The following is a 72,089-nucleotide window of genomic DNA, read 5'->3' as shown; positions in this document are numbered from 1 at the left end:
CTCCGTATTCAGCATTGCACCAGCAGCTCACAAGAGCTGCTGGTGCAACGTCGCCCCCTGCAGACTCGCGGCCAATGAGCCGCCAGCTGGGGGTGTCAATCAACCTGATCGTACTCGATCGGCTAGATTTCTGGCGATTTCTGTCTGCCTGCTCAGAGCAGGCGGACAGGGTTATGGAGCAGCGGTCTTTAGACCGCTGCTTCATAACTGGTGTTTCTGGGTAGTCTGAAGACTCGCCAGAAACACGGGCCCACAAGCTCCCTACTTAGCTTGTTAAATGGGCCCCATTGTGTCCTTCAGTTGATGACAGTAACATAGGTATGGTGTGATTTGTTATGGGTCCCTTTTGTATGAAAGTTCTGTCAATACAATTTACAAAAATTGGTGTTTGTTTTGTGACTGTCGGTATATTATTTGTTCTAACAAACTCAGAATTTATGAACAATTCGCATGCTCCAGAGTCTATTATGGCTTCAGTCTGAATAAGTTGTTGATCCCACTGTAATGTAAAAGGTATAGATAAGTGAGTTTGTTGTTTAGTGGGGTTTATACTCTTAATAAACTTTTCCTTACCCTTTTTCTATCTTGCAATTGATGGGCAGGCAGAAACTAAATGGTCTTTTTTTGCACAATATAGGCACAAGTTTGCCAATCTACGTTGTGCCTTTTCTTCTTGGGAAAGTGGCCCTTTAATTGAGCTTATCTCCATAGGAGTGGGGTTTGTGGAAAGTTTATCTGTATTTGTGGTTAGAGGATAGATGCATTTTGTGTTTAAATCAGAACTACATTTCTCTGCCCTTCTTTTTCTCAAACGTCTGTCTGAAGTAATACTTGGGCGATTTAACCCTTCAAGTGTCTCTGGCATCTCTATACGTGAAATCTCATCTTTTAAAATTTCTGAGAGTCTAAGTCGAAACTGATATCTGAAAGATATCTTATTCCATAGTGAATCGCTTGCCCACATCTGGAAATCAGTTACATACTCTTCCACTGTTCTCTTACCTTGTTTTAAAGATCGCAGTTTTGTTTCAGCATTAATCTGTTTATTTGTATCCTCATATAAACTAGACATTGCAGGACATAAATTCTCTAAAGATTCCAAAATAGAATCACCAGACTCATAGAATCTATTAGCCCAGGCTCCGGGTTCCCCAGTGAGAAAAGAGATTGTGGTGCAAACTTTATTTTTTTCTGTGCAATAAGTATGTGGTTTCATACTAAAAAGTAAATTGCATTTTTGAATTCCCTAAATTCTGTACATTTACCAGAAAAAGGGGTAGGCAGGTTTATGTTGTGAGTCATTTCCTCTTTCTTTCATGTAATTGGCAAGAGTCCATGAGCTAGTGATGTATGGGATATACAATCCTACCAGGAGGGGCAAAGTTTCCCAAACCTCAAAATGCCTATAAATACACCCTCACCACACCCACAATTCAGTTTCACAAACTTTGCCTCCTATGGAGGTGGTGAAGTAAGTTTGTGCTAAGATTTCTACACTGATATGGGCTTCTCAGCATTTTGAAGCCCGATTCCTCTCAGAGTACAGTGAATGTCAGAGGGATGTGAAGGGAGTATGACCTATTGGCCTCTATTTATCAAGCTGTCAACCGCAAATACGCTGGAATACCGCAGCGTATTTGTGGCGAGCCTGATTCACCTTAGTTATCAAACCCTACAGACCGGCAAAAGTAGAATTTTGTGACGTAACATACGATTCGCCGGATTCAGTCCGACACAGATCGATGCTTATGTCACTCCAGATGTTCCAAACGCAAATTTGGCACAATCTTTAGTTATCAAATAACTAGCAGGTACGCTCGGCACTATTCAGACCCTGGAAGCGGCGGATACCATAAGAATCCATGGGAGTCTGAAAGCAGCGAAAGCTCATGTTCGCTGTTGCCTGATATCCCATTGATTCCTATGGAAATGTCTACAACTAACACCCTAACATATACCCCGAGTCTAAACACCCCTAATCTGCCCCCCCTACACCGCCGCAACTAAATAAAGTGTTTAACCCCTAAACCGCTGCTCCCGGAGCCCACAGTCACCTACATTATACATATTAACCCCTAATCTGCCCCCCATACCGCCGCAACTCTAATAAATGTATTAACCCCTAAACCACCGCTCCCGGAGCCCACCGCAACCGTAATAAAGTGTTTAACCCCTAATCTGCCGCCCCCTACACCGCCGCCACCTACATTATATTTATTAATCCCTAATCTGCCCCGCCTACACCACCGCCACCTACCTACATTTATTAATCCCTAATCTGCCGCCCCCAAAGTCGCCGATACTTATCTAAATAAAATTACTATCATTAAATAAATTATTCCTATTTAAAAGGAAATACTTACCTATAAAATAAACCCTAACTGCTAGATTACGAGTCTTGCGTTAGCCTTAAAAAGCAGCATTGAGAGGTCCCAACGCTGCTTTTTAATGCCCGCTGGTATTACGAGTCTGGCAGGTACAGGTGTACCGCTCACATTTCTTCCGCGACTCGAGCATACCGCAAATCCCCTTTCGTCAATTCCGTATCCTATCTTTTCAATGGGATTTTCCTAATGCCGGTATTACGAGTCTTGGAAGAAGTGAGCGGTAAACCCTCTCCTGTCAAGACTCCTACCTCATTTAAAAGTCAGTAGTTAAGAGTTTTATGGGCTAACGCCGTAACATAAATCTCTTAACTAAAGTGCTACAAAGTACACTAACACCCATAAACTACCTATTAACCCCTAAACCGAGCCACCCCCCCACATCGCAAACACTTAAATACATTTTTTAACCCCTAATTCTGCCGACCGGACATCGCCGCCACTTCAATAAATATATTAACCCCTAAACCGCTGCACTCCCGCCTCGCAAACACTAGTTACATTTTATTAACCCCTAATCTGCCAATCCTTAACATCGCCGACACCTACCTACATTTATTAACCCCTAATCTGCCTCCCCCAACATCGCCGCAACTATATTAAATGTATTAACCCCTAAACCTAAGTCTAACCCTAACCCTAACCCCCCTATTTTAAATAAAACAAAATAAAATGACTACAATTAACTAAATAATTCCTATTTAAAACGAAATACTTACCGATAAAATAAACCTTAAAATAGCTACAATATAACTAATAATTACATTGTATCTAGCTTAGGTTTTATTTATTTTTTACAGGCAACTTTGTATTTATTTTAGCTAGGTACAATAGTTATTAAATAGTTATTAACTATTTAATAACTACCTAGTTAAAATAAAGACAAATTTACCTGTAAAATAAATCCTAACCTAAATTACAATTACACCTAACACTACACTATAATTAAAATAATTTCTTAAATTAACTACAATTAACTACAATTAACTACAATTAAATTAAATAAACTAAAGTACGAAAAAGAAAACCCACTAAATTACAGAAAAAAAATAAAATAATTACAAGAATTTTAAACTAATTACACCTAATCTAATCCCCCTAATAAAATAAAAAGCCCCCTCAAAATAAAAAAAATCCCTACCCTATACTAAATTACAAATAGCCCTTAAAAGGGCCTTTTGCGGGGCATTGCCCCAAAGTAATCAGCTCTTTTACCTGTAAAAAAAAATACAATACCCCTCCCAACATTAAAACCCACCACCCACACACCCAACCCTACTCTAAAACCCACCCAATCCCCCCTTAATAAAACCTTACACTACCCCCTTGAAGATCACCCTACCATGAGACATCTTCACCCAACCAGACAAAAGTGGTCCTCCAGAGGGGCAGAAGTCTTCATCTGATCCGGGCAGAAGAGGACCTCCAGACGGGCAGAAGTCTTCATCCAGGCATCATATTCTATCTTCATCCACATTCTATTGGCTGTTCCAAATAGCCAATAGAATGAGAGCTCAATCCAATTGGCTGATTGCATCAGCCAATAGGATTTTTCCTACCTTAATTCCGATTGGCTGATAGAATCCTATCAGCCAATCGGAATTCAAGGGACACCATCTTGGATGACGTCATTTAAAGGAACCGTCATTCGTCAGGTAGTTGTCGGTCTGGATGGATGCTCCACGTCGGATGTCTTCAAGATGGAGCCGCTCCTCGTCGGATGGATGAAGATAGAAGATGCCGCCTGGATGAAGACTTCTGCCCGTCTGGAGGTCCTCTTCTGCCCAGATCGGATGAAGACTTCTGCCCCTCTGGAGGACCACTTCTGCCCGGTTGGGTGAAGACGTCTGAAGGTAGGGTGATCTTCAAGGGGGTTAGTGTTAGGTTTTATTAAGGGTGGATTGGGTGGGTTTTAGAGTAGGGTTGGGTGTGTGAGTGGTGGGTTTTAATGTTGGGGGGTATTGTATTTTTTTTCAGGAAAAAGAGCTGATTTATTTGGGGCAATGCCCTGCAAAAGGCCCTTTTAAGGGCTATTTGTAATTTAGTATAGGGTAGGGATTTTTTTATTATGGGGGATAAGATTAAGTGTAATTAGTTTAAAAAAATTGTAATTATTTTATTATTTTTTGTATTTTAGTGTTTGTTTTTTTTGTACTTTAGTTTATTTAATTGTATTTAATTGTATTTAGTTTAGGGAATTAATTTAATTATAGTGTAGTGTTAGGTGAAATTGTAACTTACTTTAGGTTTTATTTTACAGGTAAATTTGTACTTATTTTATCTAGGTAGTTAGTAAATAGTTAATAACTATTTAATAACTATTCTACTAAGTTAAAATAAATACAAAGTTGCCTGTAAAATAAAAATAAACCCTAAGCTAGCTACAATGTAACTATTAGTTATATTGTAGCTATTTTAGGATTTATTTTACAGGTAAGTATTAAGTTTTAAATAGGAATAATTAATTTAAATATAGTAATTTTATTTAGATTCTTTTAAATTATATTTAAATTGGGGGGGGGTAGGGTTAGGGTTAGAGGTTTAGGGGTTAATATATTTATTATAGTGGCGGCGACATTGGGGGTGGCAGATTAGGGGTTAATAAGTGTAGGTAGGTGGCGGCGACATTGGGGCGGCAGAGTAGGGGTTAATAAATAAAATGTAGGGTTCGGCGATGTTGGGGGCAGCAGATTAGGGGTTCATAAGTATAATGTCGGTGGCGGCGGTATCCGGAGCGGCAGATTAGGGGTTAATAATATCATGCAGGTGTCGGCGATGTTGGGAACAGCAGATTAATAAGTGTAAGATTAGGGGTGTTTAGACTCAGGGTTCATGTTAGGATGTTAGGTGTAAACGTAAATTGTATTTCCCCTTAGAAATCAATGGGGCTGCGTTAGGAGCTGAACGCTGCTTTTTTGCAGGTGTTAGGTTTTTTTTCAGCCGGCTCTCCCCCATTGATTCCTATGGGGAAATCGTGCATGAGCACGTTTAGTTAGCTCACCGCTATCGTAAGCAGCGCTGGTATTACAGTGAGATGTGGAGCTAAATTTTGCTCTCCGCTCCATTTTTAGAGGCTAACGCCGGGTTGAAAAAACCCCGTAATACCAGCGTTGTCTGTAGGTGAGCGGTGAGCTGAAACTGCTCGTTAGCACCGCACCCCTGTTACCGCAAAGCTTGTAATCTTGCTGTAAGATAGCTACAATATAACTAATAGTTGCATTGTAGCTATCTTAGGGTTTATTTTTATTTTACAGGCAAGTTTGTATTTATTTTAAGTAGGTAGAATAGTTATATAGTTATTAACTATTTAATAACTACCTAGTTAAAAAAAAATATATATACCTGTAAAATAAAACCTAATCTAAGTTACAATTACACCTAACACTACACTATAATTAAATAAATTCCCTAAACTAAATACAATTAAATACAATTAAAAACAATTATCTAAAGTACAAAAAAACAAACACTAAATTACAAAAAATAATAAAATAATTAAAAAAATTTAAAACTAATTACACCTAATCTAATCCCCCTAATAAAATAATAAAAAGCCCTACCATATACTAAATTACAAATAGCCCTTAAAAGGGCCTTTTGCGGGGCATTGCCCCAACGTAATCAGCTCTTTAACATGTAAAAAAGTACAATACCCCCCAACATTAAAACCCACCACCCACACACCCAACCCTACTCTAAAACCCACTCTATCCCCCCTTAAAAAAAACCTAACACTAACCCCTTGAAGATCACCCTACCTTGAGAAGTCTTCACCCAGCTGGGCCAAAGTCCTTAACGAAGCAGGGCGAAGTGGTCCTCCAGACGGGCAGAAGTCTTCATCCAAACCGTGCGAAGTGGTCCTTCAGACGGGCAGAAGTCTTCATCCAAGCCGGGCAGAAGAGGTCCTCCAGACGGGCAGAAGTCTTCATCCAGGCGGCATCTTCTATCTTCATCCATCCGGCGCGGAGCGGCTCCATCTTCAAGACATCCAACGTGGAGCATCTTCTTCCAACAACATCCGACAACTGAATGGCGGTTCCTTTAAATTACGTCATCCAAGATGGCATCTCTTGAATTCCGATTGGCTGATAGAATTCTATCAGCCAATCGGAATTAAGGTAGGAAAAATCTTATTGGCTGATGCAATCAGCCAATAGGATTGAAGTTCAATCCTATTGGCTGATCCAATCAGCCAATAGGATTGAGCTTGCATTCTATTGGCTGTTCCAATCAGCCAATAGAATGCGAGCTCAATCCTGGGAAATATCTGGGAAGTGCATTTTTTAGGAAAATTTATTTCTTACCTGGGGTATAGTCTTTTTTCAATTGACTGTCATTTTAAATTTGCGGGCAGAATTAGGCTCGCAAGGGCGCAAATGCCAAAGTATATTGCGTCATTTCTGACGCAAGATTTTTTTGGCGCGAAGTTACGTTCGATGATGCAAATTCGTCATTTATGGCGTCTTTATTGACGCTGAGTCCTTTCACAAGGTTGCATCTTCAATGACGCAAGTGTGTAATTTCCGGATGTTGTTAGCGCCAAAAAAAATTCTCTGTTCGTGCATCATACTTGGCGCCAAATATTTTCATTATTTTAAACCTCATTCCTATATACCTCTTGCCTTTTTTCACTATCAGATTGCTATGCTGTTTGCATTTTTTTCCCATTTCTGAAACTGCCATATAAGGAAATTGGTCATTTTGCTTTATATGTTGTTTTTTTCTCTTACATTTGAAAGATATTCAATCTGATCATGTCTAAGAATTCACTGTTGGAACCCAGATGACTGATAACAGTTCTACCAAAGCTAAGTACATTTGTTGTAATCTTGTGGAGCTTATATCTCCAGCTGTGGTTTGTATTAAGTTGTCATGATAAACTTTTACATGCAGAGAATGTGTCCATCAGTAATAGTACATTGCCTGTTGCTGTTCCTTTAACATCTAATGTACAAGATATACCTTTGAATTTATAAGAATTTATTGCTAATTCTATTCAGAAGGCTTTGTCTGCCATCCCGCCTTCTAATAAATGTAAGGTCTTTTAAAACTTCTCATAAAGTTGATGAAATTTCAAATGACCGACAACATACTGAATTATCCTCCTCTGATGAGGATCTATCTGATTCAGAAGATCCTTCCTCAGATTTTGACAGTGACAAATCTATTTTTTTATTTAAAATGGAGTACATTCATTCTTTGTTAAAGAAGTGTTGATTATATTGGATATTGAGGAGACTAGTCCTCTTGATATTAAAACTAGTAAACGTTTAAATTCTGTTTATAAACCTCCTGTGGTTTTTCCAGTTCCTGATGCTATTTCTAATATGATTTCTAAGGAATGGAATAGGCCTGGTACTCCTTTTATTCCTTCTTCAAGGTTTAAAAAATTGTATCTTTTGCCAGCAGTTACTTTAGAGTTTTGGGAAAAGATCTCCAAAGTTGATGGGGCTATCTCTAGTCTTGCTAAATGTACTACTATTCCTACGGAAGATAGTACTTCTTTTAAAGATCCTTTAGATAGGAAACTTGAAGCTTTTCTAAAGAAAGCCTATTTATATTCAGGTCATCTCAGGCCTGCAATTTCTTTGGCTGATGCTGCAGCTGCTTCAACCTTTTGGTTGGAAACTTTAACACAACAAGTATTGGATCATGATTTATCTAGCATTGTTAACTTGATTCAACATGCTAATAATTTTATTTGTGATGTCATTTTTGATTTCATCAAAATTGATGTTAAATCTATGTCTTTAGCTATTTTAGCTAGAAGAGTTTTGTGGCTTAATCTTGGAATGCTGACATGACTTCTAAGTTCAGATTGCTATCTCTTTCTTTCCAAGGTAATAAGTTATTTGGTTCTCAGTTGGATTCAATAATTTCAACTGTCACTGGGGGGAAGGGACTTTTTTTGCCTCAGGATTAAAGACCTAAGGGTAAATCTAAAGCTTCTAACCGTTTTCGTTCCTTTCAACAAAATAAGGAACAGAAACCTAATCCCTCCCCAAAGGAATCTGTTTCCAATTGGAGGCCTTCCTCGAATTGGAATAAATCCAAGCCATTTAAGAGATCAAAGCCAGCCCCCAACTCCACATGAAGGTGCGGTCCTCATTCCAGCTCAGCTGATTTTTCAAAGATGTTTGCACCAATTCAGTCCAAAATCAATGGATTCAGAGTATTGTCTCTCAGGGGTACAGAATAGGATTCAGAGTAAGACCACCTGTGAGAAAAATTTTTCTCTCACGCATCCCTGCAAACCCATTAAAGGCTCAGTCTTCCCTGAAGTGTGTTTTAGACCTGGAGTTATCAGGGGTAATCATGCCAGTTCTTTTTCAGGAACAGGGTCTGGGGTTTTATTCAAATCTATTCATTGTCCCAAAGAAGAAAATTCATTCAGACCAATTTTGAATTTAAAAATTTTCAATCGATATGTAAGAGTACCAACTTTCAAAATGGTTACTATAAGGACTATTCTGCCTTTAGTTCAGCAAGGGCATTTATATGTCCACAATAGACTTACAGGATGCATATCTTCATATTCCGATTCATCTAGATCACTATCAGTTCCTGAGATTTTCTTTTCTAGACAAGCATTACCAATTTGTTGCTATTCCTTTGGCCTAGCGACAGCTCCAAGAATCTTTTCTGTAATCAGAAAGCGGGGTATTGCGGTGTTTCGTTATTTGGACAATATCTTGGTACTTGCTCAGTCTTTACGTTCTGCAGAATCTCACACAAATCAACTAGTGTTGTTTCTTCAAAAACATGGTTGGAGGATCAATTTACAAAAAAGTTATTTGATTCTTCAGACAAGGGTAACCGTTTCCAGATAGATTCAGTGTCCATGACTTTGTCTCTAACGGACAAGAGATGTTTTAAATTGGTTGCAGCCTGTCGGAACCTTCAGTCTCAGTCATTCCCTTCAGTGGCTATGTGCATGAAAGTTTTAGTTCTCATGACTATAGCATTGGATGCAATCCCCTTTGCTCGTTTTCATGGTGCAGGGATTATATAAGGATATCACAATTAAGATCCTTAAATCCCAATGTTCGACTATCTCTGACTTGGTGGTTAGATCACCATTGTATTGTTCTAGGGACCTCTTTCGTTCGTCCAACCTGGACTGTGATCACAAAAAATGCAAGTCTTTCAGGTTGGGGAGCTGTTTGAGGGTCTTTGACAGCACAAGGGGTTTGGAAATCTCAAGAGGCGAGATTACCAATAAATATTTTGGAACTCCATGTGATTCTCAGGACTCTTAAGTTTTGGCTTCTATTGAAGAGAGAACTGTTCATTTGTTTTCAGACAGACAATATCACATCTGTGGCATATGTCAATCATCAGAGTGGGACTCACAGTCCTCAGGCTATGAAAGAAGTATCTCGGATACTTGTTTGGGCAAAATCCAGCTCCTGTCTAATTTCTGCGGTTCATATCCCAGGTATAGACAATTGGGAAGCGGATTATCTCAGTCGTCAGACTTTACATCCGGGAGAGTGGTCTCTCCATCCAGATGTGTTTTCTCAAATTGTTCAGATGTGGGGTCTTCAAGAAATTGATCTGATGGCATCTCATCTAAACAAGAAACTTCCCAAGGTACATGTCCAGGTCCAGGGATCCTCGGGCGGAAGCAGTGGATGCGTTAACACACTTCCTTGGTGTTATCAACCTGCTTATATTTTCTCGCCTCTAGTACTTCTTTCAAGAGTGATCTCCAAAATCATCATGGAGCAATTGTTTGTGTTGCTGATGGCTCCAGCATGGCCTCACAGGTTTTGGTATGTGAATCTTGTTTGAATGTCCAGTTGCCAACCTTGGCCACTTCCAATAAGACCGGACCTTCTGTTTCAAGGTCCGTTTTTCCATCAGGATCTCAAATCATTCAATTTGAAGGTATGGAAATTGAACACCTAGTGCTTAGTCATAGAGGTTTCTCTGATTCAGTGATTAATTCTATGTACAGGCTCGTAAATCTGTTTCTAGAAAGATTTATTATTGAGTTTGGAAGATTTCATCGTGTTCCTCTCATAAATTATCTTGGCATTCTTTTAGAATTCCTAGAATTTTACAGTTTCTTCAGGATGGTTTGGATAAAGGTTTGTCTGAAAATTCCTTGGATGGACAAATCTCTGATCTTTCTGTTTTATTCCACAGAAAAATTGCTAAACTTCCTGATATTCACTGTTTTGTACAGGCTTTGGTTTGTATCAAGCCTGTCATTAAATATATCTCTCCTCCTTGGAGTCTTGATTTGGTTTTGAAGGCTTTACAGGCTCCTCCATTTGAGCCTATGCATCCTTTGGACATTAAACTACTTTCTTGGAAAGTGTTGTTCCTTTTGGCCATCTCTTCTGCTAGAAGAGTTTCTGAATTATCTGCTCTCTCTTGTGAATCTCCTTTTCTAATTTTTCATCAGGATAAGGCAGTTTTGCGGACTTCATTTAAATTCTTACTTAAGGTTGTTAATTCTAACAACATTAATAGAGAAATTGTTGTCCCTTCTTTGTGTCCTAATCCTAAGAATTATTTCTTTACATATCTTTGGATGTGGTGAGAGCTCTGAAATATTATGTTAAAGCTACTAAAGATTTCAGGAAGACTTCTAGTCTATTTGTTATCTTTTCTGGTTCCAGGAAAGGTCAGAAGGCTTCTGCCGTTTCTTTGGCATCATGGTTAAAGCTTTTGATTCATCAAGCTTATTTGGAGTCGGGTAAGCCCCGCCTCAGAGAATTACAACTCATTCTACTAGAATGGAACTTCAGTTGATCAGACTTGCAAAGCAGCACCTTGGTCTTGTTTGCATACATTTACTAAATTCTACCGTTTTGATGTATTTGCTTCTTCAAAAGCAGTTTTTGGCAGAAAAGTTCTTCAGGCAGCTGTTTCAGTTTGATTCTTCTGCTTATGATTTACGTTTTTCCTTTCATTTATGAAAATACACTTATATTTGGGTTGTGGATTATTTTGTTTCAGCGAATTTGCTGTTTTATTTTTATCCCTCCCTCTCTAGTGACTCTTGCGAGGAGTTCCACTTCTTGGCTATTGCTATCCCATATATCACTAGCTCATGGACTCTTGCCAATTACATGAAAGAAAACATAATTTATGTAAGAACTTACCTGATAAATTAATTTCTTTCATATTGGCAAGAGTCCATGATGCTCATCCCTTTTTTTATGGTGGTTATGATTTTTTTGTATAAAGCCCAATTATTTCCAAATTACTTTGTTGATGCTTTTTACTTCTTTCTTTTTCACCCCACTACTTGGCTATTCATTAAACTGAATTGTGGGTGTGGTGAGGGGTGTATTTATAGGCATTTTGAGGTTTGGGAAACTTTGCCCCTGCTGGTAGGATAGGATTGTATATCACATACGTCACTAGCTCATGGGCTCTTTCCAATATGAAAGAAATTAATTTATCGGGTAAGTTCTTACATAAATTATGTTTTTAACATACCCTTTAATACTGAATTCTCAGCTTGTACTTCAGTTAAGCCACGTGCTAAATAATCAATTTTCTGTTTGAGTGAGGAAAACTGATTATTAATTTTGTTTGGATCCATTTCACTCAGTTTTCAGAATAATATTGGCCTGATTATTATGTTAGGATTCACTAAATATATTTGATTGATATATAAGTTTTGTTGCTGTATTAGATATGGTAATAAATATAGTAGTATATCATTAAAGCAGATTTATAAGAGTTATAAGTATTAGTGACTGCAATACTTAAACTATATTATCCAATGTAAACTTATAGTAGTAAACCTGGTTATAGTTTAATATCAGATGGTAAGTATATAGCAGCTGTATATCTGTTAGCGTCTGAAAAGTATCAAGCAATAGGCCAAACTGATGCCCAGTGAGAGAGGTAAGTAAAGACTCAGCGTTCATATAACAAATCACAGAGAATGTACGCATAGAACACAGTCTGTGGAAAATACAACAGCAACTCAGTAGCGGCTTAGTGGTTATAATACTTGCAGTTCAGAAGAACAATGAATGTTACTGTTACACGTTGAACAGTTCCAGATGAATATGTGTGTGTGTGAATCACTAGCAAGGTTCTGAGAGTAAGAAGATCGGTAGTTTGTAATCCTATGTAGCAGTTCAATGAACTGTGAGAGTTCCCAGTAACAGGTCAGGTTCCGGAAAGGAAAGAGATTCAGCAGGTGGAGATAATTATAAGTTGCGGTCAAAAGGCAATATAGAGGCTTAGAAAAATATATTCACAAATTGGAAATTAAAGATAATAAGTGCTAAGTAAGAGCACAAATACTTAGAAGATTCTGACCAAGCAATAAGGCTTGAGAATAGGTTCAGAGATCCACAGCAGTGGCATAAACATCAATAATCAGGCAATGATAGGTGTTAGGTGTTGCCTGAAATAGTTTTGTGATGCAAGAAGGTGGAGTCTGACTTAAAGGGATATCACAGGAGGGGAGGACAAGCACAGGCCTAGTGTCCCTTGGAAACAGTAGTCAACAGTTCCCTAAAGATTAGGCATTGATGAATGATGACTAGCCAATACAGGACAGGAATGGAAGGAGAGGCAGCAGCACTCAACAGACTTATTGAATTAGGTAGGCCCCCGGTACAAAACACTTTGACACAGTTGCCAACAGTATACTAAGATTTTTTTACTTTAATTGATGATGAATACCACAGAGCATAAAGAACAGGAGTAGTAGTGTCAGCAGACTTACTGAACTAGGTAGACCCTTTAGTACATAAACCTTAACAATACACAATGCCGGAGTGAAACTGAGTTTTCCTGGTGGGCTGCCAGTGTCTCCACGGAGGTCACAGAGTGAGCATTGTGTACATGCATAGCGCATATTTTCAAGGCTGTTCTGCTCCTGCCATGATTGTGGAGGCCTGGGGGCAGATCAGTGGCCCCTTAGAGGGACACTCTGTTCCGGCCATGGATGTGGGGAACTGGGGGGTAGATAAGTGGCCCCTTAGAACAGAGAGACTTGGCAGGCAAGGCAAATGGGGTGGGGTCTAGTCTTAAAAAATATCCAAGGCCGGTTTGATTTCCCATTCTGGCTCTGAAAATCCAGGAGGGCAAACATGGTCTAGAGCCCCTTAGACACAATGACCAGCAGTTCCCTGCTGATTTGGCATAGACAGATGATAACCACCACAGAGCAGGAAGGGTAGGGATAGGAGAGGCAGCAGACTGAACTAGGTAATAAACCTTAAAATCACACCTCCAATGGAGAAAGAGGAGAAAGATGTGCCTAGAGCACCTTGGACACAGTGGCCAGACGTTCCCTAATGATTTGGGATTGACAGATGATGACCACCACAGGAAGGGCAGGAGTAGGAGTGAAAAACATTTAAAAATCAATCGGTGTCAAAGCTAAGCTTGATGCCCCATGTTTCCGGCTAGCTGTCAGACTTGCCGGAAACAGACGTTATGAAGCAGCGTTCTAAAGACCGCTGCTCCATAACCTGTTTGCCTGCTCTGAGGCGGCGGACAGAAATCAACCCGATCAAATACGATCAGGTTGATTGACACCCCCTGCTAGCGTGAATCTGCAGGGGGCGGCATTACACAAGCAGTTCACAAGAACTGCTGGTGCAATGATAAATGCCGACAGCATATGCTGTCGGCATTTATCGATGTGCAGCGGACATGATACGCTACATCATATCATGTCCGTTCGCACTATAATAAATTGACCCCTATGTCATCACAGAAGCAATGCACACCACCAATAGCTCTTTGACCAGGCATGGGGTTTGAATACTGGTCTACAAGGTCTCATAGGATATGTGCGTATCCCAAAGTAAAAAAATAATTAACATTTACTAGAACCATTTTTGCATATATATTGCATATTTCAAAAATGATTATAGTTTAATCATGCACATTTTAATTTTGACTTTTCTATCCCCAATAAAACTGTACCACAGTGTATCTGTATATATTCTTAAAACTATGCCAGTAGTGCACTGCTGATTTAGGGCTAGATTATGAGTGGAGCAATATTGATCGCTCCCGCGCGTGTACTAACTCCGCTAGAAGTAAGCTTTTTGCATGCGTTGGGTAGCACTAAATCTGATGCACTCAAAAACTGTGTGTATCACTTTTAATCAGTATCTATGTAACTGAAGTATGTATTCTGCACAGACATAAAATTTAACCATATTATATTTGTCTCCTAACTTTATGATTTTATCTATCTGTCTATCTATCTATCTATCTATCTATCTATCTATCTATCTAACGATCTATCTCTATCCATCTATAATATATATCTCTCTCTATCTTTCTTTCTTTTTTCCTTTCTTTCTATCTTTCTTTAAACCTATATTTCTATCTATCTATCTATCTATCTATCATTTATCTTTCTATCATGTATCTATCTATCATTTATCTATCTAGCTATCTATCTCAACCTTGGTAACGTATTCCCCCATAGAAGTCAATGGAGCAGAAAAAGTGGAAAAAAACTTAAAGGGACACTCAAGTTAAAATTAAACTTTCTTGATTCAGATAGAGCATGTAATTTTAAACAACTTTCCAATTTACTTCCATTAACAAAATGTGCACAGTCTTTTAATATTTACATTTTTTGAGTCACCAGCTCCTACTGAGCATGTGCAAGAGTTCACAACATATACATATATGCATTTGTGATTGGCTGATGGCTGTCACATGATACAGGGGGAGTGGAAATATACATAACTTTGCAATTTATTTAAAACAAATCTACTACTCATTTGAAGTTCAGACTAAGTCCTATTGCATTGTCTTCTTATCATGCATTTGTTGATTATGCAAATCTACTGTATTGACTGGTCCTTTAAAGGGACACTGAACCAATTTTTTTATTTTGTGATTCAGATAGAGCATGCAATTTTAAGCAACTTTCTAATTTACTCTTATTATCAATTTGTCTTCGTTCTCTTGCTATCTTTATTTGAAAAAGAAGGCATCTAAGCTTTCTTTTGGTTCAGGACTCTAGACAGCACTTTTTTATAGGTGGATGAATGTATCCACCAATCTTTAAGAACAACCCAGGTTGTTCACCAAAAATGGGCCAGCATCTAAACTTACATTCTTGCATTTCAAATAAAGATACCAAGAGAATGAAGAAAATTTGATAATAGGAGTAAATTAGAAAGTGCTTAAAATTTCATGCTCTATCTGAATCAAGAAAGACAAAATTTGGGTTCAGTGTCCCTTTAATGAATCAGACAGAGAATACCATTTTAAACAACTTTCCAATTTACTTCTTTTATTTAATTTACTTCCTTCTCTTGTTATCATTTGCTGAAAGGTTTATCTAGGCAAGTTCATGAGCAGCAGAGAACCTAGGTTCTAGCTGTTGATTGGTGGATGCATATATATATATTGAATGTGATTGGCTCACCCATGTGTTCAGTTAGAAACTAGTAGTGCATTGCTGCTCCTTCAACAAATGATACCAAGAGATTGAAACAGATTAGATAATAGAAGTAAATTAGAAAGTTGTTTAAAATTGTATTCTCTATCTGAATCATGAAAGAAACATTTTTTGTTTCATGTACCTTTAACACTATAGTCTCCAGCAAATCCGATATTATAATATATATATAATATCTATTTGTAAATACTTTTAACATATTATGCTATGTGCAATACATTGGAATGCTAAATATGTACAGTAAACACACAGATAAAACTTTATTAAATGTGAATATTGCATAAATATGCTAAATACATATATATGCATATGCAGACATATATAAATACATGCATATACATATTGAAATATTTATCTGCATGTATCTCAATCTTAAAGCCTTTGCCTGCTTTTTTTTCTCTAACACCTGAGACCTTATATCTTTGAGCACTTATAACTTTTTTGTGCATTTTTTTAAAAATATTTTTTTATTAGATGGTGTTATTATGAGTGTAACTGTACTTTTAAATGTAATTTTGATATGTTTTGTGACATTTTTTGTTTCGCGAAACAGTTAAACCGGAGCTCTGAGGTCGCGCTATCCATACGCGTATAAAATTCAATTGTGCTCCAGTGATCGCATTTACTTTCAACTGGTAATACCAGCGCTACATCCAATATAATATGGCCCTTAATGTAAGTAAATATGTATTTATTTATTTATTTTTGTTGTGTTGGAAAGCAATACGCTTTTCTGTGTATGTGTGTGTGTGTTAAATATTCTATTTTGGCATGTTTACTTGCAGTCACTTGTATTAGCATAATGGCTAGTCTTTGTACATGGCTTCACTAGCAGATTGATTAACAAAGAAGTGCTGTGTAAGACTAATGCATTGAGTTTGTGAGATCAGAGAGTCTTTTCCTTATCCCCCCACTTAGAGGCACACTGCTCTGCCTAGTCAGAAGCCCCATCCAGTCACTTTTCTCAGCGCCTGTCTTCACCCTGGGTTACGGATTAACCAGGGAGTGATACAATAGGCGCATATGCTCTAGTGTCCAGTCCTGTCTATTCATATGTGTGTTACTTAGACTAATAAGGATTAGACTTAATGAATTGGAAGGAGTTAACAATATAAAAAAGCAATAGAAAAAGGCCTAAGTAGTGGTAATTCCATTTCATGTAGCTTTGGTGTTCCTTTGCTTTCACAGAATAGGTGTAATCCTCTTTGAAATCAAAGGTGGTACTAAGTATGAATTTAAATTTGACATTTACAGCTTCTGTAAGATTAAGTCTTCCAGAAAAAAAAAAAAGGTTTGAAAAGCCATCTGCTCTCCAGGACTATCCTTCAACATGGCATCTTCACCTCTTATAGAAAAGTTTATTTGCATTAGAATTAAAAATGATATACAGTTTTAGTTTAAACACCTATACTGTGTGTATCACTTTAAATCAGTAAACTTTGTAACTGAAGTATGTATTCTACACAGACACATAAAATGTAACCATATTATATTTGTCTTTTAACTTTCTGATTGTATCTCTCTATCTATCTATTTATCTATCTATCTATCTATCTATCTATCTAAGTATTTATCTATGTATGAGCTATCAAAATTTCTGCCTGTTTATCTATCTATCTCTCTATCTAAGTATTTATGTATATATCTATCTATCTATCTATCTATCTATCTATCTATCTATCATCTATCTATATTTCTGTCTGTCTGTCTGCCTGTCTGTCTATCTATCTATCTATCTATCTATCTATCTATCTATCTATCTATCTATCATCTATCTATCTATCTATCTATCTATCTATCCAGTATATAGCAACACTTACAGTTACAGCCAGAAACTGAACATATCAAAGTAAAACTATCAAGTGTATCAATTAACTAATACTACACTTGCTTGTATATTATGTGTATATAATGTTCAATGAAAATGTTAAAAAGGACCTTTTTGACAATTGAGTTGCAAAATGTGCAAAAGTCATTGTTGCAGTAAGTAAATATGGTAACGCAAAACAAACAAACCTAAATATTAAAAGCTTACAAATGAGTAAATTTAAGAATACATGATTTTATTAATAATTTATAAACTCACAAATTACAGTGTGAATGAATTTCTTTTTAAAGGGCTAGTAAACCTAGAAAATAATGTTATATAATGCTGCACATAGTGCAGAATTATATAACATTATATTAGTTCTAGCTTTATATAACATTATATTAGTGCTAGCTTTATATAACATTATATTAGTGCTAGCTTTATATAACATACTATTGCCGGTGAATTTTTATAAAAAAAGAGGGGTTTTCAGACCCGCCCTCTGTGCTCTACTGAGCGGGTCTGGTTTTCCCTCAGAGCGCATCTGGGCAGCTGACTAGTCACAGCCCAGCCCGACCGCGCCATTACACTCAATGTAGATCGCTCTCGCTGTCAGACAGAGCAGGAGTGAGTTACATTGAGTGTAATGGAGCGGTCGGGCCGGGCTGTGACTAGACAGCTGCCCAGATGCGCTCTGAGGGAAAACCAGACCCGCTCAGTAGAGCACAGAGGGCGGGTCTGAAAAACCCTCTTTTTTTATAAAAATTCACCGGCAATAGTATGTTATATAAAGCTAGCACTAATATTAGGTTACATAAAGCTAGCACTAATATTAGGTTACATAAAGCTAGCACTAATATAATGTTATATAATTCTACACTATGTGCAGAATTATATAACATTATTTTCTAGGTTTACTGGCCCTTTAAGAGTGTGTTATTGTGAGTCAACATTGCCTTTCATGATGAACATTGCATCAAACTGCTCAGCTCTTGTAGTTTGGACCAGTAAAATTGTCTTATTACATCGATAGTGCTTGAAAGTTTAAACATCAATAGTGCATGAAAGTTGCATTTCCCTTTAAGGATATGTTTTTGAAATGTCAATGTCACCACTATTTCAGAAACATTCAAAATCTGGGTTAAAGAGACTGTAAAGTCCAAATAAAACTTTCATGATTCAGATAAAGCATTCCATTTTTAACAACTTCCCCATTTACTTCTATTATCGAATCTACTTTGTTCACTTGGTATCCATTGTTGAAAAGCATACCTAGGTAGTTTTAGGAGCAACTGGTGTTTGGTGGCTGCACATATATGCCTTATGTCATTGGCTCACATTTGGACCATATTACAAGTGGCATGCTAATGACAGCCAATATTGCTGAACCGTGCTACCATTAGCACACGACTTTGATAAAATGACCCTAGTAAATTGTATTAACCAGAGAAGGGTTAGCAGGGCCGACAATGCTCAAGTGCAACTGTGCAACCTATACTTTCAATAGCCACCGCAACTGCACTCATTTGCACTGGTATTACAAGTTGAAAGCTTTAGTTTTTTATATATATATATATATATACAGGTATATATATATATATATATATATATATATATATATAATATAATATATATATATATATATATATATATATATATATATATATATAATATATATATAAAATAAATAGAAAAATAGAGTCCAGCACTATACCCATAGGTATTTTTACAAAATGTGTGCCCGTCACCGTGGAGTATCAGCGAAAACTCCAAATTATACAGTCAATGCATCAAGTGTGACAGCACCACAATACAGCAGCTTTGTTCAAAGGTGAAAATTTCTTTCTTTTATTAGGATATAACAACCTTTAAAAACAACAACGTTTCGGACCTACATGGTCCTTAATCATGCATAGTTAAAAAACTGAACATACACTTTAAAAAGGGTATCTGGGCCAATCAAATTACAGCCTGTATTGTTAATTGGATTAACTTATACGTATCCAGGTTTTGAGGAAATCATATTAACCCCTTAACGACTGAGGACGTGCAGGGTACGTCCTCAGAAAAAAGGCAGTTAACGCCTGAGAACGTACCCTGCACGTCCTCAGTGTGGAAAGCAGCTGGAAGCGATCCTGCTCGCTTCCAGATGCTTTCCGGTTATTGCAGTGATGCCTCGATATGGAGGCATCCTGCAATAACCTTTTTAAGCCATCCGGTGCAGAGAGAGCCACTCTGCGGCCCTCTCTGCACCGGAGATCAGTGGCTTACTTTGTTGGTGGGTGGGAGCCGGACCGGGAGGCGGGTGGCGGCCATCGATGGCCCTGGTTATGTGAAGGGGGGCGGGATCGTGGGTGGGGGTGGCTGGGGGCGCGCGCGCGTGCACAGGAGGGTGGGGGCGGGCGCGTGCACGGGGAGGGAGCGGGTGGGAACCGCTACACTACAGAAAATTTTGAAAAGAAAATTTTTTTAAAAAATTTAAAATATATATATAAAAAAAAAACGATCAGCAAGGTGGTGGGGGTTTGTCTGTGTGGGGGTGGGGAAGCTACATTACAGAAAAAACAAAAAAAACAAAAAAGCACTTTTTATTGCAAACTGGGTACTGGCAGACAGCTGCCAGTACCCAAGATGGCCCCCAATAAGGCAGAGGGGAGGGTTAGAGAGCGGTTTTGGGGGGGATCAGGGAGGTTGGGGGCTAAGGGGGGGATCCTACACAGTAGCATATGTAAATATGCTAAAAAAAATGTATTTAAAAAAAAAAAAAAAAAACTTTTATTTTAGTACTGGCAGACTTTCTGCCAGTACTTAAGATGGCGGGGACAATTGTGGGGTGGGGGAGGGAAGGGAGCTGTTTGGGAGGGATCAGGGGGTGGGATGTGTCAGATGGGAGGCTGATCTCTACACTAAAGCTAAAATTAACCCTGCAAGCTCCCTACAAACTCCCTAATTAACCCCTTCACTGCTAGCCATAATACACGTGTGAGGCGCAGCAGGATTTAGCGGCCTTCTAATTACCAGAAAGCAACACCAAAGTCATATATGTCTGCTATTTCTGAACAAAGGGGATCCCAGACAAGCATTTACAACAATTTGTGCCATAATTGCACAAGCTGTTTGTAAATGATTTCAGTGAGAAACCTAAAATTCTGAAAAATTTTACTTTTTTTTTAATTTGATCGCATTTGGCGGTGAAATGGTGGCATGAAATATACCAAAATGTGCCTAGATCAATACTTGGGGTTGTCTACTAGACTACACTAAAGCTAAAATTAACCCTACAAGTTCCCTAAAAGCTCCCTAATTAACCCCTTAACTGCTGGGCATAATACACTTGTGGTGCGCAGTGGCATTTAGCGGCCTTCTAATTACCAAAAAGCAACGCCAAAGCCATATATGTCTGCTATTTCTGAACAAAGGGGATCCCAGAGAAGAATTTACAACCACTTATGCCATTATTGCACAAGTTGTTTGTAAATAATTTCAGTGAGAAACCGAAAGTTTGTGAAAAAATTTGTGAAAAAGTGAACGATTTTTTGTATTTGATCGCATTTGGCGGTGAAATGGTGGTATGAAATATACCAAAATTGGCCTAGATCAATACTTTGGGATGTCTACTAAAAAAAAATATATACATGTCAATGGATATTCAGAGATTCCTGAAAGATATTAGTGTTCTAATGTAACTAGCGCTAATTTTGGAAAAAAATGGTTTGAAAATTGCAAAGTGCTACTTGTATTTATGGCCCTATAACTTGCAAAAAAAGCAAAGAACATGTAAACATTGGGTATTTCTAAACTCAGGACAAAATTTAGAAACTATTTAGCATGGGTGTTTTTTGGTGGTTTTAGATATGTAACAGATTTTGGGGGTCAAAGTTAGAAAAAGTGTGTTTTTTTCCATTTTTCCTCATATTTTATCATTTTTTTTTATAGTAAATTATATGATATGATGAAAATAATGGTATCTTTAGAAAGTCCATTTAATGGCGAGAAAAACGGTATATAATATGTGTGGGAACAGTAAATGAGTAAGAGGAAAATTACAGCTAAACACAAACACCGCAAAAATGTAAAAATAGCCTTGGTCCCAAACGGACAGAAAATGGAAAAGTGCTGTGGTCATTAAGGGGTTAAAGGGACACTGAACCCAATTTTTTTCTTTCGTGATTCAGATAGAGCATGCAATTTTAAGCAACTTTCTAATTTACTCCTATTATCAAATTTTCTTCGTTCTCTTGCTATCTTTATTTGAAAAAGAAGGAATCTAAGCTTTTTTTTAGTTCAGACACTGGACAGCACTTATTCAGACCATAAGGGTGTAATGTATTAAAACGTTTGATCCACCAAACTTCCTTTTGTTTCATTTTTAATTCCCTGTTGCCCCCTCTCCTGTGTATGGGAATGTGATCAATTACTTGAAATCGGAGCTGACTAACTGTATGACCCATCTGTGTGAAGTGTGCAGAAACTGGTAAAGACATATCCTTTGATTTAATAGATGTTTTGTGTTGGCTAAATCTATCCCTGGCAGCTTGGGTGGTCTCGCCAATATAGCACAACCCACATGGGCATTGAAGTAGGTAAATTACATAATCGGTTTGGCATGTATAGAGGCCATTAATAGTAAGTTGTACGCGGAGCTCCTGGAACCAATATCGTCAGGCACCGAGACAACAACAAGCAGGGAGATACCGGCAGGGCATGAGGAAGTAAAGGTAAATGGATTGCCTAATCCCAGGCCCCCTACACCCGAGGAAGAGAATTTGGTCATTAACATTTCTAATTATATGTTATCTGATGTGGAGCATAGTCTCCTGATGAAAGGACTTTCTTTTTGTCCTGTAAAGGACTGTGATGAGTTTGAAACCGATAAAGATCTGTATAAATTTTTTAGGATGTTAAGATTAAAAGCAATTTATGGTTGTAAAAATGTTGATAAATCAGCTGAGAATAATTCAATAAACGAAAGGGCATTGGAAACCCTGCCATTTGATTTGAATGCTTTAAATTTGTATAAGAAATCTACATATATACCTCCCACCAGTAATTCAGGTGTTGAAACCTTTGTGAAATTTGTACAAAAAGATGTTACCAATTTAGTGAAAAAAATGAACCTTAACCCATACAAGAAACCCCCTAACAGAGATACAAAAAGAGTTGAACGTGATCCTAGATAGGGCCTTTGAACACAATGTTATTTCTAAGCATGTGTATAATTTTTTGTGGCAAAAATTTCCAATAGCCCCAATTTTTTATACATTGCCCAAGGTCCATAAAACTTGTCTTCTTGACCAGGGCGGCCTATTGTAGCCTGTACAGAATCTGTATTTTCTAATGTATCCATTTTTTGGGTAAAATTATTTTTCCTATGGTTAAACAGCAAAGATCCTTTCTTAAGGATACAATGGTTTATTTTTTCTCTAGATGTGGTGAATCTATACACCTCTATTCCCCATAAGGCTGGCTTGACAACTGTAAAAAGTTTTCTAAATGAGAGTAAAATGTATAACCCATTACAGATGGATTTTATTGATGATTTGCTAAGACTTGTGCTTTATTGCAATTATTTCCTCTTTCAGGATACGTATTACACGCAAAAGCGAAGTACAGCTATGGGCTCCAATGTTGCCCCCTCATATGCCAATTTGTTTATAAGTGGCTTTGAAAACAAGTTTGTTTACAACTATCAGTCATTTATCAGCTGTTGTAAGCTTTGGCTAAGGTATATAGATGATAGTTTTGGCATATGGGGGGCACATTGGAGTCCTTATTACAATTTGTAGAAGACATCAATGCATCCATGGTGGGCATTAGATTTACACTCACATATTCCAAACAGGAGGTTAGCTTTTTGGATACCATGATATGTAAGCAAGGTACTAAATTAAACACTGATCTCTATACTAAGCCTGCTGATAAGAACACCTTGCTTAGATATGAGAGTTTTCATCCAGATACAGTTTTTAAATCTATACCTAGGAGTCAGTTGCTGCGCACTAAGAGGATTGTCAGTGATCAAGAAACATTACCAGACAGGATAAGATCTATGGGCAATAAATTTGAAAAAAGAGGCTACCCCAAAGAGATCATTGTAAACAGCATTGAGGATCTTGATAGGAAGAAGGTTAAGAGTAAGAATGACACCAACAGATTGGTGTTTGCTACAGAGTATAGTGACAGAAGTAAAGATATCTTCCAAATAGTGAGAAAACACTGGCACCTCTTATCAAAATACAATCCAGAAGTGGAATCCTTTAAATTGCCCCCTATGCCATCATATCGACGGGTAAAAAACCTTAGGGATAATTTGGTGAAAGCAGATGTGGGTACCACTAAACCATCAAACATTAATTATCTACCTACCCCTAATAAGGGTTGCTATCCATTCTTACATTGTGCTCATTGCAACTCCATCAATAAAGGAACATTTTTAGCCCAAAATGATAAATGAAAACAACTTACTATTAATGGCCTCTATACATGCCAAACCGATTATGTAATTTACCTACTTCAATGCCCATGTTGGTTGTGCTATATTGGCGAGACCACCCAAGCTGCCAGGGATAGATTTAGCCAACACAAAACATCTATTAAATCAAAGGATATGTCTTTACCAGTTTCTGCACACTTCACACAGATGGGTCATACAGTTAGTCAGCTCCGATTTCAAGTAATTGATCATATTCCCATACACAGGAGAGGGGGAAACAGGGAATTAAAACAAAAGGAAGTTTGGTGGATCAAACATTTAAATAGAGGAGAAAATACACAGTTGCGGTGCTTACCGGTCCTTCAGGGAGCGAGTCTGGCAGCTTGAGTAGCGTTGCTTCGGCGTGTGACGTAGTATCCGTCGTTTGCAGCAGCTTCTGGCCTCAAATCCGGAAGTAGGGAGCCCAGCCGACACGCCTCTGTCCAGGGCGTAATAATAAGTTCAAAGAGTCCCCACAAATTTCGGCTACAGGGCTAACAACCTACTGCGTCCAAACATCAAGGCAGGGTCAGTTGAATGTATAAAAATAGCTTTATTGTGTGCACATTAAAAACAAAAAAGAGCCGTAGCTCTATACACTGACAATAAGGGGTATCAGTGCAGCACCAGCAGACATGTTTCGTGTGTCTCACACACACTTGTTCACTGCTGAATGTGAGCTTCCACTGATACTCCTATTTAAAGGAACATTGCAAACAATTAAAACCAAACAAGATTAACCCCTTATTGTACTTTTTCTCTCTAGATACCACTATATACAGTGACAGGAGAAGCTAAATACCTAGAAAATAGCTTAAATAGACTTAATAGGCTTGATATACCGGAGCTGAAAAAAGGAATTATGTCTACATCTTTTGAAAAAAAGGGGATGTTATGAGATAATGTTTAGCATTAAACATATGAGTACTTAAGATTTTTATTTAAGATTTTTTGTGTATATGTATAGGAATCGGCCATAGGAGAAATATTTCAATTAGTATATGGCTGCACATGCAAGCTACTGAGTGTGATGTAATGTATGTCTACAATACATTACATCACACTCAGTTACGGCTCTTTTTTGTTTTTAATGTGCACACAATAAAGCTATTTTTATACATTCAACTGACCCTGCCTTGATGTTTGGACGCAGTAGGTTGTTAGCCCTGTAGCAGAAATTCGTGGGGACTCTTCAAACATTTAAATACATTACACCCTTATGGTCTGAATAGAGATTATAATTTGTATTTGTTTTTATAGATTTTGTGGTTATGTTTTCTGGTACCACTAGAGGTCACTATCTAATATGATTTCCTAAAAACCTGGATAGGTATGAGTTAATCCAATTAAAAATACAGGCTGTCATTTGGATGGTCCAGATACCCTTTTTAAAGTGTATGTTCAGTTGTTTTTAACTATGCATGATTAAGGACCATTTAGGTCCGAAACGTTGCTGTTTTTAAAGGTTGTTATATCCTATTTAAAGAAAGATTTTTTCAGCTTTGAACAAAACTGCTGTATTGTGGTGCTGTCACACTTGATGCATTGAATATATATATATATATATATATATATATATATATATATATATATATATATATATATATATATATATATATAAATTTACAAAAATGTGGAAGAAAAACAAAGAAGTCCAGAACCTATCTTAAAACAAAGACACAGGAATTTTTTCCCGGTAATTTATATATATATATATATCGAATGACTCAGGGTCAGCTGAAATCAAACGTGGTGCAGACCCCTAAAATTTAAATTTAATCCAGTAATATATAGATGAAGAGAAATGGTAGAGCTATATGAGATACCATAGTTAAAGTAGGGGATTTAATCAAACATAATGATTAGTCATCACAGGTATTAAAGGACTATATGCAGCAAGCAAGGGTTGAAAACATGTGATCTACAAATTACTAACTGATATTGTACATAAAAAAATTTATGCCGGTTTCTCTATGATGATAACAGAACAAAGTCCTTTTATAGACCATATGAGTCCTTTAATAGAGGAAATCAGATGTTATATTTAGTAGCAATTTGTATCACTTGGTAATCCAGCTAAATGAACCATTTTGCAAGCATATGTTCATTGATTATTGTTAACCGAGGTAAAAGCGTCCTCTAATGTTAACTAGAACTTGACATTAATACCGCTTGATAGCAGATAGATCATCTTTCAGTGGTGAAAAGCAGATACAATGAAGCAGACCTGTGTTAAAGTATTGCAGCAAACATCCGGGAAAACAAAGTCACAGTATTATTGGCAAACGGACCGGGACATGAGCCTCCGACATCCTTATCTCACCTCTCACAACCGCGTCTCCCTGCTCACTGGGGACACAAACTTGCAGGTGTATGCTTTGCTTCTGTGCGTAAACCTTATCCAGGCGGCTTATAGGAACCACTTGATTACCGCAAGATCCAGGCTTGCTTCTTCAGTTTGAATTTTGAAATTCCCGGGCAGGCTCAGGCCAGCTGCTTAATTCACAGGTGCAATGATAGCTGTTTTTTTAGGAAGGTCGACGCGCGTTTCGCCAGATAATGCTGAGCGAAACAGGGGCCTCGTCAGGACTGTCCATCTCCTCCAATTTTCAGCCTTTATTGCAAAACCAATGAACTGGGAGGTAGTACCTCAGCCAATCAAATTAGCTATTTACACACACCCTTTTAAAATCTTAAACCGAACATTCCTGTCTATTTTAAAGATAAGTTCAATGGCAAAGCAATGGCAAAGCATACACCTGCAAGTTTGTGTCCCCAGTGAGCAGGGAGACGCGGTTGTGAGAGGTGAGATAAGGATGTCGGAGGCTCATGTCCCGGTCCTTTTGCCAATAATACTGTGACTTTGTTTTCCCGGATGTTTGCTGCAATACTTTAACACAGGTCTGCTTCATTGTATCTGCTTTTCACCACTGAAAGATGATCTATCTGCTATCAAGCGGTATTAATGTTAAGTTCTAGTTAACATTAGAGGACGCTTTTACCTTGCAAAATGGTTCATTTAGCTGGATTACCAAGTGATACAAATTGCTACTAAATATAACATCTGATTTCCTCTATTAAAGGACTCATATGGTCTATAAAAGGACTTTGTTCTGTTATCATCATAGAGAAACCGGCATAAAATTTGTTTATGTACAATATCAGTTAGTAATTTGTAGATCACATGTTTTCAACCCTTGCTTGCTGCATATAGTCCTTTAATACCTGTGATGACTAATCATTATGTTTGATATGCTATACTAAAAATCCACTGCAGTGGTGTATTTTAGAGATGATAAGCTTTTTTTAGCTGTTTATTTTTATGTTGGCAACTTCTTGCAATAAACTGGTTGCATGTGTTTAGGTCTGTGCATGTGTAGTTCATTTTTTGGATTTTGTGTTGTTCTGCAGCCGTACATTTCTATGAAATTGGATTAAATGGGTTATAAATTGAGTGCTGAAATCCCCTACTTTAACTATGGTATCTCATATAGCTCTACCATTTCTCTTCATCTATATATTACTGGATTAAATTTAAATTTTAGGGGTCTGCACCACGTTTGATTTCAGCTGACCCTGAGTCATTCGATATATATATATATAAATTACCGGAAAAAAAATCCTGTGTCTTTGTTTTAAGATAGGTTCTGGACTTCTTTGTTTTTCTTCCACATTTTTGTAAATGTATTTGTATTAAGGAGTAAGAAAGTGGATTCTATATATACTCCATTCGGTGGAATAGAGAAACTGTAAACAACTAAGATTGTTAAATATTAACCCATTTATGTACTGACTGTGGGGGAGCATAGAATCCATTTAAACATGGCCTTTACCCTTTCAGATGAATTATGGGAAGCTGAGTTAAAAGAATCCCTAACTAATACAAACTTAGAGAGCGGTGATTTGGAAACAAATGTGTATAATGCTTTCAAAAAATATAAGAATTGCATTGCAAAACAAGTAAAAGTCAGAGCTGAAAATTCTAGCTTAGCCAATTATGTAGAAAAAAAGATTGTGCCTAGAGGTCTACGGTTATTCTTAGACCCAGGCTTCAATGCAAGAGAGGAAGAAGGTGGTTTGGAGTTCCTGGATGAATGGAATGAGAAATTATCAACATGTGCCCTAAGTATGATTGAAATGCTTATAAAAAGGAATGACAAAAGATTAGAAAAACTGAAAGATGATGTTGAGAAAGCTTTGGAGGTGGTAAATAAGTTTGACAATGACCCCAACTTTGGCAAATTGAATGAGGAAATGAAAACACATATTTTAAAATTGCAAGCAGATATTAAGTTGAGGAAATGTAGAAAATTACACAGAGATCAAGAAGATTATGTAAATAAAAAGGTTTATGTTTATAAGTTTGATAGAGGATCATATGATTCAGGTACTGACATGTCTGATATTGAAACTGATTCAGAAAGGGCGTCAAAAAACGATGGAACACCTGGGTCTCAGAGTTCAGAACAAAGAGGAGAAGAAGGAGGGGGGGTAGGAGGAAGAGGTGGAGAGAACAGAAATTTGAACCTAGTAGAGCGGAGGTATCCCCAACGGAATCAGAGAGGGAGAGGAGAGAATATGAGACAAGGGTACAGGAGCAGAGGGAGACCACGCAGAAGACCCTATCAGGGTTACTAGTCCCAAATACAGTTACAGATGAATTGCAGATAATTAATCTTTCTTCGTTCAGGTTAAACTTGACTCATATTGAAGTGTTAAAGAAAGGTTTATCCTTTTGTCCTACAAATAAATTAAACAAATTTGATTTAATTATGGACCTTCACCTGTTTGCCAGAAAAATAGTGTTACACTACACCATGTTTCAGCGCTCTGAGCAACAAAAGGATGAGGAAACTTTAAAGACATTAACATCTTTCTTGTCAGAAAATGAAGAGGGTGAGTCCACTACTGGATTGAAGCCTATTTTTAGAACCAATTTTAAATTGAAATCTACTTTCATGCCCTCTATAGCACAAGTTCCAGCTGTGTCACTGTTTGTAAAAGCTGTAGAAAAACAAATCCATAAACTGCCAGATGACTGGGTATGGGCAGATCATCTAACAGCAAAACAGAGACAAGCTTTAAAAGAGCTGAATTCTGCAAAAGGGGTAATTTTTAAGCCAGCCGACAAGGGCGGAAATCTGGTTCTATTAGATGAGTCTTTTTACCTGAACGAAGTCAAAAGACAGTTATCAGATAAATTGCAATATGAGAAACTCCCTAGAAATCCTATTAACCAAATGAAGTCAAAATTAAGTAGAATCTTACAAGAGGCCAAATGGAAGGTCTGATCTCTCCAGACGAGTTCAAATTTATGAATCCAGTGTGTCCGGTTATGACACATCCCCCTGGGCGACCCATTGTGTCTGGGATTGGCGGCATCAGCGAACACATTGGACAATATGTTGACTTCTTCCTGAGACCCTTCCTCTTATCTCTTCCCTCGTATGTAAAAGACACTCCAGACCTTTTGAGGAAATTAGACGACCTAACTGTTTCCCCTGACACTATCCTAGTCTCTTTAGATGTAGAAAGTCTTTATTCATCTATACCACATGAGAAAGGAATTAGTGCCTGTAAACTTTTTTTAGAAAGTAGAGGATCAAACAGTGACATGCATACAGCCTTTGCCATAAAACTTCTTCATTTCATTCTTGAAAACAATGTTTTTCAGTTTGATGGCTCAGTATATAGGCAGGTCAGGGGGACAGCTATGGGTGCAGTGTGTGCGCCAACTTATGCGTGTCTCCATTTGGGAGCATGGGAGTTGGATGTCTTTGATCAATATAGTGAGACGTTTGACTCCCATGTGTCCCTATGGATTAGGTTTGTGGATGACATCTTTATCCTATGGGATGGCCCCCTGACCTGCCTACATGATTTTATTTCTGAGTTAAATAAAAATGATCGCAACATTTTTCTAACTTATTCCTATAGCAATAAGGAATTACCCTTTTTAGACATTTGTATCAAAAAAGAAGGAAACCGTATCTCAACTGAAAATTTTCGTAAAGACACGGCAACAAACTATCTGTTGGAAGCCTCGAGTGGGCATCCAGAGCCCTTGAAAAAAGGCATTCCATATGGCCAACTCTTGAGATTAAAGAGAAACTGTTCTTCAAAAACTAAATTTAATTATCATGCTGAGAAAATGTGTAAACGTTTCATTGAAAGAGGTTATTCTCATAACCTGGTTAAAAAAACCTAAATAAAGTAAGTAAGCTGAACCGTCAAGACCTTTTGTATAATCAAAAAGAAACAAAAACTGAGAATAATATCAGATTCATTACTACATTTAATTGCCAATGGCAAAGTATAAGAAATATTCTATCTCAAAATTGGCATTTTTTAACCTTAGATGACAAAATAGCAGATAAGGTAGGAAATAGACCCCTATTGACCGCAAAAAAATCTCCTAATCTTAAAGACAAGTTAGTTAGAAGTAGATTTACTCGGTCTGAACCAGCTACAAACTGGTTAACTAATAAACAAGTGAAAGGAAGCTTTCCTTGTGGGCATTGTGTCTATTGTCCCTATTTGCCTAAAAGCAAAACATTTTCAGCCAATACAGGTAAAAATTATACTATTAGATGTTTTTCAAATTGTAACTCAGTGGGGGTTGTTTATCTTTTGGGGTGCTCCTGTCCCCTGTTCTATGTGGGTAAAACAAAACGTTTGTTCAAGGACAGGGTACAGGAGCACAGAGATGACATCCTCTACGGGAGAGATACAAGTGTAGCTCGTCATTTTAAGGAGATTCATAATAGTAGTACTGTTTCTTTAAAATTTATAGGGATTGACAGAGGAATAACAAATGGAAGAGGCGGAGATGAGGATAACTGTTTGTTAAAAAAGGAAGCAAGATGGACCTTTATGTTGAATACGGTGTCACCTTTTGGTTTAAACGAAAGGATCGAATATGCATCTTTTCTAAAATAGAGGTTCATATCCTGAAGTTGAAATTCTCCATTTGCTGTAACTGGAGAAAAAATAAATAAGTGAGAAGCTGTATCACTATTAGTCAATGTTATAAATAGGTCATTAACTATGACCTTTATTTTCTCTTCAGTTTGTTTCATAGTTGTGGGTCTGTATGTCAAAGTTTACCTTCATAGTAACCTTTGTAGCTATTCAGTAAGTCATTTCAAAATTATAGAATTTAAGTCAATATGGGATTTATGTAAAGCACATTTATCTAGGCATAGTAACCAAAGAAATAAAGTTTAATTGAGCTGCAACATGCATAAGGTTTTTTCGCATGCGGTTTTTGTTTTTTGTAAGAAAGTTGCTAAATAAAAAATGTTCCATCTTGTTATTGCAGGCCACATTGTATCAATCTATATATTGATAACCATTGAACTTATCTTTAAAATAGACAGGAATGTTCGGTTTAAGATTTTAAAAGGGTGTGTGTAAATAGCTAATTTGATTGGCTGAGGTACTACCTCCCAGTTCATTGGTTTTGCAATAAAGGCTGAAAATTGGAGGAGATGGACAGTCCTGACGAGGCCCCTGTTTCGCTCAGCATTATGGGGCGAAACGCGCGTCGACCTTCCTAAAAAAACAGCTATCATTGCACCTGTGAATTAAGCAGCTGGCCTGAGCCTGCCCGGGAATTTCAAAATTCAAACTGAAGAAGCAAACCTGGATCTTGCGGTAATCAAGTGGTTCCTATAAGCCGCCTGGATACGGTTTACGCACAGAAGCAAAGCATACACCTGCAAGTTTGTGTCCCCAGTGAGCAGGGAGACGCGGTTGTGAGAGGTGAGATAAGGATGTCGGAGGCTCATGTCCCGGTCCGTTTGCCAATAATACTGTGACTTTGTTTTCCCGGATGTTTGCTGCAATACTTTAACACAGGTCTGCTTCATTGTATCTGCTTTTCACCACTGAAAGATGATCTATCTGCTATCAAGCGGTATTAATGTCAAGTTCTAGTTAACATTAGAGGACGCTTTTACCTCGGTTAACAATAATCAATGAACATATGCTTGCAAAATGGTTCATTTAGCTGGATTACCAAGTGATACAAATTGCTACTAAATATAACATCTGATTTCCTCTATTAAAGGACTCATATGGTCTATAAAAGGACTTTGTTCTGTTATCATCATAGAGAAACCGGCATAAAATTTGTTTATGTACAATATCAGTTAGTAATTTGTAGATCACATGTTTTCAACCCTTGCTTGCTGCATATAGTCCTTTAATACCTGTGATGACTAATCATTATGTTTGATATGCTATACTAAAAATCCACTGCAGTGGTGTATTTTAGAGATGATAAGCTTTTTTTAGCTGTTTATTTTTATGTTGGCAACTTCTTGCAATAAACTGGTTGCATGTGTTTAGGTCTGTGCATGTGTAGTTCATTTTTTGGATTTTGTGTTGTTCTGCAGCCGTACATTTCTAAGAAATTGGATTAAATGGGTTATAAATTGAGTGCTGAAATCCCCTACTTTAACTATGGTATCTCATATAGCTCTACCATTTCTCTTCATCTATATATTACTGGATTAAATATATATATATATATATATATATATACACACACACTTTTAAATAAAAAATGTATCGTAATAATAGTAAAAATGTTTTAAAAAGGATATGGTGTATTGCAAAGTGTCAAAGTGTTTCAATAGAAAGGGCTACTGTATGTGTGTGTGTATATATATATATATATATATATATATATACTGTGTGTGTATAAATATATATATATAAATATATATATATATATATATATATAAATGTGTGTGTGTATATATATTTGTGTACATATGTGTATACATGCATAAGTGTATGTATAATTTATATGTCTAAAGATATAGATGTACATATACATACATATATACACATACATACCCATGTATATTCTTATATAGATATATATATCACTTTTATTCTGTTTTAATGTGTTATGAATAGATATCCTTGAAATTTCTATGTTCTTCACTTTAAAAATATATATATATTTTTATTTTAAAATAAATATTTACATATACTGCATATATCTGTATATATATATATATATAATGAATATATATATATATATATATATATATTTATATATATATATATATATATATATATATATATATAGTTCCAATAGGTATCTGCACTCTCACTGCTGCAAAGTCAACAACCAGGGTGCTTAGTCAAAATTAAATTTTAATAATATGAAAATAGAGTGCACTCAAAGAATTTGTAATAAATAGTAAAATGTATTTGATAATATCATAGTGACGTTTTAGGGTCCACAAACCCCTTCCTCAGACCAGATCAGGGGGTCGATTTATGAAGCAGCGGATGCTGCTTCCGACCCACTCTGCTACGATCGGGTTGAGTGACACCTCCTGCTAGCGGCCAATTGGCCGCAAATCTGCAGGGGGCGGTATTGCACCAGCAGTTCACAAGAACTGCTGGTGCAATGATAAATGCCGACAGCGTATGCTGTTGGCATTTATAAATGTGGGGCGGACATGATACGCTACATCGTATCATGTCCGTCCGCACAATAATAAATTTACCCTCAGGTCTGGTCTGAGGAAGGGGTTTGTGGACCTCGAAACGTCACTATGATATAATCAAATAAATGTTACTATTTATCACAAATACAGTTAATACAGTCTATTTGCATATATATATATATATAATATATATTACGCCCTGACGAAGCCCGGTCTGAATTCCAGTTGAGCGGGTGAAATGCACGTCGGCATTGGCTGAGCCGACCAGGTCATGTGACACAAGCGGAATACCACCTTTGTTTGGCTTTGGCAATGGAAACCGCAGCTAACGCTAACATGGAACTTTAATGTGTTCGAGAAGCACTGAACAACGTGGAGACTTGGAACCAGAGTGTCCGAAAATAAGGTCGTATAAGTATACAAATGCTGACACCTGATACATGAAAGCTACAGTACCTATTAAAGTACCTGCTATGAATGGATGACCCTATTAAGGTAATTTACGGTACTAAAAGTCACAAGCTGTTTTGATATGGGATAAGACGCAGTTCTATGTCTTAAAAAGACTGTGAATGTTGGAAAAGTCTTCGCTTGAGGTCATATATTTCTTGCTAAGACTGTGCTTTACTTAACTCCACTTGGCTTTCGCTTGCTTACATCCAGCAATACTAACATGTTCCTTGCACCTGTGCTTTAACATCACTCCATCCTGCATACAGGCTTCTGCTTGGAACTGTGTAAATATATGATCAATGGTTGCTAGATGTGAAATATGTGTATGAGCGACACTTGCATAATTGGGCTTTCTCGTTTTGCCTTGTACATATTCAGGGAGTCCACTTGCTTGTCCGCTTAGATCCCTAATATCACCTGCACAGCGTTAAGCCCCTCATATATAGGGGTGCTCTGAGCAGCCGGGTGTAGCTAGACTTGAGGTGGTCTCTCTTGATATAACTTATAATACCTTGTACGAGCATTTCCATGTTTATCATACACTTTGTGTAAATAATTTCCGCTTCTTTATATCACTGACATTGTAGAATTAGCCACTTAGATCCCTTTATTTAACCTGCCCAGGTTATACCTCCAGTATAAGGATTTGGGGGTTCTGTGTGCAGCAGGGTGTAGTGGGCAATACATACAATTCTGTGACTTGATAATACAGTTGCTACAATTGGTATTTTATGGTTGTATTTGGCGTGTACCCCTGACCGGTCAGGTTCTATATTGAAGTCATCTACGAGTTGATTTTCTTATGCTTATGTATTTCATTAAATTTTCACTTGCATGGATCTGCTCCCATTATGTGGAGGAGGGACTTTTCACGATTAAAGTAATTTTCATGATCTAAAATGATTTGAGAGTTTTTTTCAAAAGAGTGCTGAAATCCCTGTCTTTTTTTACCAGGATTCCGTTCCCGGTAACTCTCCCTAATTTGTTTTTTACAATATATATATATATATATATATATATATATATATATATATATATATGTATATATATATATATATGTTAGACATGTTCATGGCGAAAAAATTTGGTTCGGTTCGGATCAATTCGGATGGTTTTGAATTTTGGTTCGGATCGATTCAAATTCGGAAAAATTCGAATAAATTCTGTTCGGATTCGTTTCGGATTCATTCAGATTCATATAAATTCGGCTGGATTCGGTTTGATTCGGTTCGGAAATTCGGAATTTCGGTATATGTTAGGTGGGATGTGCTGTGTATTAGACTAGTATTATGTACTGTATATTAGGTGTAACCCATAGCAGAGTGATATAACCTAATATACTGTACAATACTAGTGTAATCCATGGCCATCCGAATCTACCAAATAAATACGAACTAATTCGGATTTATTCGGTAGATTCGGCACTATTTCAATTCGGAAATTCGAATCGATTCGAATCTCTGAATTTACCAAGTTCGGACGAATTTCCGAATCGATCCGAAACGAATTGCACATTTCTAATATAGATGTGTGCGTGTGTGTTTATATAGATAAAAAATAGTTACAGATATACATATATTTTACAAAAAATAATTACAGTATATATATATATATGTATATATTTAAAAATAAACATTTTCTTCTATGTGAATAAAATTGGAATGTAAAGTATTCCTTACTCACTTTTGGCTTAACACAGTAGTTGGGTTAGCGCACGAGCGATAGCAGTTAGTCTATGGGGAGAAGAAGATAGCATAGTCTCGGTATCCGAAGTCGCTTGTGCACTAACTTTTTACTTTCAACTTATAATATGCGCACTAACCCGGCGACAATAAAAAAAAATTAAAGTTATTTAGCGTGCCACTTGTAATCTGGCCCTATGTGTTCAGATAGATCCCAGTATTACATCGCTGCTCCAGAGCTGACTCTTTAACAACATATACCAAGAGAATGAAGCAAATTCGATAATAGAAGTAAACTGGAAATTTGCTTAAAATGGCACGCTCTATTTGAATTATAAGACATTGCTTGGGTTTCCTCTGCCTTTAAGCTTAAAGAAACAGAAATGCTAAACATTTCTATCATTCATTCATATGATAGTGCCTAATGCAGCTGCTTCAGACTGGCCAGAAACAGGAGTTAAGAAGCAGCGGCCTTAAGACCGCTTCTCCTTAAAGGGACACTAAAACCATTTTTTTTTCTTCCATGATTCAGATAGAGCATGACATTTTAAGCAACTTTCTAATTTATTCCTATTATACAATTTTTTTCGTTCTCTTGCTATCTTTATTTTAAAAGCAGGAATGTAAATCTTAGCAGCCAGCCCATTTTAGTTTCAGCACCATGGATAGCGCTTGCTTATTGGAGGCTTACATTTACCCACCAATAAGCAAGCATAACCCAGGTTCTCAACCAAAAATGGGCCGGCTCCTATGCATTACATTCCTGCTTTTTAAATAAAGATAGCAAGAGAACGAAGAAAATTTGATAATAAGAGTAATTTAGAAAGTTGCTTAAAATTGCATCTGAATCATGAAAGAAAAAATTTGGGTTTAGTTTCCCTTTAACTTATACCCCACCTCTGAGGCGGCGTACAGCAATCAGCCCGATCGAATACAATCAGGTTGATTGACACCCTGCTAGTGGACGATTGGCCACAAATCTGAAGGGGGCGGCATTGCACAAGCAGTTCACCAGAACTGCTTGTGCAATGTTAAATGCAGACAGCGTATGGCATTCAGCGATGTTGGGCGGACATGATTCGCTACAGCGGATCATGTCCGTCCGACACTTAATAAATCATCCCCAATGTGTTATATTCTTTTGTGAGAGGCAAGGAGTTAACTTCCCTACTCCATGAGATGTTGCATTAAATAGATTTCCAGCATCCACAATCGCTGACTTTCATTTCAATAGTAATACACATACAGTAAATCTTATGCCCCTCCTTTGTAATACTAGTCAATAAATATGAATATGGGGCTGCCAAATTTGTTTTAGACTGAGGGCCGTGAATATAAGCTAAATGGCTGATATACACTGGTACACATAAACACTAGTAGACATGTGCATGGCGAAAAAATTTGGTTCGGTTCGGATCGATTCGGAATTTTTCGAAGTTCGGATCGATTCGAATTCGGAAAATTCTGAATCGATTCGTTTTGGATTCATTCGGATTCGAAGAAATTCGGCTGGATTCAGTTCGATTCGGTTTGGAAATTCGGCATTTCTGTAAGTGTTAGGTGGGATTAGACTAGTATTATGCTGTATATTAGGTGTTAACCTAACATACTGTACAATACTAGTGTAATCCAATGGCCATCCCGAATTTACGAATCGATTCAAACTAATTCAGTTCGATTCGGAAAATTCGGCAGAATTTTAATACGGAAATTCGGTTCGATCCGAATCGCCGAATTTCCTGAATTTCCGAATTGAACTGAACCGAATCACACATATCTAATAAACAGCACATCTCAGGGTGTACTGACAGGATTATTCTTTTAAAGAAAGGTGAATATTTATTAAATAATCTAAAAGGAAGTTTTTAATAATCAGATGAAAGGTTACCAGATACTTCCTGTGTGTCCACATGAGTTTCCAAATCAGACCCATTGATCTCTTATTAAAAGAACATAAAGCAATAAAATGCTCTAAATATATTAAACAATTGTGAATAGCTATATGTTATAATCCTCAAATGGTTTAAAAATATAAAGCAATGGTGCAATAAGAATATGCTCTAATGCAATACAGTATTTTGTGCAGCTTTTTGGTCCATTAAAGGGATAGGAAAGTCAAAATTAGACTTGCATGAATCAGATAGAAAATGTCATTTTAAGACACTTTTAAATTAACTTCTATTTTCAAATGGGCTTCGTTCTCTTAGTATCCCTTGTTAAAAAATGAATATGCACATATCATACACTAGTGGGAGCTGCTGCTAATTGGTGCCTGCACACATTTGTCTCTTGTGATTGGCTAAATAAATATTTTCAGCTTCCTGTCAGTAGTGCAATGCTGTCCCTTCAGCAATGGATAACAAGAGAATGAAGAAAATTTGATAATAGAATTATATTGGAAAGTTGTTTAAAATTGTATGTTCTCTCTGAATCATAAAATAAAATGTTGGGGTTTACTATCCCTTTAAGTCAAATAAGCTACATGCACACATCAGACATTAGATAAAATGAATTTCTTTTTTTATGCCAATTATGGGCTAGATTACAAGTGGAGTGCTAATTTATTGCGCATTACAAGTCGCTGGTTATTGCTACGGCGAGCTCGCAGTAACAATTAGTGCTTATAAAACTAACTAGAGATCAGATCTCTGGTTAATTTTATAAATGTGCACCAAATGACCCCAAAATACAGTGTAGTGCAATTTGTTAAAAAATAAAGATAGCAGCATTTTTATTTTGTAATAAAATAACTGCACTAGGCAGTTTTTGGGGGGGTAAAGTTGGTGGGGTGTTAGGAAAAAAAGCAGCACTGAAAAGTACCTTTACATTGTGGTCTATGGGGACTGTGTGTTCCCATTAAATATATATGTATATCCTTATATACATATATATTTAATATTGCTGCCATTGCTGCGCTACTTACCCCCTTCACTGCGCTTAGGTTTTGTTCTGTCGTCTGTTCCCTTTGGAGCCTATGGAAGTGCCCTCTTATGATTGCAATGCTTCCCAGCAATATGAACGCAAGCTCACATTCGCATTGCTGTCAACTTGTAATACCAGCGCACATTAGAGTGCGCTGGTATTACTCAGTTGAGCACAAATATCGCTTTCACAAAAGTGATATTTAGCACTCCACTTGTAATCTGGCCCTCTATGCCCAAGAAGATCTCATGCCAGATAGATTCTCCAAGCAACACATTTTTTTTTGCAAATTTCCTGCATAAACTAACCTAAGAACAAATGCATTTCCCAAGAAACCTCTTTATACCACTTATATGACCAAACAGATCTCAGATAATAAGCATTTCCTTTACAATCACATACCCCACTGCTGCTTAAGAGTTGGACCTATATCCAAGGTGTTTACTTTACATTCAAAAGGGGTATGAAAAAAAGAATGTTTCTCCTTGCTGCTGCGTGAGTACAGCAGCCAAGCAGTTATATATAAAGTAACAGTGCATTTGTACACCATACAGGAAAATGGGGCAGCAGCAATTTATACCAATCAGCAGCATGTACACACTTGATACTACTGGAAAACCTTTCTAAATACAGAGAACTGTTCCTGTTATGGAAAACACTGTTCAATGCTTTGGTTTAATTTTGCTAAGAACAGTCATCTAAACAGGTAGAGAGACCACAACTCTGCTACTGCCCAAGAGCTCTGTTTATGTATTCTCTCTCTGGTCATACATCAAGTGCGCACATGACAGCTTCCATTCCTCTAATCCTTGATGTTTACAGTTTGTCAGCTGCTGGGATTCCCTTGAAGTGATGATGTGCATAATCAGTTTGACCCTGAATATAAAACACTACCTATTCTTACTCTTGGTTGTGTTAGAGAGGTTGTGTTTTGAGCAACCAGCAGCTCTCAAATTAACTGATGACCAACACCATGGAATTTGGAGGGAGAGTACAAATACATGAAAATCATAATTAAAATAAATCAGTTGTAACCAATAGAACTACTAAGTTATAAACTCAACTGAGTCAATGTAGCTCATTTTGTATTAAAGGGACATTGTAGTCTACCTTTTTAAATGTGTTTAAAAGAGGGAATATCCAAATTTATTTTATTTATTATTTTTTACACCATGGGCCCTATTTATCAAGCTATGTATGGAGCTTGATGCGCCGTGTTTCTTGCGAGCCTTCAGGCTCGCCAGAAACACACGTTATGAAGCAGCATAACCTGTCCGCCTGCTCTGAGGCTGCGGACAGAGATCGCCGGATATCAAGCCGATCCAATACGATCAGGTTAATTGACACCCCCTGCTAGTGGCCAATTGGCCGCGGATCTGCAGGGGGCAGCGTTGCACCAGCAGTTCACCAGAACTGCTGCCCAATGATAAATGCCGAGAGCGTATGCTGTCGGCATTTATCGATGTGCAGCGGACATGATAAGCAATATCTGATCATGTCCGCTCAAACTTTCTTAAATAGGCGCCCATGTATGATACATATTGACAGACTTTAATCTAAGTTTTATGTAGTTTGTAAGTTAAAAACATTAAATAATAAATATTATGTAAATAATTTTTTCACAGTTTATGAACTGAAATTATTGTTTAAAGGGACATTACAGACAAAATAGGAATGCACACGGGTGCATTTCTGTTTTGGATAGAAGCATTTTTGTAATATACATGGGTTAGCAAATATGCATCTAGTAAATCTTGTAGCTGTTTCAAGGGTGTACTGAAAGAGACAGTCTAGTCAGAATTAAAGGGATATTCAAGTCAAAAGTATACTTTAATGATTCAGATAGGGGGGCATATTTATCAAGCTCCGTATGGAGCTTGATGCCCCGTGTTTCTGGTGAGCCTGCAGGCTCGTCAGAAACAGTAGTTATGAAGCAGCGGTCACAAAGACCGCTGCTCCATAACCTGTCCGCCTGCTCTGAGCAGGCGGACAGACATCGCTGGAAATCAACCCGATCGAGTACGATCGGGTTGATTGACACTCCCCTGCTGGCGGACGATTGGCCGCGAGTTTGCAGGGGGCGGCGTTGCACCAGCAGCTCTTGCTCGCCGTATTCAGCGAGGTCTGGCGGACCTGATCCGCCCTGTCGGATCAGGTCCGCCAGACCTTGATAAATAGGGGCCAATGTGTGCAATTTTTAACAACTTTCTAATTTACTTTCATTAACAAAATGTTCAGAGTCTTTTTATATTTACACTTTTTGAGTCACCAGCTGCTATTGAGCATGTGCAAGAATTCACAAAATATACGTACTGTATATGCATTTGTGATTAGCTGATGGCTGTCACATGATAAAGTGGGAGTGGAAATAAACATAACTGAAATTTGTCAGAAAATATTTGCTTCTCATTTGAAGTGATATTGCATTGTCTTGTTATCATGCCGTTGTTGTTTGTGCAAAACAACTGTATTTAGTGGTCCTTTAAACTTTTATGATTTAGATATATAATTTTAATCAACTATCTAATTTACTTTTATCATCAAATTTGCTTTGCTCTCTAGGTATCCGTTGAAAGCTAAACCTAAGTAGGCTCATTTGCTTATTTCTAAGCTGTTGAACTGCCTCTTATCTCAGTATATTTTGACAGTTTTTGACAGATACTGCTAGGTCATGTATGCCCTTTAGATACCATTGTGCTCACTCCCATGGAGTTATTTAAGAGTCAGCACTGATGGGCTAAAATGCAAGTCTGTCAAAAGAAATGGAATAAGGGGGCAGTCTGAAGAGGCTTAGAAACAAGGTAATTGCAGAGATAAAAAGTGTATAAATATAACAGTGTTGATTATGCCTAAACTGGAGAATGGGTAATTAAGGGATTAAAAGTGAAAATACAACCGCTACAGCTTACAGTCACTTGGAAAATGCAGTGTTGTGGAATAATGACGTCATCCGCCAACAAGCGTAGTTTGCCACAGCCCTCAGTACTCTATCCATGCAAGGTGCAAAGCCAAAAAGGGCAAGAACCAGCCGCCAATAGCAACATCAACAAGAAAGAGGCTACACAACGGATTCAAATGAAAAACACAGGTTTATTCGTGTAGATAAAATCTAGACAGACATGGACAGGTAGGTAGCCTGACGCTTTTCATGCCCCCTAGTGGCGCTTCATCACAGACTCCAATAAAGGGATTATCTATCTTTTAAAACAATACAAATTCTGTAGTACACTGTCCCTTTAAGTTTACGTTGTGCACTGACATTTTAAACACAGCACTTGCTCAAGTTGAAAGAAAACTCAAGAGCGCACAACATAAATACATGCATAAATTACCGTTTTTAAGCCTTATGGTTGTAGTTGAATGACTCATATGGCTGATGTTCCTGATTTCTAATGGTGTTTCGCTGATCCTGTACTGACGTAGGCCAGCTGGGTGGCTGTGAAGTTTCAACCTGTGCATATAGCACCTGGAGTGAACGTTACTCTTTTATTCGCATTTGAACCTTATCAAGCCTGTGCTGGCCATGAGGAACACTTGTGTTCATCTTATTCTTATTCCAGTTACAACATAAATACATGTAAATGTACAGTTACACTCAATTTTATTTTTTAATAATTTCTATCAGGCAGTGTTTATACACTGTCTGATAGAAATTATTAAAAAATACAATTATAAAAAAGTTATAATGGCTCAAATATATATGGTAAAAGGTGTTTGTAAAAATAAAAGGACTGCAAAGGGCTTTGCATACATATATCTACACACACACATACACCCATTTATATATATATATATATATATAGATCTATGGGGAGAAAAAGTTTACACGGTCATGATATCCAAGGTTTTGAAGTTAGTGTGCATTGTGCAGTAACCCGCTTACTCATAAAAGATTTCTTCTGGCGTTGTTAACACTCAAGTGAAAGCACTAAATAGCACGCCACTTGTGATCTAGCCCTAAACGTTTAGTTATGCATAATGAAACAACTTTGCAATATATTATTATAATTAATTTCCCCACTTTTAATTTAGCTCTGAAAATTGAGCCATTTCTATTTCTCAGATCTTGAAATGCACCCTGCTGACTTCTCAAGGCTAACGCTGCTACATATATGTCCCTAACTGGCTTTATCAGATAACAACTGAAAAACAATTAATTTTATACTAACCTTGTTGTCTGTGAACTAAAGCCCAGAATAATGCAAATGGTGGGGGGAGTTAGGTTATTGAAGAGTAAATACAGTAAAAAGGAAGTTAATTTGTTTTAAAAATTGTAAGAGTTTGCTGGTATGTTGTTCTATAGCAACACAATAGAAATATATTGTAATTACAAGGTGTTTACTGTCCCTTTAACTAATCTAGCAGCCACACTGCTACTGGATTGCAATGCTGTATAACTGATTGCCATAAACTATTAGATTAATTTGTGTCTCTAGAATGAAAGATTTAAATGATTTGGAAAGAATTCTGTATTATGAATCACTATGTAACCTCCTTTATATGTACCTAAGGCATTGATCACTATACTTTAGAATAGTATATCAAATGAGTTTTCTACAAAAATCCCCATAGACTTTAATGGTGATTTTTCTGTAGAAAATTATTAGATACATTTTTCTAAAATAAACAAAAGAAGAAAGAAGGGGCTTCATGGAGCAGATCATCTAATACAAGGCAGAAGACTGGCCCTAGATTAGAATACACTCATTTAGATGCAGGCACTACAGAATTAGTTGGCAAGTAGGCAGTGTTCCCCAGCTGAACTGTCATTGGTGTATCTGGAATGCCAAACAAACTTACTATGACACCACCAACTTCTCTGGCTTGCTCAAAACATTCTCTTGCAGAAATGTTACTCAGCATCTTCCCAATCAGTGTAAAGATGGTTATAAATGGCGCACTGTTTCACTACCGGACAAGCATGACACATCTTCAATGAAAGAAAAAAGTGTGAGCAACCTCCTCGAACCTCAATGTTATTCGCTAACTAAACACAGTGGGGTCTATTTATGAAAGCGTCAACCGAAATTATGCTTGAATGCAGCATCGTAATTGTTGAGAGATTGATTCGACCTAGTTATCAAAGCGTCAAGATCGGCAAATGTTGAAATTTGTGACGTAACATACGATCCCCCAATCTCAATCCGACGCAGATCGATGCTTATGTCATCACAGATCTTCCGATTACACATTTTACTCTATTTCACACTTTTTCCAATTTATCAAACATTTAACAGGTACGCTTGCGGCTATTCCGACGCACCGTACCTGGTTTTAAATCCACCACCCTTGAGGCCATGGATGCCATAGAAATCAATAGGAGTATGAAAGCAACGGAAGCTTATGTTCGATACTGCAAGAGAATGAAGCATACCCCATTGATTTCTATGGTTGAAAAAAAATTAAGTTTATACCTAAGACCCTAACATAAACCCCGAGTCTAAACACCCTTAATCTGCCGTCCCTGACATCGCCAACACAAATAAAATTTATTAACCCCTATCCCGCCACTCCCCAACACTGCCACCACTAAATAAACGTATTAACCCCTAAACCTCTGGCCTCCCACATCACCACCACTAACTAAACCTATTAACCTCTAAACCATCAGCCCCCCACATCGCCAAAAACGAAATGAAGCTATTAACCCCTAAACCTAACAACCCCTTAATTTTATATTAAAATTACAATATCCTTATCTTAATATAAATTAAAACTTACCTGTAGAATTAAAATATACTAATTTTAAACTATAAATTAACCTACCCTAACTATTATACTAAAACTAAATTAAACTACCAATTAAATAAACTAAATGACATTTAAAAAAAACTAACACTACTAAAATGATTTAAATATACAATTAAACATTATTACAAAGTCCAAAATTACAAAAACAAACAAACACTAAATTACAAATAATAACAAACGAAATGATCCAAAATATTTACTCCTAATCTAATAGCCCTATCAAAATAAAAAATCCCCCCCAAAATAAAAAAAACCTAGCCTACAATAAACTGACAATGGCCTTTAAAGGACCTTTTGTGGGGTATTGCCCCAAATATATCAGCTCTTTTACCTGTAGAAAAAAATACAAACACCCCCCAACAGTAAAACCCACCACCCAATCAACCCACCCAAATAAAAACCCTAACTCTAGCAAAACCTAAGCTGAAAAGTGCATTTGGATGGGCATTGCCCTTAAAATGGCATTTAGCTCTTTTACAAGCCCGAACCTTAATCCAAAATAAAAACCCAGCCAAAACATTTAAAAAAATCCTAACACTAACCCCCGAAGATCCATTTACAGTTCTGAAGTCCCAGGATCCAGACGGAGATGTCTTCATCCAGACGGCGATGTCTTCATCCATACAGGCGGAAAAAGTCTTCATCCAGGCGGCAATGTCTTCATCCTTCCAGGTGGAAGAAGTCTTCATCCAAGCAGCATCTTCTGTCTTCATCCCTGCGGCGCGGAGTGGGTCTATCCTGAAGCTCCTCTTCTTACGGCCACCGCCGTAAACTATGCTTCAATGCAAGGGACGCGATTCAAGATGGCGTCCCTTGTATTCCTATTAGCTGATTGGAGTGTTAAATTCAAATCAGGCAATAGGAGGTGAGCTTCTGAAATCCTATTGGCTGTTCAAATCAGCCAATAGGATGAGAGCTACTGAAATTCTATTGGCTGTTCAAATCAATGTTTTGGGTGGGATTTTATTTTAGATTAGGGTTTGGGCTTGTAAAAGAGCTAAATGCCCTTTTAAGAGCAATACCCATCCAAATGCCCTTTTCAGGGCAATGGGTAGCTTCGGGTTTTTTTTAGAGAGGGTTATTTGGGGGGGTTGGTTGGGTGGTGGGATTTACTGTTGGGGGTCTTTGTATTTTTTTTACAGGTAAAAGAGCAGATATCTTTGGGGCAATGGCCCACAAAAGGCCCTTTTAAGGGCCATTGGTAGTTTATTGTAGGCTAGGGTTTTTTTTATTTGGGGGGGGGGGGGGGCTTTTTTATTTTGATAGGGCTATTAGATTAGGTGTAACATTTTTTTATTTTGGATAATTTTGTTTGGTATTTTTCGTAACTTAGTGTTTGTTATTTTTTTTTAACATAGTGTTTGTTTTTTTATGTAATTTAGTACTTTGTAATAATGTTAAATTGTATATTTAAATAATTTTAGTAGTGTTCGGTTTTTTAATATGTAATTTAGTTTATTTAATTGGTAGTTTAATTTTAGTATAATAGTTAGGGTAGGTTAATGTATAGTTTAAAATTAGTTTATTTTAATTCTACAGGTAAGTTTTAATTTATATTTAGATAGGGATCTTGTAATTTTAATTTAAAGTTAAGGGGTTGTTAGGTTCAGGGGTTAATAGCTTAATTTAGTTTTTGGCGATGTGGGGGGCTGATGGTGTAGGGGTTAATAGGTTTAGTTAGTGGTGGTGATGTGGGAGGCCAGAGGTTTAGGGGTTAATAAGTTTATTTAGTAGCGGCGGTGTCAGGGAGCAGCGGAATAGAGGTTAATATTTATATTAGTGGCGGTGATGTCGGGAGCGGCAGATTAGGGGTTAATAGGTTTATTATAGTGGCGGTGAAGCGAGAGGGCGGCAGTTTAAGGGTTAATAGGTAGTTTATGGGTGTTAGTGTACTTTGTAGCAGTTAAAGGGACACTGAACCCATATTTGTTCATTTGTAATTCTGAAAGAGCATGCAATTTTACTCAACTTTCTAATTTACTCCTATTATCAATTTATCTTAGTTCTCTTGCTATCTTTTTTGGAAAAAGAAGGCATCTAAGCTTTATTTTGGTTTCAGTACTCTGCACAGCACTTTTTTATTGGTGGATGAATTTATCCACCAATCAGCAAGGACAACGCAGGTTGTTCAACAAAAATGGGCCAGCATCTAAACTTACATTCTTGCATTTCAAATAAAGATACCAAGAGAATGAAGATAATTTGTTAATAGGAGTAAATTCAAAATTTTATGGAAATTTCATGCTCAATCTGAATCACGGAATTAAATTTTTGGCTACAGTGTCAATTTAAGTTGGTATAAATAAAGTTAGGAAAAACCTGAATAACAGCGTCATTGATGACTGTTAGTTAACAACAGTCCGATGCTCATCGCCCCGTACTTGGTGCGCATGTTTTAAAGGCTGTTTTTATAAATATGGAGATTGTATTCAAATCCGGGGCCACGATGTTTGGTGATGTTAGGTGAGCGTATTGAGGCCCACGAATGCAACATAGTTGACGCTTTAATAAATATCCCCCATTATCTTGATGTCTCCTCCACTTGATACAAATGCAGCATGCCGGAGAACAAACAATTATCAAGAGGCAATAAAGTATGCACAAAGGATACAAAGAGCTCCATATATTAATAGGCTGGTGGACAACGTTCGCTGTCATGTCCCTTTGTTCAACCAGCCACGCTGCCTGCATTTAATATTGCACATGCCACTGCACACTTTCTAAAGGCCAAGAAGACACTGGTAAAGATAGGTAACCTCCTTTGACTTAGTTGACTGGTTTTCAAACCTGTCCTCAGGCCTCACTAACAATGCAGATTTTAAGGATATCTGAACTGGAGCACAGGTGAAATAGTCAGCTGATTAGAAAACATGCAGCCAGATTACCAGTTTTGCATTATGAGTGGCTCGCTACTAACTTGCAAGTTATTTCCACCGCTCACCTAAAATAACGCTGCTATTACAGGTGTGCAAAAAACGGCGTTTGTGGGCAATGTGGCAGCGCTGAGCTCCATACCGCACACAAAAACCAGCACTGCTTTGAGCTGCTTTGACGTGCATGTGCACTATTTCCCCATAGATATCAATGGGGAGAGCCAGCTAAAAAAAAAGCCTAACACCTGCAATGACGGAGCGTAAAGCTCCGTAACGCAGCCCCATTGATGTCTATGGGGAATGAAAATGTATGTTTAAACCTAACACCCTAACATAAAAACCGAGTCTAAACACTCCTAATCTGCCACCCCCAACATCGCTGACACCTACATTACACTTATTAAGCCCTAATCTGCCGCCCCCAACGTTGCCACCGCCTACATAAATTTATTAACCCCTAATCTGCCACCCCCAACGTCGCAGCAGCCACTATTCTAAGGTTATTAACCCCTCGACCTCTGGCCTCCCACATCACTAACACTAAATAAATATATTAACCCCTAAACCTAACCCTAAGTCTAACCCTAACGTAACCCTAACCCTAACACCCCTAACTTTCACATAATTAAAATAAATCTAAATAAAACCTACTATTAATAACTAAATAATTCCTATTTAAAACTACTTACCTGTAAAATAAACCCTAAGCTAGCTACAATATAACTAATAGTTACATTGTAGCTATCTTAGGTTTTATTTTTATTTCACAGCTAAGTTTATATTTATTTTAACTAGGTAGACTAGTTAGTAAATAGTTATTAACTATTTACTAGCTACCTAGTTAAAATAAAAACAAATTTACCTGTAAAATAAAACCTAACCTGAGTTACACTAACACCTAACATTACAATAAAATTAAATAAATTAAATTAAAAAAATACATTTATCTCAATTGCAAAAAATAATAAACACTAAATTGCACAAAATAAAAAAAGACATTATCAAAAATAAAAACAAATTACTCCTAATCTAATAGCCCTATCAAAATAAAAAAGCCCCCCTAAAATAAAATAAAAAACCTAGCCTACACTAAACTGCCAATAGCCCTTAAAAGGACCTTTTGCAGGGCATTGCCCCAAAGAAATCATCTCTTTTACCTGTAAAAAAAATACAAACAACCCCCAACAGTAAAACCCACCACCCACACAACCAACCCCCCAAATAATATCTAAATAAACCTAAGCTCCCCATTGCCCTGAAAAGGGCATTTGGATGGGCATTGCCCTTAAAAGGGCATTTAGCTCTTTTACATTGCCAAAAACCCTGAGCTAAAAATAAAACCCACCCAATAAACCCTTAAAAAAACACTAACGCCCGAAGATCCACTTACAGTTTTTGAAGACCTGACATCCATCCTCATCCAGCCGGCGAAATCTTCATACAAGCGGCAAGAAGTCGTCCTCCAGGCAGGTAGAAGTTTTCATCCAGATGGCATCTTCTATCTTCATCCTTCTGACGTGGAGCTGCTCCATCTTCAAGACATCCAGTGCTGAGCATCCTCTTCATACGGTCCCAGCCATACACTGAAGGTTCCCTTTAAGGGACGTCATCCAAGATGGCTTGAAATCAGCCAATCGGAATTAAAGGGTAAAAAAATCCTATTGGCTGATGCAAAGCACAATAATTGATCCAATCAGCCAATAGGATTGAGCTCACATTCTATTGGCTGCTCCAATTATTGTGCTTTTTTTAATTTTATAGGGCTATTAGATTAGGAGTAATTCGTTTATATTTTTGATAATTTCTTTTTTATTTTTTGTAATTTAGTGTTTATTATTATTTGTAATTTAGATAAATGTATTTTTTTAATTTATTTTAATTATAGTGTAATGTTAGGTTTACCTGTAAAACAGGTTAGGTTTTATTTTACAGGTACATTTGTATTTATTTTTACTACGTAATTAGTAAATAGTTAATAACTATTTACTAACTAATCAACCTAGTTAAAATAAATACAAACTTACCTGTGAAATAAAAATCAAACCTAAGATAGCTACAATGTAACTATTAGTTATATTGTAGCTAGATTAGGTTTTATTTTACAGGTAAATATTTATTTTTAAATAGAAATAATTTATGTATTATTTGTCATTTTTATTTGGAATTATTTTAATTATGTTAAAGTTAGTAGGTGTTAGAGTTAGGGTTACATTAGGTTTAGGGTTAGACTTAGGGTTAGGTTTAGGGGTTAATAACTTTAGTATAGTGGCGGCGACATTGGGGGCAGCAGATTAGGGGTTAATAAGTGTAGTTAGCTGGCGGAGATTTTGGGGGCAACAGATTATGGTTAATAACAGTAATGTAGGTTGCGGCGATATTAGGGACAGCAGATTAGGGGTAAATACGTGTATGTAGGTGGCAATGACATTGGGGCAGCAGATTAGGGGTTAATAATATATAGCTAGTGTTTGCGATGCAGGAGTGCAGTGATTTAGTGGTTAATATGTTTATTATAGTGGCGGTGATGTCCGGAGCGGCAGATTAGGGATTAATAATTTTATTATAGTGTTTGCGATGCGGGAGGGCCTCGGTTTAGGGGTTAATAGATAGTTTATGGGTGTTAGTTTACTTTGTAACACTTTAGTTATGAGTTTTATGCTACAGCTTTGTAACGTAAAACTCATAACTACTGACTTTCAGGTGGCGGTACAGATCTTGTAGTTATAGGCTGTACCGCTCACTTTTTGGCCGGACAGGCAAACTCGTAATACCGGTGCTATGGAGGTCCCATTGAAAATTGACTTTTTGAAAGGTGCGGTAGTTGCGTTGTGTTACGGCCAAAAAAGTGTGCGGTACAGCTGTACCTACAACACCTGTAATACCAGTGTTAGTGAAAAAGAGCCATAACCCTGCTTTTCCACCATAACGCAAAACTCTTAATCTAGCCGACTGTTATTTATTATTCAAGGTAATCCTGAAAATCTGGTGTTTTTAGGAGGCCCGAGGACAAGTTTGAAAAACAGATGTAAATAGTGAATTTGCGCTTGTATTCCAGTTCATTGTTTACTTGGATACTCTTGGGTAAGATGCGCAGCAGAATGAAAGCATGGGTGGGACTATGTATATCTGTACACTATAATAATGTAAACATAGATACATGGTTATTAAAAAATACAGTTTGAAGTTTTAGAACTTGAATATTGGACAACTTGATGGTGTACACATCTGTGGCAAGCTACAATGCTGTCAAGAGAAAACCAACCTTCATATAGAGTACATAAAGTCTTAGGGGCCGATTTATCAAGTTCCAGTCTAAAGACTGCTGCTCCATAACTTGTCCGCCTGCTCTGAGGCCGCAGACAGAAATCAACCCGATAGAATATGATCGGGTTGATTGACACCCCCTTCTAGCTGCCAATTGACCACAAATCTGCAGGGGGCGGCATTACACCAGCAGTTCACAAGAACTGCTGGTGTAATGATAAATGCCAACAGCGTATGCTGTCTGTATTTATCGATGTGCAGCGGACATGATACGCTACATCGTATCATGTCCGCTCGCAGTATGGTAAATATACCCCTTAATGGCATGTCTCTTTGAAAGTAATGTATGCACACTTTCTAAATGCCAAGAAGCCATCCCTGTTACAGATAGGTAACTCTCTTTAACCTAGTTGTAAACAGTGAATAGGCACTTGTGTTCTGATTCACTGTATACTTGGATCCTTTCGGGAGAACGCATTACCTGCAATGTATAGAATGGGAGGAACCTCTCCGCACACCATCGTAATGAAAAGGAGGAGAGAGTATCAACAAAGGGTTTTTAAAAAAGTCACAAAATAATAAAATATAGCAGCAGTTTAGAACAGGAAGTCAATAAGTGATGGGGGAATATTTTACAACATCCAAAAAAATTAAACAAATTTTAACACGTGTTTGTTTCTAATTTTGAATGTTTGCAAAACATTGTAACATTTGTTTAATGTAATAGTATTTTAATGCTTCCTTTCAATGTTATATTCAAACTAAGGAATATTCGAAATAGAATTTTTTTAATCAATATATTTGTATCTATTATGTATCAATTTACTAAATTCCATATCACTTGAACTATTGAACTTCTGAATAGTATTTGTTAAATCAAATGTTACATTTGAAATTTTGAATGTGGATTTTCAATCTAATAAGGAACATTCGAAAATAAGTAACATTTGAAAACCGGAAATAACATTCAATTACCAAATTTTTATGTATTTTCGTTCTTTTATTCGATTGTCCACTGTCCAGATGAATGTCCACAGGGCTATTCTTTCTACCAAGCGAATTGCACTTTCACCATATTAACCAATCCCCATTGACACTACAGGCAGATTTATAAACTATTTAATTTACAATCACTTTAATTCTTAACAAGCCTTACCCTGTCACATATCTGTCGACAACTGGCCTGAGCAGAGTGGTAAGATAAGATGATGCAATACAATGCAATACTTGCTAACAAATAGCAATGGCAGCCCATTTCTATTTGAGTAATAAATCTGTATTGGCTTATTCGTATAAGTGAGCAAGCTGTTTGTGATAAACATGGTGTTAATGTATTCAGAAACTTCTCACACTTAGCTTGTCATATACATATTTTTGCAAGTCCACAGAAAAAGTATTTAAACCCTGATTCAATTCCAAATGCAATTTTATATTTTTATAATAATAATAATTTTAGGCACAATGCTCAATAAACTAGAACACTGCATGTAGTTCTTGAAGTTTTCCTCTGTAAACTTTATTCTAACTTCAGGAACAGGAAGTGATATCCCTTTTTTACCCATAGGCAACATTATATACGGTATTTTACACTGCAAAACACTTGTTCTCTTGCTTCTCCCTATTAGCCCTTTATGTGAGAAGGGTGTCACCTAGTTGTCATTTGCACAATGCTTTTAGTATGGCCGATGACTACATGTTGTGTTCCCCTGGGGGCACTTTTGTAGCTGATCTTGTCTCCTTGCACCCCAGGTGGATATGAGATGGCTGAGTGTGTTCTGTGGTGCCTGGGGTATCTGAGTATGCTCATAACATCACCATTTATGGGTATAATGATGTCACCTATCCCCGGAAACACATAAGTGCCAGGCTTCTACAGGCTAGAGAATGGTGCTAAAAGAGGGTGAATATTAAAGTGATAGTAAATTCAAGCATTTAAACGGCTAGCTTATAAGTCTTGCGTTAGGGTTAAAAAGCAACGTTGAGAGGTCCCAACGCTGCTTTTTAATGCCCGCTGGTATTACGAGTCTGGCAGGTACAGGTGTACCACTCACTTTTTTTCCACGACTCGAGCATACCGCAAATCCCCATACGTCAATTGCGTATCCTATCTTTTCCATGGGATTTGCCTAACACCGGTATTACGAGTCTTGGAAAAAGTGAGCGGTAGACCCTCTCCTGTCAAGACTCCTACCGCATTTAAAAGTCAGTAGTTCAGAGTTTTATGAGCTAATGCTGTAACATAAAACTCTTAACTAAAGTGCTAAAAAGTACACTAACACCCATAAACTACCTATTAAACCCTAAACTGAGGCACCCCCGCACACTGTAATAAATATATTAATCCCTAAACCGCCGCACTCCCACATCGCAAACACTAGTTTAATTTTATTAACCCCTAATCTACCGTCCCTAACATCGCCGACACCTACCTACATTTATTAACCCCTAATCTGCCGACCCCAACATCCCCGCCACTATACTAAATGTATTAACCCCTAAACCTAAGTCTAATTCTAACCCCCCCTAACTTAAATATAATTTAAAATAATCAATAAAAAAATTACTACAATTAACTAAATAATTCCTATTTAAAACTAAATACTTATCTATAAAATAAACCCTAAGCTAGCTACAATATAACTAATAGTTACATTGTAGCTATCTCATGGTTTATTTTTATTTTACAGGCAACTTTGTATTTATTTTTACTAGGTACAATAGTTATTAAATAGTTATTAACTATTTAATAACTTCCTAGTTAAAATACGTACAAATTTACCTGTAAAATAAACCCTAACCTAAGTTACATTTACACCTAACACTACACTATAAGTAAATTAATTACCTATACTAACTACAATTAATTACAATTAAATAAAATAAACTAAAGTACGAAAAAAAAACCCCACTAAATTACAGAAAATAATACAAGAATTACAAGAATTTTAAACTAATTACACCTAATCTAATCCCCCTAATAAAATAAAAAAGCCCCCCAAAATAATAAAAATCCCTACCCTATACTAAATTACAAATAGCCCTTAAAAGGGCTTTTTGCGGGGCATTGACCCAAAGTAATCAGCTCTTTTACCTGTAAAAAAATACAATACCCCCTAACATTAAAATTCACCACCCACACACCCAACCCTACTCTAAAACCCACCCAATCCCTCCTTAATAAAACCTAACACTACCCCCTTGAAGATCACCTTACCTTGAGACGTCTTCCCCCAACTGGGCAGAAGTGGTCCTCCAGATGGGCAGAAGTCTTCATCCAATCCGGGCAGAAAAGGACCTCCAGACAGCCAGAAGTCTTCATCCAGACGGCATCTTCTATCTTCATCCGGAGCAGAGCGGGTCCATCTTCAAGCCATCCAACGTGGAGCATCCTCTTCCATCCGATGACTAACACTAAAGTGAGATGTGGAGCAAAATTTTGCTCTCTGCTCACTTTTCTGTGGCTAATGCCGGGTTTGTAAAAACCTGTAATACCAGTGTTGTCTTAAGTGAGCGGTGAGAAAAAAAATGCTTGTTAGCCCCGCACACCATTACCGACAAAAACTCATAATCTAGGCGTATACATGCTAGGATTTACTATTACTAAAAATAAAGTGGACTGTCAGTGATGAGTTAGTAAACAAAAAAGGGTGCTAAACTCACTCTTTCTGTACTGCAGTTTCTCGCTAAAGTCACCACCTCCAGCCACACACAGCACAGTGCTCTTTACCAATGAGGTGACGTTTCCACTTCTTAACCAATAGCTGTGCTAGCATACAGAAAACTGTCACATGACTAGCACGGATATTGGTTTAGAGGTGGAAATGTTGCTGTGACGGATACCCCGGCTACCCCGACTGGCTCCAAACGGGTCCTGCTTCCTCCCTGCCGACTGCAGCTATGTAGCTGGCTAGCGACCACAGCCTGTAGTCACCCCTGATGCCTGACAGCACCAGTATTTAGGGTCCCACCCTGTGGCAGACTCTGGCTACCCAGACTAGGTAGCTTTGCCAGAGGGTCCTTCCTCTGCCTGGAACAGGCTGCTATGTAGCCCAGGAAAGTGGTTTTAGCAGGAGCCCACCCAAATAACTAGACATACTAGCATTCAGGTGAAACAGGAACTGATTTTATTGAAAAACATACACTCCTTTTATACTCAAAGATCATCTTGATAAGACACTGGATAATCCCACAATTTTCCCGCCCTTCCAGACCGACCGGCACCTCCATAGCAGCCATAGTGTCATTTGAAAGCTCTCAGTCCCCCGATGCCACAGTCCAAAAATCGTCGTGATTCATTACAGGGCACCGGAGTTACAGCCCGGTAAAGATTGGGGGGTAGGGGTGTCCTAAACCCCCAGTTCCCCAAGTAGCTCCCCTCCGGTTATTCCCCCACCTCTTATCCTTCCTAGGGGCTACCAATCCCCAAAAGAGCGGAGCTCTGGGGCAAAGGGTGGGTGGAGCGACCAAGGGTAAAGTTAACAGGTGTCCTGCTGTTCTGTGGCCGACCGGGAGTTCCTGGAGGCTGGCCAGCCTGAGAGGGGTTAGGCGTGTGTCCGTTGTAAGGTGGCTGAGTGGGAGTTCCAGGAGCCTGGCCAGCCTAGGAGGGTTTTTCCCGGTCATAGATCAGCGCTTCCATAACCAAGTGCACACAGCGAAACAACACATCTGGGAGATCCCATAAGCCATCTGGGAGATCCCATAAGCCATGAAATGGCCAAATCTAATGTAACAGGGAGTGAGCCATGTAGTAGGAGGGCGAGGGGTAGCCTTAGGTATCTGTGACATCTTCCCCCCTCCAGTTTGGCAGACCTGGCTAGACCCTTAACGGGTCGGCCTGGGGCTGTCCGACGGTGGCCCTCCACTTCACAGTTGCTGGGAGAGGTTATCCCATCTCTCCTGGGCTTGGGTCCTCCTGGGGAGTTCCTGCTGGCGTCTATCCCCTGCGCCTTAGGTGCAGGGACAGTCACACAATACAACGTCCCAAACAAGTTTGCCAAGGCCGGCTCCCAAACAGTTGTTCTCCCACAAGGTCCAGTGTCCTTAAGTTCCATGGCCACACTGCCTCCCTCTGTGACACTATGTTGAGTATCGGCTGACCAACCCACAAACAAATCCAGTGCCAGTTTCTCATCTATATTCCCACCCCAGACTGGAGGGTGAAGTTGCTCCTTTGTGGGGCAGGCAAGACTCGGGTGCCCAAACCTGTGGCACCAACTGCAGGGGTGGGAATCCAAAAAAGCCATGGCAGGTTTCTCGACTGTTGGTGGAAGTTGTTCCTTGGTGGGGCAGGCAAAACTCGGGTGCCCAAACTTGTGGCACCAACTGCATAACTGCATGAGCGGGTACCGCCTGGCATGCCCCCTGTGAGAAATACTCTGGGACAAGATAAGGGTAGAGACCCTGCCAAGCTACTATGGGGAGAAACCAAGAAGGAGATCTACCGCTGGGGAGGGAGGTAGGCTACCTCCGCTCCATGGGAAACTGCTTTGCCAATGGGGAGGGAGAACGACTGTCTACTCCCCCGGGAAGGGGTTCTGCTGCTGGGGAGAGTTATCAACATCCATCTCTCCCTGCCAGGTGTTCTGTGTAAGGGGAGGGAGGACAACTTCCTCTGCTCCCAGGGGATGGCTCTGCCGCTGGTGAGAGAGACGGATTGTCTTCTCTCCTGGTTCCTGGCTCTGCTGCTGAGGAGAGAGACCGACTGTCTCCTCTCCCAGGAAGGGGTTGTGCTTATAAGAAGGTAGAACGACTACCTCCACTCCCAGGGGATTGCTCTGCCGCTGGGGAGAGAGACCGACTGTCTCCTCTCCCAGGAAGGGGTACTGCGTAAGGGGAGGGAGGATGACTACCTCCGCTCCCAGGGGATGGCTCTGCCACTGGGGAGACTGACTGTCTCCTCTCCCTGCTCCTGGCTCTGCCACTGGGGAGAGAGACCAACAGTCTCTTCTTCCAGGAAGGGGTTGTGCTTACGGGGGGGGACAACTACCTCCGCTCCCAGGGGATGGCTCTGCCGCTGGGGAGAGAGACCAACTGTCTCCTCTCCCTGCTCCTGGCTCTGTCGCTGGGGAGAGAGACCGACTGTCTCCTCTCCCAGGAATGGGTTCTGCTTATGGGGAGGGAGGACAACTACCTCTTCTCCCAGGGGATGGCTCTGCCGCTGGGGAGAAAGACCGACTGTCTCCTCTCCCTGCTCCTGGCTCTGCCACTGGGGAGAGAGACTGATTGTCTCTTCTCCCATGAAGGGGTTCTTCTTATGGGGAGGGAGGGAGGACAACTACCTCCGCTCCCAGGGGATGGCTCTGCCACTGAGGAGAGAGACTGACTGTCTCCTCTCCCTGCTCCTGGCTCTGCCACTGGGGAGAGAGACTGACTGTCTCCTCTCCCAGGAAGGGGTTCTGTGTAAGGGGAGGGAGGACGACTACCTCCATTTCCAGGGGATGGCTCTGCCTCTGGGGCGAGAGACCGACTGTCTCCTCTCCCTTCTTCTGGCTCTGCCGCGGGGGAGAGAGACTGATTGTCTCTTCTCCCATGAAGGGGTTCTTCTTATGGGGAGGGAGGGAGGACAACTACCTCCGCTCCCAGGGGATGGCTCTGCCACTGAGGAGAGAGACTGACTGTCTCCTCTCCCTGCTCCTGGCTCTGCCACTGGGGAGAGAGACTGACTGTCTCCTCTCCCAGGAAGGGGTTCTGTGTAAGGGGAGGGAGGACGACTACCTCCATTTCCAGGGGATGGCTCTGCCTCTGGGGCGAGAGACCGACTGTCTCCTCTCCCTTCTTCTGGCTCTGCCGCGGGGGAGAGAGACTGACTCCTCTCCCAGGAAGGGGTTGTGCTTACGGGGAGGGAGGATGACTACCTCCACTCCCAGGGGATGACTCTGCTGCTGGGGAGAGAGACAGACTGTCTCCTCTCCTTACTCCTGGCTCTGCTGCTGGGGAGAGAGACCAACTGTCTCTTCTCCCAGGAATGAGTTCTGCTTACGGGGAGGGAGGACGACTACCTCCACTCCCAGGGGATGGCTCTGCCGCTGGGGAGAGAGACCGACTGTCTCCTCTCCCTGCTCCTGACTCTGCCAATGGGGAGAGAGACCGACTGTCTCCTCTCCCTGCTCCTGGCTCTGCCAATGGGGAGAGAGACCGACTGTCTCCTCTCCCAGGAAGGGGTTGTGCTTACAAGGAGGGAGGATGACTACCTCCGCTCCCAGGGGATGGCTCTGCCGCTGGGTAGAGATACCGACTGTCTCCCCTCCCAGGAAGGGGTTCTGCGTAAGGGGAGGATGACTACCTCCACTCCCAGAGGATGGCTCTGCCGATGGGGAGAGAGACTGACTGTCTCTTCTCCCTGCTCCTGTCTCTGCCGAAGGGGAGAGAGACTGACTGTCTCCTCTCTCAGGAAGGAGTTCAGCTTATTAGGAGGGAGAATGACTACCTCCACTCCCAGAGGATGTCTCTACCACTGGGGAGAGAGACCAACTGTCTCCTCTCCCTGCTCCTGGCTCTGCTGATAGGGAGAGAGACTGACTGTCTCCTCTCCCAGGAAGGGGTTCATTTATGAGGAGTGAGAATGACTACCTCCGCTCCCAGGGGATGGCTCTGCCGCTGGGGAGAGAGACCGACTGTCTCCTCTCCCTGCTCCTGGCTCTGCCACTGGGGAGAGAGACCGACTGTCTCCTCTCCCAAGAAGGGGTTCTGCTTACGGGGAGGGAGGACGACTACCTCCGCTCCCAGGGGATGGCTCTGCCTCTGGGGAGAGAGACCGACTGTCTCCTCTCCCTGCTCCTGGCTCTGCCGCTGGGGAGAGAGACCAATTGTCTCCTCTCCCAGCAATGGGTTCTGCTTATGGGGAGGGAGGAAGACTACCTCCGCTCCCATGGGATGGCTTTGTCACTAGGGAGAGAGACCAGCTTTCTCCTCTCCCTGCTCCTGGCTCTGCCACTGGGGAGAAAGACCGACTGTCTCCTCTCCCAGGAAGGGGTTCTGGTTACGGGGAGGGAGGACGACTACCTCCGCTCCCAGGGGATGGCTCTGCTGCTGGGGAGAGAGACCGACTGTCTCCTCTCCCGGCTCCTGGCTCTGCTGCTGGGGAGAGAGACTAACTGTCTCCTATCCCAGGAATGGGTTCTGCTTAAGGGGAGGGAGGACAACTACATCTGGTCCCAAGGGATAGCTCTGTCGCTGGGGAGGGAGACTGACTATCTCCTCTCCCTGCTAATGACTCTGCCGCTGGGGAGAGAGACCAACTGTCTCCTCTCCCAGGAAGGGGTTCTGCTTACCGGGAGGGATGATGACTACCTCTGCTCCCAGGGGATGGCTCGGCCACTGGAGAGAGAGACCGACTGTCTCCTCTCCCTGCTCCTGACTCTGCCACTGGGGAGAGAGACTGACTGTCTCCTCTCCCATGAAGGGGTTCTGCTTACGGGGAGGGAGGATGACTACCTCTGCTCCCAGAAGATGGCTTTGCCACTGGGGAGAGAGACCGGCTGTCTACTCTCCCAGATACTGGCTCAGCCGCTGGGGAGAGAGACCGACTGTCTCCTCTCCCAGAAAGGGGTTCTGTGTAAGGGGAGGGAGGACGACTACCTCCTCTCTCTGGTTTCCTGGAGCTGTTGGAGGTGCTGGGCAGAGGCCAGCGGCTCTCTGCCCTCTTGCCAGTGCTTCTACTAGGGTGGCTCCCTTGTCCAAGACCATAAGCTTTGAGCTAGACTGCTGATCAGGATCCAGCAGCCCTGGTTCCATTTTTATTTGTTGCCACTCCTCCACGGTCGAGCTCCATGAATCCCAGAGGGCTGCACCAAAGATCTGTACAGCCTTGGCACGCTGCTTAACGAGATCTAGCAGCCTCTTGTATTCCTTGACCAGTGCCTCTTCCTGGTCAATTATAAAATCCAGATATTCTAGTAGCCAGGATTCCTCCAAGAGATCCAGCAGTTCCTCTTGGAGCCCAGAGATATCCTCCAGACCCTGGTCCATCTCGCTCCCAAACTGTGAGTCCTCTGTCCTTTTTGTAAATAGTAATCCAGGGCCGCTGAAGCCAAGGCCCTCTGTGGGGGTGCCATCCTCCAGCCATGGCTATGCTTGCATAGCGAGCCATCGGAGGGCCCGGTAGCCGTCTTCGACCCACATCTCTTGCTGGACCAGTCTATGTAGAACAGATAGCCATTCCTTCTTTGGCTGTTTTCTCAGGAAATACACTCTCAAGGTCCGCCAAACCCAGAACCTTGTGTCATTCATGGGGAGGAGCTTTCCATTGTCCCGCTCCTGTTGAAGAGCCTCCCACCAGAGGTCCCGGCGGATCAGGTCCCTCTGTTCCAGCTCGTCCTGTAGGTAAATAGGACCACCAAGCTGGGCCCGTGCCTCCTGTACTCTCCTTAGAAATTTGACTTCCATAGTTACCGGCTACTGTGGCCCTTCTCCTCTGTCAGCAGGAATCGTGTGGAAGAAGCAGATCCCACCGTTGCCAGCCAATGTGACGGATACCCCAGCTACCCTGACTGGGTAGCTCCGCCAAATGGGTCCTGCTTCCTCCCTGCTGATTGCAACTATGTAGCTGGCAAGTGACCACAGCCTGTAGTCACCCCTGATGCCCGACAGCACCGGTATTCAGGGTCCCACCCTGTGGCAGACTCCGGCTACCCAGACTAGGTAGCTCTGCCAGAGGGTCCTTTATCTGCCTGGAACAGGCTGCTATGTAGCCCAGGAAAGTGATTTTAGCAGGAGCCCACCCAAATAACTAGACATACTAGCATTCAGGTGAAACAGGAACACTCCTTTTATACACAAAGCTCATCTTGATAAGACACTGGACAATCCCACAATTTTCCCGCCATTCCTGCCCCTCCAGACAGACCGGCGCCTCCATAGCAGCCATAGTCCCATAGAATCCCAGGACCCAGGGGTGACAGTTTCCTGGTGATCCCGGGGGAGCGGTGGCACTTCCAAAAAGTGGCGTGATTCGTTACAGGGGACTGGAGTTACAGCCCGATATATATTGGGGGTAGGGGTGTACTTAACCCCCAGTTCCCCATGTAGCTCCCCTCCGGTAATTCCCCCACCTCTTGTCCTCCCTAGGGGCTACCAATCCCCAAAAGAGTGGAGCTCTGGGGTAAAGGGAGGCTGGAGTGACCAGGGGTAAAGTTAGCAGGTGTCCTGCTGTTTTGTGGCCGACCGGGAGTTCCAGGAGCCCAGCCAGCCTGAGAGGGGTTAGTCGGGTGTCTGTTGTAAGGCGGCCGACTGGGAGTTCCAGGAGCCCGGCCAGCCTAGGAGGGTTTTTCCCGGTCATAGATAGGCGCTTCCATGACCAAGTGTACACAGCAAAACAACACTTAGCACGCATCTGGGAGATCCCATAAGCTATGAAATGGCCAAATCTAATGTAACAGGGAGTGAGTCATGTAGTAGTAGGGTGAGGGGTAGCCTTAGCTGTCTGGTATCTGTGACAGTTGCCTCATTGAGAGAAGAGCGAGGAGCCACAGCACAGAAAGGGTGAGTTTAGCACTATTTATTTAAAAACTCATGACTGAAACTTCACTTTATTTTTAGTGATGGTTAATCCTAGCGTTTTTTTTTTTTTTGTTTGTTTTTTTAAACACTTGGATCCCCTATTAATTTTAAAACCTCTTGATCTCAGCTCCCTTAAGGCCTAGAAACCAACAAGACCCACTATTTGATAGCCGATTGGTGCTGTTTCAAAAAGTGTGTGCCATAGGGAATATAAAGTTTAATTAATTTTTTAATGTTTGAAGGGACACTAAACCCAAATATTTTCTTTCATGATTCAGATATAGCATGCGATTTTAAGCAACTTTCTAATTTATTCCTATTATCAATTTTTCTTTGTTCTCTTACTATCTTTTTTATAAAGAAGTCATGTAAAATTAAGGAGCCAGACCATTTTAGGTTCAGCATCCAGGATAGAGCATGCTTATTAAACCAAAAATACTTCTAGTAACAGTTAATACATTTTTTCTGCAGCATATACGCATATCCTGAGAAGGCTCATGCACCAGTATTCAAACACCAACTCAGAAAGCTGGTGGTGATGTATATTGCTTCAGAAGATATAATTGGTGTAATACAAGCCACTGTTGACTCTCTGAGAAAGTGTTTGAATACTGGTGCACGGACCCTTGCAGGATATGTGTGTATGCTGCACAAAAACATCAATAATTTTTACTAGAAGTATATTGCAAATATGTTTCTATTTAACATTGGAATTCACCCATTCACATTTCAATTTTAACCTTTCTATACCTTCAATTTGGTGCATTTTGTACAGCGTTCTGCTCCCCCAACTGAATAGTGTATGTGTTTTAACTAGGAAAACATATTTTTGTCTAAGTGTTCCTTAAAAGCTCTACTACTTAGGGGTGCTTACAATCTATACTAACCTTTCTTACCCCAGTCTCTCTCCTTCTTGCACCCATTTAGCACGTAAAGCTCCAGTTCAGCTATCCTGCTGATTACCTTTTTGTAGGATGATGTACAATAAATGCATGTGGTTATAACCATTACTCTGATTGTGGGAAAGTCCTTTTTGCAATCGGGTAAGGATTCAATATTACAGTTTTACACTATTCACCAGAAATGCTTGTGCAATGATAAATGCCGACAGTGAATCATGTCCGCCCGACATTTGATAAATCGGCCCCTATGTCTTGACAATCCTGACAATCCCTATTAAAATAATACATTTTAAATAATATATTGTTTGTGCTGATGCTAGCTTGAAGCAGTAGCACTATCTACTACTTAATCATTATTTATTTTAAAGCTGTTGTCCATCTGCTCCTCTGCTGCTCTGAAGATATCCCCCATAGAAAATAAAGGTTAATGAATATCTATTAGGAACGATCAACTATTCTTTTACAATTTTTTTTTTCTGTGACAAACAATTTGTCCAAAAGAAATGTTTTATCTATTCATGTTTAGTGAACATCCCTAGACTAAATGCCATCCACAAAGGTGTACCTTGTTTGGGAATTACTGAAAAATTGTGTTGTATAGAATACCTAGGCCCTGAGGAGATTAGGCCAACCAATAAAGGCAATTATTTAGATTGAGTTAACCTTAGGATATTAAATGTTTAATGAGGGATAAGTGATTTTCTTTAATTGACCAAAAGACAGACAGTGTATATCAATAAATACTGCAAAATTTCACAGGTTTACTTTAAGCTAAGTTTTCATACCTTTTACAATGAAGCACATGTAATTTTATTGCTTTTAGTCCTTATTTTAGTTGTGTTAGGTCCTTATTTATCATATTGCTTTATAATAGACCCTTAGATATGCAGGTGCAATATGTATGCATTATCAGTTATTACCTTTCTCATGGGCATGCTCAGAACTTTTACTTGGGGAGGCAGAAAATAAAATTTATATCACTGTAGACAAACAATAGTGTATAAGTAATTCATTATTTCAAAGCATTAACTCTACTGCTTTTAAGGAAATGTATCCACTTTATTTTACTTCTTATAAATTAGTATCTAGTGGATTATCTTTTCATCATGTGACATCTAGGGAAATCTCTTTTTAAATAGGGGCTCCCTTGGGTATGTTGTGTTTTGTTTTGGCCCAGTAAGAGACATGCATTAAGGACCATCCCCCTTCAACAGGGTCATGTGACTTCTCATTTATAAGATGAAAGTCTCCATTTCCTTAAAGGTGCCTCATGGAACTATTTGTAACTAAGAAAAAGGTAAATATTTAGAGCCATCCAACATTTATTACTCGAAACTGGGTGTCAAATAGTTATTGAAACATTAATTTTACATCATTCACATTGTAACCAGAGTTCCAGGTGACTTAAAGGGACAGAGTACTGTAATTTTTTCTCTACTTTAGGGCTAGATTTACACAAACATTTGTGCAAGGGTTTTTGCGATCTTTTGCAAGTTGGTTAAATTGCGCTAATATTACAAGTTGAGCGCAATTTACGCTAGAATCATTACCGCAAACTCAGCTGTGGTTAACTGTTTTGTGAAATTAAAAAGTTGCACAAAACACATCAAAAGTACATTACAAAATACAGTTACACTCGTATTAACACTATCCAATTTAAATTATTCACAAAATATATTGCACAAAAAAGTTATAAGGGCTCAAAGATAAGAGGTCTCAGATGTAAGAAAAAAAGGCAAGCAAAGGGCTTTAACATTGAGATACATACAGATACATTGCTAAAGATGTATATGTATGTATATATGTCTATATATGTATACATATGTATTTATGTATTAATATGTGTACATATGTATTTACAGACATATATACACATATAAACACATAAATACATATGTACACATAGCACAATTTGTTCTATGTATTTTTAAATAGATATTCCAATATATAAATATCTATACCTATATATACTCATCCTATAATATATAAGGCCAAGAGTGGTTGTCCAAAGCTGTCATGCGCAGTAGAGACAGCGTGAGGACAAACACACCTGGCCTTAGAGTCTACACACCTGATCTGCTGTCCGCTGCGAGAAAGGTGGATGGAAGTGGTGGGACCGGGAGTGGGCGGGAGCGGGTGGGGCTGAGGTGGGGTCGGTTGTGGTGGGGCCGTGGTGGGGTAGGAGTGGGCATAGTAACGAGAGACAGATCTCAAAAGATAGGGGGGAGAGAGAGCAAAAGAAATGGGGGAGAGAGAGCAAAAGAAAGGGGAGAGAGCAAAAGTGAGGGGAAAGAGAGCAAAAGAGAGGGGGAGAGAGCAAAATAGAGGGGGGAAAGAGAGCAAAAGAGAGGTCAGAGAGAAAGGAAAAGAGAGGGGGAGAGAGAGCAAAAAAGAGGGGAGAGAGAGAGCAAAAGAGAGGGGAGAGAGAGAGAGCAAATAGAGGGGGGAGAGAGAGCAAAAGAGAGAGGAAAGAAAACAAAAGAGAGGGGGAGGGAGAGCAAAAGAGATTGGAGAGAGACAGAGAGCAAAAGAGAGGTGAGACAGAGAGAGAGCAAAATAGAGTGGAGAGAGAGCAAAAGAGAGGAGAGAGAGAGCAAAAAATAGGGGAGAGAGAGCAAAAAAGAGGGGGAGAGAGCAAAAGAGAGGGGGGAGAGAAAGCAAAAGAGAGTGGAGAGAGAAACAAAAGAGAGGGAGGATAGAGAGCAAAAGAGAGGGGGAGAGAGCAAAAGAGAGGTAAAAAGAGCAAAAGGTAGGAGAGAGATTGGAAAAGAGAGGGGGAGCGAGAGCAAAAGAGAGGGTGAGAGAGTGAGCGCAAAAGAGAGGGGCGAGAGAGAGCAAAAGAGAGGGGGAGAAAGAGCAAAAGAAAGAGGGGAGAGTACAAAAGAGAGGGGAGAGAGAGCAAAAGAGAGGGGAAAGAGATCAAAAGAGGGAGGAGAGGGAGCAAAAGATAGGCGAGAGAGAGAGCAAAAGAGAGGGGGAGCGAGAAAAAGCAAAAGAGAGGGGGGAGAGAGCAAAAAAGAGGGGGGGAGAGAGAGAGCAAAAGAGAGGGGAGAGAGATTGATCAAAAGAGAGGGGTAGAGAGAGCAAAAGAGAGGGGGGAGAGAGAGAAACAAAAGAGAGGGGGAGAGCAAGAGCAAGAGAGAGGGGAAAGAGATCAAAAGAGAGAGGAGAGAGAGCAAAAGAGAGGAGAGAGAGCAAAAGAGAGGGTAAGAGATCAAAAGAGAGAGGAGAGAGAGCAAAGAATAGGCAAGAGAGAGAGCAAAATAGAGGGAGGAGCTAAAAAAATCAAAAGAGAAGGGGAGAGGGAAAAAGCAAAAGACAGGGGGGAAAGAGAGAGGGCGAAACAGAGGGGGTAGAAAGAAAGAGCAAAAGAGAGGGGGGGAGAGAGAGTGCAAAAGAGAGGGGGGAGAGAGAGCAAAAGAGGAGAGGAGAGGGAGCAAAAGGGGGAGAGAAAGCAAAAGAGAGGTAGAGAAGAGAAAGAGAGCAAAAGAGAGGTGGATAGAGAACAAAAGAGAGAGGGAGAGAGAGCAAAAGAGAGGGGGGAGAGAGACCAAAAGAGGGAGGGAAGAGAGACCACAAGAGAGGGGTAGAAAGAAAGAGAAGGGTAGAGAGAGAGCAAAAGAGAGGGGGGGGGGGGAGAGAGCAAAAGAGAGGGGAGAGAGATCGATCAAAAAAGAGGGCTAGAGAGAGCAAAAGAGAGGGGGGATAGAGAGCAAAAAACAGGGGGGAGAGAGAGCAAAAGAGATGGGGAGAGAAAGCAAAAGAGAGGTAGAGAAGAGAAAGAGAGCACAAGAGAGGGGGATAGAGAACAAAAGAGAGGGGGAGAGAGAGCAAAATAGAGGGGGTGAGAGACCAAATGAGGGAGGGAAGAGAGACCAAAAGAGAGGGGGGAGAAAGAAAGAGAGGGGGAGAGAGAGAGCAAAAGAGAGGGGGAGAGAGAGAGCAAAAGAGAGGGGAGAGAGATTGATCAAAAGAGAGGGGTAGAGAGAGCAAAAGAGAGGGGGGATAGAGAGCAAAAAAGATGGGGGGGAGAGAGAGAGCAAAAGAGGGGGGAAGAGAGAGAGCAAAAGAGAGGGGGAGAGAGAGAGCAAAAGAGAGGGGGAGAGAGAGAGCAAAAGAGAGGGGAGAGAGATCGATCAAAAGAGAGGGGCAGTGAGAGCAAAAGAGAGGGGGGATAGAGAGCAAAAAGAGGGGGGGAGAGAGAGAGCAAAAGAGAGGGGGAGAGAGAGCAAAAGAGAGGGGGAGAGAGAGAGCAAAAGAGAGGGTAGAGAGATTGATCAAAAGAGAGGGGTAGAAAGAGCAAAAGAGAAGGGGAGAGAGAGAAACAAAAGAGAGGGGGAGAGCGAGAGCAAGAGAGAGGGGAAAGAGATCAAAAGAGAGAGGAGAGAGAGCAAAAGATAGGTGAGAGAGAGAGAGAGCAAAAGAGTGGGTGGAGCTAAAAAAAGAAAAAGATAAAGGGAGAGGGAGAAAGCAAAAGACAAGGGGGGAGAAAGAGGAAGAAACAGAGGGGGTAGAAAGAAAGAGCAAGAGAGAGGGGGAGAGAGAGTGCAAAAGAGAGGGGGAGAGAGAGCAAAAGAGGAGAGGAGAGAGAGCAAAAGAGGGGGGAGAGAAAGCAAAAGAGAGGTAGAGAAGAGAAAGAGAGCAAAAGAGAGGGGGATAGAGAACAAAAGAGAGGGGGAGAGAGATCAAAAGAGAGGGGGGAGAGAGACCAAAAGAGGGAGGGAAAAGAGACCAAAAGAGAGGGGGGAGAAAGAAAGAGATGGGGAGAGAGAGAGCAAAAGAGAGGGGGGGATAGAGAGCAAAAAATAGGGGGGAGAGAGAGAGAGCAAAAGAGAGGGGGAGAGAGAGAGCAAAAGAGAGGTGAGAGAGATCGATCAAATGAGAGGGGGAGAGAGAGCAAAATAGAGGGGGGAGAGAGAGAAAGCAAAAGAGTGGGGAAAAGAGAGAGAGCAAGAGAGGGGGAGAGAGAGCAAAAAACAGGGGGGAGAGAGAGCAAAAGAGATGGGGAGAGAAAGCAAAAGAGAGGTAGAGAAGAGAAAGAGAGCACAAGAGAGGGGGATAGAGAACAAAAGAGAGGGGGAGAGAGAGCAAAATAGAGGGGGTGAGAGACCAAATGAGGGAGGGAAGAGAGACCAAAAGAGAGGGGGGAGAAAGAAAGAGAGGGGGAGAGAGAGAGCAAAAGAGAGGGGGAGAGAGAGAGCAAAAGAGAGGGGAGAGAGATTGATCAAAAGAGAGGGGTAGAGAGAGCAAAAGAGAGGGGGGATAGAGAGCAAAAAAGATGGGGGGGAGAGAGAGAGCAAAAGAGGGGGGAAGAGAGAGAGCAAAAGAGAGGGGGAGAGAGAGAGCAAAAGAGAGGGGGAGAGAGAGAGCAAAAGAGAGGGGAGAGAGATCGATCAAAAGAGAGGGGCAGTGAGAGCAAAAGAGAGGGGGGATAGAGAGCAAAAAGAGGGGGGGAGAGAGAGAGCAAAAGAGAGGGGGAGAGAGAGCAAAAGAGAGGGGGAGAGAGAGAGCAAAAGAGAGGGTAGAGAGATTGATCAAAAGAGAGGGGTAGAAAGAGCAAAAGAGAAGGGGAGAGAGAGAAACAAAAGAGAGGGGGAGAGCGAGAGCAAGAGAGAGGGGAAAGAGATCAAAAGAGAGAGGAGAGAGAGCAAAAGATAGGTGAGAGAGAGAGAGCAAAAGAGTGGGTGGAGCTAAAAAAAGAAAAAGATAAAGGGAGAGGGAGAAAGCAAAAGACAAGGGGGGAGAAAGAGGAAGAAACAGAGGGGGTAGAAAGAAAGAGCAAGAGAGAGGGGGAGAGAGAGTGCAAAAGAGAGGGGGAGAGAGAGCAAAAGAGGAGAGGAGAGAGAGCAAAAGAGGGGGGAGAGAAAGCAAAAGAGAGGTAGAGAAGAGAAAGAGAGCAAAAGAGAGGGGGATAGAGAACAAAAGAGAGGGGGAGAGAGATCAAAAGAGAGGGGGGAGAGAGACCAAAAGAGGGAGGGAAAAGAGACCAAAAGAGAGGGGGGAGAAAGAAAGAGATGGGGAGAGAGAGAGCAAAAGAGAGGGGGGGATAGAGAGCAAAAAATAGGGGGGAGAGAGAGAGAGCAAAAGAGAGGGGGAGAGAGAGAGCAAAAGAGAGGTGAGAGAGATCGATCAAATGAGAGGGGGAGAGAGAGCAAAATAGAGGGGGGAGAGAGAGAAAGCAAAAGAGTGGGGAAAAGAGAGAGAGCAAGAGAGGGGGAGAGAGAGCAAAAGAGAGGGGGGAGAGAGAAAAAAGAGAGGGGGAGAGAGAGAGCAAAAGAGAGGGGGAAAGAATGGGAGAGCGCAAAAGAGAGGGGGAGATAGCACAAAATAGAGTAGGGAGAGAGAGCAAAAGAGAAGGGAGAGAGAGAGCAAAAGAGAGGGGGGGAGAGAGAGCAAGGGGTTGGACCGCTGTACTGCAACAAAATGTCCCTTGTACACGGGCTTTAGGACTAGTGTATATATATTTGGGAATAGATATATATTTTACCAAAATGCCATCCGATATACAGTATATATAGAAATATGTATTTATAAATAAATAGAACTAATTCTGCTTTGTGCAAAACATTGGAATGTGATATATGCATATTTCCATGTCAGGTTAGTGCACGTGAGAATATGTGATTGGGTTATTGCGCAAGTCAGGAGTTTTTATCCATTGACTTCTATGGGGGAATAGGTTATCTTTTGCACGACAAAAGAGAGGGTGAGAGAGAGAGCGCAAAAGATAGGGGCGAGAGAGAGCTAAAGAGAGGGGGAGAAAGAGCAAAAGAGAGTGGGGAGAGTGCAAAAGAGAGGGGAGAGAGAGCAAAAGAGAGGGGAAGAGATCAAAAGAGAGAGGAGAGAGCAAAAGATAGGCGAGAGAGCAAAAGAGAGGGGGAGCGAGAAAAAGCAAAAGAGAAGGGGAGAGGGAGAATGCAAAAGACAGGGGGGGAGAGAGAGGGCAAAACAGAGGTGGGAGAAAGAAAGAGCAAAAGAGAGGGGGGAGAGAGAGCGCAAAAGAGAGGGGGAGAGAGAGAGACAAAAGAGGAGAGGAGAGAAAGCAAAAGAGGGGGGGAAGCAAAAGAGAGGTAGAGAAGAGAAAGAGAGCAAAAGAGAGGGGGAGAGAGAGAACAAAAGAGAGGGGGAGAGAGAGAGAGCAAAAGAGAGAGGGGAGAGAGAGCAAAAGAGAGGGGGGAGAGAGCAAAAAAGAGGGAGGAGAGAGCAAAAGAGAGGGGAGAGAGAGCAAAAGAGAGGGGGGAGAGAGAGAGCAAAAGAGAGGGGGAGAGAGAGAGTAAAAGAGAGGTTGGAGAGAGATCGATCAAAAGAGAGGGGTAGAGAGAGCAAAAGAGAGGAGGGAGAGAGAGAAACAAAAGAGAGGGGAAGAGCAAGAGCAAGAGAGAGGGGAAAGAGATCAAAAGAGAGAGGAGAGAGAGCAAAAGAGAGGAGAGAGAGCAAAAGAGAGGGTAAGAGATCAAAAGAGAGAGGAGAGAGAGCAAAGAATAGGCAAGAGAGAGAGCAAAATAGAGGGAGGAGCTAAAAAAATCAAAAGAGAAGAGGAGAGGGAAAAAGCAAAAGACAGGGGGGAAAGAGAGAGGGCGAAACAGAGGGGGTAGAAAGAAAGAGCAAAAGAGAGGTGGGAGAGAGAGTGCAAAAGAGAGGGGGGAGAGAGAGCAAAAGAGGAGAGGAGAGAGAGCAAAAGGGGGAGAGAAAGTAAAAGAGAGGTAGAGAAGAGAACGAGAGCAAAAGAGAGGTGGATAGAGAACAAAAGAGAGAGGGAGAGAGAGCAAAAGAGAGGGGGGAGAGAGACCAAAAGAGGGAGGGAAGAGAGACCAAAAGAGAGGGGGTAGAAAGAAAGAGAAGGGGAGAGAGAGAGCAAAAGAGAGGGGGGGAGAGAGAGCAAAAGAGAGGGGAGAGAGATTGATCAAAAGAGAGGGGTAGAGAGAGCAAAAGAGAGGGGGGATAGAGAGCAAAAAAGATGGGGGGGGGAGAGAGAGAGCAAAAGAGAGGGGAAGAGAGAGAGCAAAAGAGAGGGGAAGAGAGAGAGCAAAAGAGAGGGGGAGAGAGAGAGCAAAAGAGAGGGGGAGAGAGAGAGCAAAAGAGAGGGGAGAGAGATCGATCAAAAGAGAGGGCAGAGAGAGCAAAAGAGAGGGGGGGAGAGAGCAAAAGAGAGGGGGAGAGAGAGAGCAAAAGAGAGGGTAGAGAGATTGATCAAAAGAGAGGGGTAGAAAGAGCAAAAGAGAAGGGGAGAGAGAGAAACAAAAGAGAGGGGGAGAGCGAGAGCAAGAGAGAGGGGAAAGAGATCAAAAGAGAGAGGAGAGAGAGCAACAGATAGGTGAGAGAGAGAGCAAAAGAGAGGTGGATAGAGAACAAAAGAGAGAGGGAGAGAGAGCAAAAGAGAGGGGGGAGAGAGACCAAAAGAGGGAGGGAAGAGAGACCAAAAGAGAGGGGGTAGAAAGAAAGAGAAGGGGAGAGAGAGAGCAAAAGAGAGGGGGGGAGAGAGAGCAAAAGAGAGGGGAGAGAGATCGATCAAAAGAGAGGGCTAGAGAGAGCAAAAGAGAGGGGGATAGAGAGCAAAAAACAGGGGGGAGAGAGAGCAAAAGAGATGGGGAGAGAAAGCAAAAGAGAGGTAGAGAAGAGAAAGAGAGCACAAGAGAGGGGGATAGAGAACAAAAGAGAGGGGGAGAGAGAGCAAAATAGAGGGGGTGAGAGACCAAATGAGGGAGGGAAGAGAGACCAAAAGAGAGGGGGGAGAAAGAAAGAAAGAGAGGGGGAGAGAGAGAGCAAAAGAGAGGGGGAGAGAGAGAGCAAAAGAGAGGGGAGAGAGATTGATCAAAAGAGAGGGGTAGAGAGAGCAAAAGAGAGGGGGGATAGAGAGCAAAAAAGATGGGGGGGAGAGAGAGAGCAAAAGAGGGGGGAAGAGAGAGAGCAAAAGAGAGGGGGAGAGAGAGAGCAAAAGAGAGGGGGAGAGAGAGAGCAAAAGAGAGGGGAGAGAGATCGATCAAAAGAGAGGGGCAGAGAGAGCAAAAGAGAGGGGGGATAGAGAGCAAAAAGAGGGGGGGAGAGATTGATCAAAAGAGAGGGGTAGAAAGAGCAAAAGAGAAGGGGAGAGAGAGAAACAAAAGAGAGGGGGAGAGCGAGAGCAAGAGAGAGGGGAAAGAGATCAAAAGAGAGAGGAGAGAGAGCAAAAGATAGGTGAGAGAGAGAGAGCAAAAGAGTGGGTGGAGCTAAAAAAAGCAAAATATAAAGGGAGAGGGAGAAAGCAAAAGACAAGGGGGGAGAAAGAGGAAGAAACAGAGGGGGTAGAAAGAAAGAGCAAGAGAGAGGGGGAGAGAGAGTGCAAAAGAGAGGGGGAGAGAGAGCAAAAGAGGAGAGGAGAGAGAGCAAAAGAGGGGGGAGAGAAAGCAAAAGAGAGGTAGAGAAGAGAAAGAGAGCAAAAGAGAGGGGGATAGAGAACAAAAGAGAGGGGGAGAGAGATCAAAAGAGAGGGGGGAGAGAGACCAAAAGAGGGAGGGAAAAGAGACCAAAAGAGAGGGGGGAGAAAGAAAGAGATGGGGAGAGAGAGAGCAAAAGAGAGGGGGGGATAGAGAGCAAAAAATAGGGGGGAGAGAGAGAGAGCAAAAGAGAGGGGGAGAGAGAGAGCAAAAGAGAGGTGAGAGAGATCGATCAAATGAGAGGGGGAGAGAGAGCAAAATAGAGGGGGGAGAGAGAGAAAGCAAAAGAGTGGGGAAAAGAGAGAGAGCAAGAGAGGGGGAGAGAGAGCAAAAGAGAGGGGGGAGAGAGAAAAAAGAGAGGGGGAGAGAGAGAGCAAAAGAGAGGGGGAAAGAATGGGAGAGCGCAAAAGAGAGGGGGAGATAGCACAAAATAGAGTAGGGAGAGAGAGCAAAAGAGAAGGGAGAGAGAGAGCAAAAGAGAGGGGGGGAGAGAGAGCAAGGGGTTGGACCGCTGTACTGCAACAAAATGTCCCTTGTACACGGGCTTTAGGACTAGTGTATATATATTTGGGAATAGATATATATTTTACCAAAATGCCATCCGATATACAGTATATATAGAAATATGTATTTATAAATAAATAGAACTAATTCTGCTTTGTGCAAAACATTGGAATGTGATATATGCATATTTCCATGTCAGGTTAGTGCACGTGAGAATATGTGATTGGGTTATTGCGCAAGTCAGGAGTTTTTATCCATTGACTTCTATGGGGGAA

Source organism: Bombina bombina, chromosome 3 (assembly GCF_027579735.1).
Source record: "Bombina bombina isolate aBomBom1 chromosome 3, aBomBom1.pri, whole genome shotgun sequence".
Taxonomy (NCBI): domain Eukaryota; kingdom Metazoa; phylum Chordata; class Amphibia; order Anura; family Bombinatoridae; genus Bombina; species Bombina bombina.
Note: the sequence above shows the minus strand (reverse complement) of the source record.